Here is a 72089-nt window from a genome sequence, read left to right as displayed (position 1 = left end):
ACGGAACGTACCTTTTTCCTTGTATCTATTATTTTCGGTATGACGTATGTGGGAAACAAAAGATGTTGTTCATAGGAAACATATCTTTTGAGGGAAAAAAACTATTTTCCTAGAACGCGTAATGTAGTATGATTTAAGATCTTTCAGTATACTTAGGAATGTTTGGCCATAATTCTTTGCGTACCTTCTTTTGCCATAGAAAATTAGAGTTCAGTGGTTCAGACACCGGACTTGCATCTGGGAGCAACAGACATCATTTAGCAATGCACGTGATTGCATAATCATTTCGATACATTCAGTGCTATTACGCAAATAGCACTTGCAATTGCTTAAAATTTTTACTCGCTGAAGGTATTCGAACATCACATGACTAATGTGTTATACTGTCCATATCTACAAGTTCCCCGTTTGTAGTTACTTCAAAATTATCTACATATAGCTTACCTCACAGTCATTGCAAATTAATTTTCTGGAGCATATACTTTATTGCAGTGGGTCACTGACAAATACATTAAGAACGTTTAGGTGTAAGCTTTCCAACGCTAATCTTGCGAGTCAACAAAACATCTACAGTAGCTACAATATTGATACCGGAGCTTCTCAAGAACCTAATCTCTATTATCCGTCGCTTCAAAGGGTATGCGACGTGTAGAAGAACTGAAAATTAATGAAACTAGGATGCTTATCCAAGTAAACGATTTCTCTTTTGTTCATTTTAAAAATTGTGCACTAAAATACGAAGCTTTATACATAGCGAACTAATGTAGTACTCAATGCATCATGTAACTGAAGGCTTATAAACCACGTTTCCGGAAGCAGAAATACGTTGCATTGTTCTTTGCCAGCTAAGTATGTCTTTGAGATCAATTGCGCGAGTATCAGCTCCTTTGAAGTGGTGCATGTTATAAATTATGGGTACTTACCTTCCCCGACTGAATCGCTAAATGTGAGCGACGAGGTAGCCCTCCAGCTGAGGTTATCCGGATCAGTCCCTGATAACAAAGAGAAAGCACTGTTGTTATTTGGCGAAGGCTTTACCTATGAGAGAGAAAATGAACACGGGTGTGTATGAATTTCAGAAAAAAACGAAGGAACTGCTTTAGTAACTTCAAATAATTGTTCCACAAAAACACGGGAGAACTGCCGGATATCAGTAACGTCCTCTGACGATATTTCGGCGCAGAGTCTTCTGGCCATCTTCAGGTGAGTGCCACCGTAGTAGTACTGATATCCGGCAGTTCTCCCGTGTTTTTATGGAACAATCAGTACGCTGGGAAAGCTTTAAACATCACAACTTCAAATAATATTTGAACACTTATGACTGTAAAATGGTAGTGCAAGAGGAAGAGACCACTAGGATATACAGAAATGAACTACATGTAGTATAAATAGATTTTGGGGTCGCGGGACTGATTTGTTGGTTTTAAATGAATGTTTAGTTGAACAGAAAGAGTAAAATTCAATCAATTTTCTGGAATTACTAAAGACGAACTGAGGGATGGAGAATATTAATAAAAAGTAAACATGCAAGGATCAACCACAAAATAAGTCTGCTTTGTGAGGTATCCAATTACTTTGCAAATCCCCAACAACATGCTGCGACAGAAGCTGTGTAAAGAAGAGGGCGTGTGATATAACTGAAACGGTTACCTTAACAGCAAAACTAAAATTTGATAGAATGTTTATCTCACACATACCATTCACTCCTGTGGGTCAACCTTTTAACTTTTAGAAGACTGCTCGTTGCACTGTGACGTGCGTTCTCGAGCACGGCCAATCAGCATAGGTCAAGTTAAATACTGCAGAGAGAATCTAAAATCACGTCGTTTCTAAAATAATTTATTGTGCTGCGTAATCAGCGAGTGAAGTTACCGCCTTAGGATCTCATCGGCCATCATAAAATCCCAAAACACTTGCCGTGATTCAGTCCCATAACTATGTAACAGATTCCGTTATGGTTTGAATGAACCACAGTATGTCTTTTATAATCTTAAGATGGCAAATGAGGGCCTACAACGATAATTTTGTTTTGAAACAAGTAGAAATTTGCACGACTATAAATTGTTTTCAAACCAAACGATAATTGTGCGTCTCCAGCTCTTCCCACGACATTTCTCCCGGGCAAAACATTTTAGTGGCTGTTGGCGGAACTTTAACCCAAAATATAATTTATTCATTCTCTTACACGGATGCTTTTAAAACGCACCTGCATTATTTAGGGGAAATGTCGCGAGTCAGTAAGCAGGGAATGAAAAATGTGGGACGTCAACGGATAACAGTTAAAAGAATTCAGCAATGTAAATAAGCTGCCTAGTCACATTAATGTGACCACCTATCAAAAGCCTGAATAACCACCTTTGGCAGCGCGGACCGTTTCGAGACGTGCAAGAAAAGAGTCAGTGAGATTGTGGGAGGTATTGACAGGGATGTGAGGTCATGCCGACTCCAGTTTCGTGTCGAGCAGCGCTAAGTTTCTCGGCTGAGGATATATGGCGCGAACATCCCGATCGAAGTGGTGGTCCCACAGATTCAGGACTATAGGCGCTTCAGACTGGAACCGCGCGACCACTACAGCCGCAGGTTCGAATCCTTCCTCGGGCGTGGATGTGTGTGATGTCCTTAGGTTAGTTAGGTTTAAGTAGTTCTAAGTTCTAGGGGACTGATGACCTCAGATGTTAAGTCACATAGAGCTCAGAGCCATTTGAACCATTTGATTCTGGGCTGGGTTGAAATCTGTAACGTTTGGTGGACAGCAAATACGATAAAAGCATTCAGGAGCTCTTCTAACTAGCCACGTAAACTGCCAGTTGTGGCACTTTGCTTGTCCTGGTGCTAAATGATACCGCATCGAGGGAAAACCATCTACGTGTAAGGATGAACATGGTCCGCAAGGATAGATGCATTTATTTAATATTATTTTTTTATGCTTTGTGCCCTTCAAAATGGCGAAACCACCCGGGGAATGCCACGAAAACGTTCCACGAATCGTAACGACGATTGTGGCAGGATATTTGCTTTCAGCTGTTTCATGCCGTATACGCCAACTGCGATCTGTTCAGTGGAGCATAAAACGTGATTCATCTGAGAAGCCCACTAGTCGCCACTCACTCAGTGGACGTCCATTTCCGGTACTGGCGAGCAAATTCCTGCCTCTGCCGACGATTAACTGCGGTCTGCATGGGTGCACTGAACCAGGCGCCTGTTGCGGAGGCCCATACGCAGCAAAGTTCGGTGAACCGTCGTTAAGGAGACACTATTGACAGCCTCTTGATTCATCTGGACCGTCAGCTGTTCAACATTTGCATGTCTACGTACCTGGATACATATCCGCAGCCACCGTTGTCTCGGAACCGGTACTGGACAGTGCCATTTTGCACCCACCCTTGGCCCGAACGCCAATGATCATGTAATTTTGGAGGACAAATAAATCGGTCTGTTCACACATTACGACAACGACTGTATTGTAGTCCGCAGTCCGACGACACCCTTAATATACCATCGACTGCTACTACTGCCACCTACAATCTGTAATTATTGCACGTTGACGTCGAATATAGGCGGCGGTCATATTAATGTGTCTGGAAAGTGTAAAAACTACTAGTTCTAATGGCCTTAATGTTCATTTTAAAGGTGGTAATCAGTTTTGGTTATATAATGACCATTATCAGATCAATTTCATGTCCACATGAGGAACTAGTGCGTGGGGCAACAGCGTTGTTCCAGCTCGTACCTGTCAAGCGGTCGAACTACGCGATTGGACTGATACACTGATGTTACAACATGTATTAGGGCAGCATTTGGAATACAAGGCTTTGAAGGATGGGTTAAGACCATCCGTAAATTAACAGCCGTGATAGAAAGTCCTACTAAAACAAATACGTTGACATCACGCAGTTGTTGGTCATGCTGTTGTTGCGGTATTCATCCCTCAGGTCTCCACGGTACTCTTTCCTAGCAAGCCTCTTTCTCTCTGTGTAATTACAGCAACATGAATCCATTTGAACCTACTTACTGTATTCATCCCTTCGTCCCCCTCTACAGTTTTATGTCTGACACTTCTGGCCGTTACCAGACTGACGATTTCTTCGTACCTCAGTATGTTTCCCTTCAGTAATTCCCGTATCTTTCTTACGCTGTGCCATAAAGTTCCTCCAAAGGAGACCCGCTAGTACTTAAATTTAAATTAGATGTTAACAAATTCCTCTGTTTCCGACGTCCTTTTCGTACTACAGCCACTGCACATGTTATATTCGTTCTACTTCGGCCATAATCAGATGTCTTTCTACGCAGATAGTTTTAGTCTATCATTTCCTATAATTCCCTCAACATCGCCTGTTTTAAAATGTTCAAATGTGTGTGAATTCGTAAGGGACCAAACTGCTGAGGTCATCGGTCCCTAGACTTACACACTACTTAAACTAACTTAATCTAACTTATGCTAAGAACAACATACACACATCCATGCCCAAGGGAGGACTCGAACCTCCGGCGCAATCCGTGACATGGCGTCCTAAACCACGCGGCCACTCCGCTCGGTGCCTGATTTAATTCCTCTATCCTTGTTTTACATTTGTCGACGTTTGTCTTATAACTTTTTATCCATGCCTTTTCAAATCTCCGACTGCATTTAGGTTTCGGTACAAATCCAAAATAGCTTTTACTTCCCTGTGCTATATTCCTGTTACCTTTAGAATTTCAAACAGGGTACTTCGCCACACTTACCTTACACGCGAAGTGGAAGAGTTTTGCCATGGCTGGTTCTCCGAAAGGTAATTCTGAGTAATCTCGTCTACTACAGCGGCCTTGCTTCGATATGGGATTTGAATGATCCGTCGAATTCTTCTCTTAGTATCGTACCTCATCTTTGAAGCCGGTTAACTGGTCTTTTTTTCTTTCATATCTGAGGCGTTCCCAACGTAATTGTCCTGAAAACAATCACTGTGGAGAGCGGGATATAATCGCTAGATTAAGGCTCCAACGTGGTGGGACAGGACGAGACAGTGTTTGGACTCAGTGCGGGTGTCGACAGCGGCTCCGTGGTGTGCCATAGTAGGCAACGGATTGACGGTGGATGAAGAAGACGAGAACAGGTTGTCGACTAGACAGGACAGATATACGGTATGTCGCCTTGGAGCTTTTGAAGCACACAGGAGCAGATTTCGGCAACGGGGCACGGATATTTGAGTCAGATTAGTGGAGACACTTCCTACCGTTATCCGCAGTTCTCAGAACCGGCGATCGGACCTTTCAACAGGTACACACACACAGGCGGATTTTTGCGACGGGCCTCGTTCAGCGAAGTCCTTGAGTTTTCGGAGAGCCAGTGGCTGAGCACTATTCCGGCAGAATGGCGCGCTCACGTTATAGCTATGTCATGTTCATGACGAAGTGTCCATTGTTTAGCTCATGGTCATTGATATTCAGATATTAAGTGATACTAAATAACACACTGCATTAAATTCCAAAAGGTAGCAGTGGAAAATAGGGGTCGCTATGAATTTACTTTTTGTGCATATTAGGTCATATATCGCTAAGTATGGTATTTAGCTAACGTACTGAATTTTTCCTTACACTTGGGAGGAGGTCTCTATCACCGATCTCGAGAAAATTGATGTTATGTATCACACTCGCATGCGATCGCGCGCGCCACCAATAAAGGTAGGATAAACTACTCACAACACTCCTCATATCTCAGAAACTGAGTGGGAAACCAAACGAGATACTGGCAAATGATAGCACACAAACAGATGAGTATCTTTCCATATGTCAAACAAGTAGAACTTCCTTATCTACTGTGAAATACGGGTAACTGCAGACTTTTGCAATGTAATGATGTAATTTGTTAAGTCACTGGAGCTGGTGAAATGAGAATTAGTGTGGCGTTGCAACAAAATACGTCAAGAAATTACACGTTTATGTTTGTACTGAGAATGTGCTTTTTCATAAGGTTTTGACCTGATTTGTTCTCAATTTCTCGTTTAATAAACCCCTGTTTCAGTATTATGTCACATATGCAAGCTCATCAGGATGTTACCGAAGTGACATGTGTGTATACTTCGCCTTGTTCTGATAAAACATGTCAGAAATATAGGTGGTGTTCGAAGTTGGCCAGAGTTGAATTAATGGTTTTCAGATTACAGAAAGTTTCAGTTCTAAAAGTGTAGTAAAGAGGGTGGACCAATGACAGCATGTAAAAAACTATACAATTAAACATGAAATACATTGTTTGTGAAAACTGACACATGAAGATTACGAAAACCGGGGTATGAAAAGGTATGGCATAAAAAGAGATGATTGAAACATTTCTAGACATCATTCCAAGAATGGACCAAAGTGTTATAAAAACTAATAACATTGCCAGACAAGGGAAGACTTCAAAAATGTGCAAGCAGACAGCATTTCCTGATATAAGCGAAAATCGGACATAATATATCGCAACTAACATCATCTCATGTAATGAACTGTTTTTAGATGCAAAAAGCAAGCCAGATTGCATTCATGCCTCATTACGACCACCGGCGTCTTTTTTTCCAATAAAACGAAACGCAATTGGTGACAAAAGAACACATTTTCTTGCAGCTACAAAGACGGATTCAACTATTTTCTTGTAGTTTGCAAAGACGGATAAAAATACCTTCAATAATATATCACATAATCGCAGACAATGTAGGTCTCTTGAAAGAAGCGTACAACAAGAGGGCGTGGGGGGGGGGGGGGGGTTCTAAAGCAGGTCTATAGTGAGCGCCAACAATAAAATGTTGTTAGCACCATGTTCATTACCGTAGGGTTTTACCCATAACTGTGTTCATTATTTGAAAAGTATTATGAACTGCTTTACTTGACAAAGGCTCAAATAGTCAGCGACTGACGCAGTTTTCTTCCTAGCAAGGTCCATACTTTCTCTCAAAAGTATAAACTGCCTTCAAAGTGCGAAAATATACTAGAATAAATAATATACCTATAAAACGTCGCACTGTAAAACGTACTTTCGGTGAGAGACAGTCGCATCTCCTGAAATCCGTTGCCTGTGGCCTGTCGCGCACGTATGGCAGTCCTGGCTCCGCGGATAAATTACGGGACTCCGCCAATCTACACCCACGCACGTACCGACTCGGTTCGCAGACAGAGAGCTAGATCCGACGGACGGGTACTTCGTGCTAGCGGGAAACGATGGACACCAGATCGGCGGGCCATAACCGTCAAAGGTATCTACGGAACTGGCCCGCAGTTCTGGCGGGTCCCGAAATCTGCTCGTGTATCTGTTGTGACCATAGGAGCAAGGCATTTTGGGTGTAAGTCTCGCTAAAGGAACTGCTCCTGTTGAATATATGGTAGAACTGTGTAACGGACGTGTTTTCCGTTAGAAGTGTGGCGGATACCGAGAAAGCTGTTGGCTTAAGGACCCTTGAGAAAGGTTTCTCAACGGACTAGTGCGTTCACTTACACAACCCTCAATACCATTATAGTTCACGGAACTGCACGCTGACTTGTATCTGGCGGTACATTGCTAAATGGTACCTTGTTGGCGTTGATGCCAGTATGGCAACAATAATTTTGAGAAGTGACCAGGCAAAGTCATGGGTAACTACAATTATTTTTTCGTATGTACCAGGAACTTGGTTCACTGAGAAACAACCATCAAGCATAAACTAGTGTTTTTAATGAAACCTGTCTTGTTGGAGTAATTTTCCCCAATTATCATATGTAAGTTTATTTTTTTAATTTTAAAACGATAAAATTGTTCTCATTTTGGGAAAATTCTTGCATTCAAGACGCTAACCAACATCATTAATAAATATTAACATCTTTACATTGATAAGGAAAGACTTCATATTTGTGTACGTAAAAAACTGTTTAAAGGTATTGCGATTAACTATTGATTTTTAGAAATTCTTTGTATGTTGATAACACAATAATTTGAAGTATGATAATCAAATACGTTGGTAGAGCACGCTTTGGCTGTTCAGTTAATGTCGACTTCGTTTGTTAGGCTGCTGAGTTCCAATAAAGTGTTAGATTCTTTTGGGTTTCAGTACACCTCCAATTCGGTTCACTGTCCTCAAATTTTCAACCACCTACTTTCTCTTTCCGCTCTGTAATATTGTCTTCGTTTCCCCTGTGTAGCCCTTCTAGATATTCCTTCCACTTTTCAGATTTCCCTTCTCTGTTTAGTACTGTCTTGTACTGGACTCTTGATGTTCATACAGCTGCTTCTCTTTCATCCAACGCCTCTTTCATTTTCTTGTAGCTGGAATCTATGTTTCATGTTATGGATGGTTGTACTTTCTTGCCTTTCTTATCTAGCCATTCCCGCTTCACTATTCTTCATTTCCTGTCAATCTAATATTTTAGACTGTGTTCTCCTTTGCTTACCATACTTGCTGCACTTTCACATTTCTTTCTTTTGGCAATTACGGCAACGTGCTTATCCAAGGATTCCTACTGGACTGCGTTTTTGCCTGTTTCGTCCATTTCTGCCGTTACTATTTCATCTATATGTTAGTCATTTCTCTTTTATCTTTCTCACTCCCGTTTTACTAAATCATTCTCTAGCGCTTTCTCTGAAACTCTCAACAACCTCCGCTTCTTTCACTTTATCCAGAACCCACCTCCTTTATTTCCTGCATTTCTACAGTTCCTTGAGTTTTAGTCTGCAGAACATAAGTAACACATTGTGATCAGAATCCATATATCCCCTGAAAATGGTTTGCAATATAAGATCTGGTTGAGAATTCACTGACAAACAATATGTATTCTGTTTGCAACCTTCCTCTGTGTCCTGGTCTATCCCATATATACAACTTTCTTTCATGATTTTTAAACCACGTTTTAGCAATAGTTAAATCATGTTCCGTGCAGAACTGAATCAGATGGCTTCCTTTTTCATTCCTTTCATCCAGTCCATGTGCTATTATTATTATTACTTTTTCCTTCCCTTTCTTTTTCTTACTACAGAATTCCAGCCCCAGTTTAGACGTTATGGGTGACAAAAATTTAGTAAAAATCTGAATAATTTCTTTTATTCGTTGTACATTTTTTAGATGTGTTTATCATCTGCTGAGCTACTTGGTATCGTATTCTTATACTATTCAGGCAGGTGTTTACTTTTCTGTTTATAGACGCTTAGCCTCTTTATTATTTTCTTATTCATTACTAAATCTATTTCTGCATTACTCTCATTTGAATTTGTATTTAAATTTGTACTGACCTCATCCCAGATTCAAGCGAAATAAGTCATGTTGAAAACAAAAGATTGAGCGAAGCAGGAATGATCGTTCAGAGAGCAACGCGAGAAGCGTTCCTTGAATTCGAAAGTAAAATTTCACTAACTTTTCTAACCACGTATTCCAGCATTACGTAAAGTCAACTCATGGATGGAAATCTTCAATCGCTCAGAGACAGAATCTCTCAGCAGTTTAGAGGAATTTGGACTTGATGAGGTTTTCTACGTGGATCATATGAATTTACTTGACCCTCTTCTGACAGCATCTTCTTCGTGTGTCTGTGGAGCAAGCGAAGGGTGATAAGCGACTGAAGTAAATCGCAGTTAATTCCTGGTTTCTCAAAGGGTGGTCGTGCACATGCGCGAACTCCTTATTGTAGGCCTACATTGCTGTCAATGTCTTAGAATTAGAGCACATGTTTTACGCTCCTTCATCATTACCATTTTGAAGAGCTAAAAAGCTAGTCCATAGCAATCAAAATTGATTCTGCAATTACAGACTCCGTTCTCCCTGTCCGCTAATGAAATGCAGTGTGCCGTCGATAAAGCCGGCCAGGTTGACATGTGTTCCTCGCCTTTAGGATGCCACTCAGTACACTTCCACACCGTCGGATCACATTTATGATCTTTATTGAGGACATCCAAGGACCTTTGTTAACGGGACGAAATCGACAGAAGTAAAAATAATTTCCAGACTACTCCAGTGACGTTTATAGAGATGTTACTTTTTACAGAATATACTAATGGTCTAATGATTAACGTCGGAAACTCAGTGCGCGATTCATAGACGATCATGTGTTTACTGGAAGCTTGCAACACCAGAATACTGTAGAGAAATGCAAGAATACCTACAGACGATTAATGTAGATACTGGCAGTTGATCCTGAACGTAAATAAGTGTGACATATTGCGGATAAATAGGCCGACCGACAAATTACTGTTGTATTGAGCCATTGGCAATAAAAGAATGTAAAGTCACATCTGTGGAAAAACAAGGAACAAACGTTGGGAGGGACGTGAAGTGAAATGACCACGTAAAAAACAGTTGCAGGAAATGCTTAGGTTCATTGGGAAAATGGAAAGATAATTCATCCACGAGAGAAGCGGCATACGAAACGTTGACCGGTTCTTGAGTTTTTCTGTCGATCTGAGAGCCTTACCAGGTTGAATTAACAGAAGAGGTAGGGGAGATCTAACGAAGAGTTGCGCATATAGTAGCGGGTTCGTTTAATAAGTGTCAGAGCGACACAGACACTTCAAATTCATGTGACAGAAGTGATAATAGGTGCTTTGTGCATAATGTATGGTTTTACTGTTAAAATTCAGAGAGTGATTTTAAGGAGAGTCGGGCATAAATAATTTACTTGCCCCCGCCACATAAGCCTCGCAAATTGACCACGACAAGGGAGTCGGAGAAATTAGAGTTAATATATAGGCTTACCGACAATAATTCTTGTTTAGCGCCATTCACGAATAGAATAGCGAAAGTGGAGAAAATGTGGCGGGCCAGGAGTACCCTCCGCCACACGCCGTATGGTGATTTGCGAGCCATAGGTGAAGGTACAAATGTAGAGAGAAATTAAAACTGTGCCTCATTTATAAGCAGGTTATAGTAAATTCGTAAAGTATTCAGCTTCTTAATTAGTATTCGTTACTTACACCAATACTCCTGTTTTGTACTATATAGGACCACGGTTATTTTTCAAAGAAACCACTAACGTTAATTGCCAGTTAGATTTATAATTATGGATGCACTGTTTTCTTTCACTGCTCTTGCACCACAGAAAGTGGCATATGAGGAGTCGTGATGGTTTACATGATGAGGCTAATGCTTGATTTGTTCCCATAACGAAGTGAACTTATAGTGCTGAATGCTGTTATGTATTTTGCTGTACAAAGAGTACCGAACAACGCTTGGAAATTGCTAGCAGCTCCTGTAAATTCTGTTGACAGTCACCCTAAAGCGATCAATCACTTATATCGCTAGGTATTTCACGAGTCGGCCCTTTGTTCCGTGAAATTAAACGAAACTCTTGTTTCCCTCGATGTCGCATTTACAGTTAGTTTCAGAGCTTGTTGTTGAGTGCTAAAATTGCTCTCCGAGATCGTAATTCAGACTCTTATCCAGCAACTGGTGGCTACGAGCTTCTAAACGCAGCCACTTGTCTCGGACCATAACCACAAACGTTTGTTGCCCATTTACCCCTTTCCCTCCCCTTCCTTGCCTCCCACCTCTCTCTCTCTCTCTCTCTCTCTCTCTCTCTCTCTCTCTCTCTGTGTGTGTGTGTGTGTGTGTGTGTGTGTGTGTGTGTGTGTGTGTGTGTGTGTGTCTTGGACCCTCAGAGTCGTGTACAGTGACATACGAATGATTTCCCTCTGGATGACAGCCCACAAGTAAATACCCTTCGAATAGACTTGGACTATTGGACATGTGATCTATATTGTTATGGACTTCTTGAAAATGTGACAACTTGATTAGCTCTGTCACTCAGCAGTTGTGTAACGACCCTATGAAACTAAGACCTTAACTTTTGCGTGCAATATGGCACATGGTACGACAGTCGCAGTCCACCTCTAACCAAAACGTTTGAGACACAGCATGTGGTGATGTGAGGAAAAACCGTGACCAATCAACTGTTTATAACTCCAACAACTGATCTCTGTCTGCAGTGGATCGAACAATTTGGTTCGACCTGCACAGCCAGACAATGATAATTTGGTACATTGCTTATTTATTACATAGAAGTCACATAGCCAATTGTAATGAAGACGTAAATAATTGAAGTAACGTTCGCGTACAAATAAGTAATAAAGTACACATTCCCATAGTCCGAACACAGTCATTGTAGTGAGATAAAAGGATAAATGAGGAACAGGACTGCAAACACATTTGACGACCCATAGCATTTGGTAGCATGCCCCAACAATTGTGTACACTAGGTGCCTTTTTGGTAAAAGATGAGCGAGCGACGCCTTTACCTTAAATTTCCCTAAAGAACATAGAACTCTAATACAGAACTTTCTTTTCTACCGTGGCTGTGTTAGGGTGAGGGAGGAGCTTTAGAAGAATTACGTCAATCCTGAATATGACGCCAGAAATGAACTGGTAATTTCTTGTTCGAAAACTTTTATATTGACACCTTCCGGGTAGCCGATCTTCATAAAGTCAAATAGAATAGCCATCAAAGTATGGAGTCGTCATACTTTTTCGCCACCAATACTCAGTACTCAGCGGTGAGGACGGACACATCTTACTCAATACCTTCTATTCAGCACTGACGCAAGTCCTCTCAAGTTTACGTCGTGGTCGCAGTCCTCCTGCGCTTCTTTATGTCGCACCTCAAGGAAAGAGCTTGCCTACAGACACAAACTGTGTAGACAACACAGTAGGATGCAACAGTCGGCTCGGCTTGGCGGCAGCTGGGGTAATGTCAACCACATACGTTATTCGCCCCCTAAAGAAAGATTAAATGGGGCGAAAGCTGTGCGCGCACAATACATATTTCTAGACGAATTCGGTTTGCCCAAAGAAGAAAGCGGATTATGCTCGTGAATAAACAGTACTATTCACACCATTTTCGACGAAAAAATTAGTCAAATGTGAAAGCAGATTCGAGCTCATCCCAATACAGTGTTGTAGGGTTTTCGGTGTTCATACATGTTGCTGACCAAAACATTATGACTATTCTCCTTCTGGTGGAGTTGCGGGCATTTCATGCAGCACGGAAAGTGTACTATCTGATCAAAACTATCCGGGCCCTTCTTGGTGGACTATGGGATGTACCCAACTTTCGCAGGTGACTTTGGAAGCTGGGGCATGGAACGAAGTCAACTTCTCAACTCATCCGAAAGGTGAGTTCTCCTTTTTATGGCGTCACAGTCATTTAAAATTTTCTAAAACCTATTTCCGCCGTTTGACGGTACTTAATGTGTTTATTCCACTTCAGCCTTGGGCCATCTTCAAGTGCTGCGTCAAAAATAGTTGACTGGCTTTCATAACATGATATGTGTTTGTCGACGATGACTTGTATTTTACACAAATCGGGAGATTTTTGATCTTGTAACACACGGAAATGGCCTAGGGTCGAGATCTAGATAGTGGAATAAACACATATATACCACTGTACAGTTACACTATTTATGACAAACAGCGAGACAGCGTCTGCCGTAAAATATTTAGGCGTAATTATCCAGAGCGACCTTAAGTGGAATGACCATATAAAGCAGATAGTATGAAAACAGATACCAGACTCAGATTCATCGCAAGACTGTTAAGGAAATGTAACTCATCCACGAAGGAAGTGGCTTTGAGGCACTTGTTCGTCCAATTCTTGATGTCCATTTACCTGTGATCCCTATCAGGTAGGACTGATAGAGGACGTGGAGAAGGTCCAACGACGAGCGGCGCGTATGATTGCGAGATCGTCTAGCTGGCGAGATGGCTTTAAGGAGATGCTAAACAAACTCCACTGGCAGACGATACAAGAAAGGCGTTGCACATCACGGAGAGATTTACTATTGAAATCTTGGGACAGCACTTTCCAGGAGGAATCGGACAACATATTACTTTCCCATCCCCCCCCCCCCCCCTTCCCACACACATCTCGCGTATTAATCGCAAGGAAAAAATTCGAGAAATACAGAGGCTTACCGACAATCATTCTTCCTACGCACTATTCACGAGTGGAACAGGGTTGGACGGAACAGACAGTGGTACCAAAAGAACCAACCACCATACGCCGTTAGGTGGCTTGCGGAGTATGATGTAAATGTTATACACAGTAAAACGGTAGAAACATCTTTTCGAAAATGTGTTGCATTAGCTCCAGAGCGGGACACTGGGCAGGGCAGTTCATGTAAGGAATGTTATCCACTAGCCATTAGCGCACGATGTTGCTTTACGACAGGGTGCGTTGTCACAACTGACACACACCCCCCTTCTCTACTGTACACAGTACACAGTACTGTATTTTTCATACCCTTCTGCGTTTAGCGTTTTCTTAACTGCAATAAGTAGACCAGACGCTAACCATTCCATACAATAACACTACCTCCTCTGTCCTTCAGTGTCGTCACTACACGTGACAGCAGCTAATGTTCTCCAGGTATTCTCCAGTTCTGAGCTCATCCATCGGATTGTCACATGCTATAAAGTGATTCATAATTCAAAATCACTCATTTACAGTCGTCCGCTCTGCAGTGGGGACCCTCTTTAGACCACAAAAAGCGTCGCTTAGCACTGACGAAAGACATGTGTGACTTATGAGAAGCTGCTCGGTCGCTGCAGTCCACTCTTTTTAACACCTGACGCACACTCAATGCGCTATCTAGGCTGCTGGTAGCAAGTTAGTTCTTACAACTGATTCCTTCGGATAACTTCAGGCGATTCATGAATTACCTCGAAGGAAGCGGTTTATTGACACACACTCAACATGGATTTAGAAAACATCATTGTTGTGAAACACAACTAGCTCTTTACTCGCATGCAGTGTTGTGTGCTACTGACAATGGATTTCATATTGATTCCGTAATTCCGGATTTTCGGAAAGCTTTATACACTGTACCACACAATCGGCTTGTAGTAATTGACGGAAAGTCATCGAGTAAAAGAGAACTGATTTCTGGCGTTTCCCAAGGTAATTTTATAAGCGCTTTGCTGCTCCTTATCTATATAAACAATTTTGGAGACAATGTATGCAGACGTCTTAGTTTGTTCGAATAAAGTCATCAGAAGGTCAAAACAAATTGAAAAACGATTTAGAAAAGATATCTGAATGGTGCGAAAATTGTCAATTCACTCTAAATAACGAGAAGTGTGAGGTCATTCACATGAATGCTGAAAGGAATCCGTTAAAACTTCGGCTGCGCGATAAATCAGTCAAATATAAAGGCCGTAAATTCAACTAAATATCTGGGAATTACTATTACGAACAACTTAAATTGAAAGGAACACACAGAAAATGTTGTGCGGAAGGCTAACTAAAGGCTGCGTTTTAATGGCAGGGCACTTAGCAAATGTAAGAGATCTACTAAGGAGATTGCCTACGCTACGCTTTTCCGTCGTCTTTTAGAGAACTGGTGCGTGGTGAGGGATCCTTACCGGATAGAATTGACGAAGTACATCGAAAAAGTTCAAAGAGGGACAGCACATTTTGCATTATCGCGAAACAGTGGAGAGAGTGTCACTGAAATGATACAGGATTTGGAGTGGACATCATTGAAGGCGTTTTTCGTTGCGGCTTAATATTCTCACGAGATTACTTTCACCAGCTTTCCCCTCCGAATGCGAAAATACTTTGTTGACACCGAACTACATGGGGAGAAACGACCTCCATGATCGTACATGTGTACGTGTGAGATCAGATCTCGTACGGAAAGACATAGGTGTTCGCTCTTTCCACGCGCTATACGAGATTGGAATAATAGAGAATTATGAAGCTGGTACGATGAACCCTCTGCGCGGCACTTAAATGTGATTTGCAGAGGATCCCTGTAGATGTAGACGTAGAATTTTTAAAACCACCCTCCATTATGGTCGACTTTGCCTGTCGGTCAGTACATGACGTCTACGTGGTTTTGGTTTGGCTGCTGTTTCTCCTTTGCGTTTCCGCTTGACAATTACATCGCCAGTAACTACTGACTTGGTCAGGACTAGAAGTGTTGAAAATTCACTGATGGACGTAATATTAAATGCGCTTTCCGCTCAACTCTGAAAACGCGTGCATTACTAGCTACGGTGAAAGACGACTAGGGGCTCTGTAAACTGGGTGTTTGCTGTATTTCATGTAAACGCGGTAAGGCATACATCTGGCAGACTGTACGGACAATCGAAGAAAGACGCAAGGAACACGGAAGGCGCAGTGAACTTAAATAGCCAACATAATCTGCGATTGCAGAGTACTACATGGCTACAAGGAACTCGATGAATTATGGAGAAACGGAATTGTTAAGACGGACTTCATCGTACTGGGACTCTGTTCTGAAGGAGGCTATTCAAATAGGAGTGGCCGAAGAACTTAACAACAGTGACACAGGTAAAGCTTGAGAGCCAGCGCTCAGCCAACTAAAATCACAGCGTCACACTCCGGACTGCGATCCCTCCTCAGACTACTCCACTCTACGCAGCGTGCGACCGGGTAGTGAAGCGATAAATCGTAGTACAAAGGAGGCGCTCAAACTGCAGTTATCACCTGAAGATGTTGTGAAGACGACTGCCACCGGCTGGACACTCGAGAACACTACAAAAAAAAACATCCGCCGAGAAAGCTTAAAATCACACACGTAACGTCCAGTTACTGACTTCTGATTGCGGAAGATTTTACTTTTTCTACGTAGTCATTCACTTTGGATGCATCCTTGCAAGTTTTAGATCTGACGTCTGACTTCCGATTAGAAAATCACAGAGGTAGATGACTCCACAGACACGAAAGGGCAGAGGCGAAGAAAAACTCGTTGAGTGTTTGTGCGGCCGTAGACCGCAGGCATTTGTCACTGTCATCCCGCCACCCAGGGTCGATACCTGCAGGAGACCACCTCCACTTCAACAGCCACAGTTTCAGTTTTCCCGTCTATGTGGCGCACTTGATGAAACAAGACACTGTCCACATTTGGATGAGAAACGTTTCTGTTTATGCATGTACGATTCTCTGTTGTTGCTAGTTCAAACAATGGACAGAAACAATGGAGTACGTACTAAGACTGTGTTTCATGTTGGAGACTACCATGAAATTCGGATGCTCGAAAGTACTTAACAGCAGCTTAAGAAGTCTTTATACTCGATATTCTCAGCTTAACAACAGAATTATTTGTTCTTTCGACGGCCGGCCAGGATGGCCGAGCGGTTCTAGGCGCTCCAGTCTGGAACCGCACGACCACTACGGTCCCAGGTTCGAATCCTGCCTCGGGCATGGATGTGTGTGATGTCCTTACGTTAGTTAGGTTTAAGTAGTTCTAAGTTCTATGGGACAGAGTTAAGTCCCATAATGCTCAGAGCCATTTGTACCATTTTTGTTCTTTCGATGACAAATCTGCGGGTCTAACATGTAAAGAAAGCTTTTATGAGGTAGAGTTAAAAAGTTTCCTGACGATTCAACAAAGAGAAGCAGATAACATGCCTATCTAAGAAGAAGTGACCTTCAAAACATTCTACTGTTCGCCATTTTACTTTTGAAAATTAATAGAATGACATCCGCTTCAATTGTAATGACGATTTATTCAATGCATCAACGGCTTTGGAATATTAAAATCCTATCTTCAGATTATGATAAACTGTATACAGAAAGAGAAAAGAGGGAGTGGGGAACATAATATAACAAATCAGCAAAAACCAGAAAAACGTGCTACAGAAGCAAGGCGACGCACTTATTTTACTTGGCCGTGCGTAACAAACGGTCACACCAGCAAATACAAATGCTTCAAGTAACTGCACCAAGGGTTCTACTAGAAAAGAGCCTAATAATCAAATGTTAGGGCGGGTAGGACGAAAAAGGAAACAAAACCGAACACTGTACTGACATTGTCCGCCGTCGAACAGCCACACAATGCACGCCAACAAGGACTGAGCGAGGGTCGCGCATTAAGTGTGGCAAGGACTCCCTTGAGTGCGAGATCGCAAAACGCCAGTGATGTTTACCGCATTAGACGCTCCATTTATTATTGTTGGTTGTGAGGTCCGCCAGTTATGCAAAACACTGTTTTTTATCAGTACCCAAACATGTTTAGGCACCACTGTGCCATCATCAGGGGGTTTCGTTTTTATTTATTCTGTAATGCGAACATTTTTGTTAAATGATTGTAAAATTATGTGCATCTTTACTTCAAAAAATATATTGTTTTTGTAAATTACATTTGGTGTCCATGAATTTTCTGGATGACTTGTGTGTTAATTACTACAGGTAGCTTGTCATCTGCAACCAGACGATGTTGGTGAGAAAGCTTTTTGCTGGGAGTTAACCTAACTTCTAGAATGTAATTTAGTTTGTCGCGATGTTCCAGGCCTGCATTCGTTTTCACTTACGTTTTCGTGTGGCAAGCACTTCCATTCTCCGCATCATGCTGAGGTGTTGTGATGCACACGTAACTATAACAAATATTTTCCACAAATAACGTAGTAAAACACTTTTCACTTCAGCAAAACAAAGTATGTTTGAGGTTTGTTGGGTGTCCCAGCCCAGTCAGTGTTCATTTGTTCACCAGAGATTCGGCGCCAAATTTGAATTTTGCTTGCATTTTCTCTGTGTGTGTGTGTGTGTGTGTGTGTGTGTGTGTGTGTGTGTGTGTGTAGACTTTATCTGTTTGTGCTGTTTTTATTTCTAAAGTTCCTTTAATGTGTTAAATAGTGTGCCATTGCAGAGTGTAGTGTAATCGTTTAAGACCTGTTTTCCTTCTGTATATGGAAGTTTTCCTCAATTGTCAGTTCGCTGGATAGGCTGTGGATGGGTTTTAGTATACTTAAGTCTTTTTCTACTGTGGTTAGGTGGTGATTGTGGGCTACAAGGTAGTCAGCAAATATGCTATGGGAGCTGTTGCTTTTTAAAGCTCTGAGATGTTCTCAATATCTGATTTTTAAGTTTCTGCATTTTTGTCCTACGTACTCTGACAAGCAAGTGTTGCATGTGAGTTCATATATTCCTGATCTGTCAATTTCATCCATGGGTGTTTCTTGTGTTCTGATATTTTTCTGTCTTCTATTCTCTGTCCTGATTCTTATTTCGAGTCCCTGTTTCTTTAATATGTTGCCTATACTGTGAACAATCTTGTTATTGTAAGTATGTGCCATTTTATGTTTTGTGTGTGTGTGTGTGTGTTGTTGCTCTGTTGTGTCTTGTGTGTTCATTGTTTGTGTTTTGTGTTGTTCTGTGCTGGGTGTGTGTGTGTGTGTGTGTGTGTGTGTGTGTGTGTGTGTGTGTGTGTGTGGTGTATGTTCATTTTTGTACTGTTTGCATATTTTTTATTTAACTGTCTACCATATGGGTAGTATAACCACTTTCTACTGCTACTTTATTATTGTGTTTAGTTATTGTGTGTAGTTCTGTTTGTTCATGGGTGTTCTGTTTCATCTGTGCAGCATGAATCTGAAGTTTGCTTGCTTATGTGTCAATGGGTGGTTTGATAGGTTGTGAATGGTGGTGCTTGTGGTCGTCAGTTTCCTGAATATTGTGAAGTTTTGTCTGTTGTTTGTTTTATGTATGGTTGGATCTAGAAAATGTAGTGTGTTGTTGGTTTCTGTTTCTAAGGTGAAGTTAATTTTTGGGTGTAGGTTGTTTATTTCATTGTTTAGCTGTTCTATGTATGTATGTGGTTCATCAGTCAGGCATATTATGTCGTAGACATAACAGTACCAGTATATAACTTTGTAGATTTTGGTTTTGTTATGTGTCTCAAGATCATGTTCTCCAGGTTGTTCATAAATATGTTGGCTTCCAGGCCACTGATTGGTGATCCCATTGGCAGTCCTTCATGTTGAGAATAAAATTCTTTGTTGAATACAAAATAATTTTGTGATGTTATGGTCTTGAGTATGGTTATTTCATTGATGTGTGTGTCTGGTATGTTTCCTTGTTGTTTTAATCATTGTGTGATGATGTTGATTATTTCATTTGTTGGGATACAAGTGTACATTAATATGATATCGAATGGTATGAGGGTTGCTGTGTTCAATATGTGTATATTCGTGATTGTGTCGATTAACACCTTTTAATTTTCCAGATTCCTGTTGTTGTCAAAAGTGTACAGTTTTCTTCAGTAGTGTTTGTGTTTGTTGGGCTAGGTGATGGGATGGAGCATTTCGGAAGTTAATGACGGGTCTTAATGGGGTATTACCCTTGTGAACCTTTGGTAGGGAATTTAGGGTGGGTGCTTTTGAATTTTTCTGTCATCCTCTTTACCTGGCCTTTTGAGAATGTATTATTGATGTTTTTCAGTATCTGTTGAATGTTTTTCTGGTATCTTGCTGTTTGGTCACTGATCAGTTTTGTGATGTTGTCTTTGAGAATATCTAGTGTTTTCTCTATTCTTTTTCATCCATAATTACAGTAACATTCTCCTTGTCTGCTCATGTTACTATGGCATTGTTCTGTTTTAATTTTTGTTTTAGTTTGCTGGCTGTGATTCCTCTGATGTTTTGTGATAAGAAATAATTGTGGATTTGTGTGTTCTGATTATCTGTGTTATTTCTGCAGCTACTAATCCAAGAGCACCCACCCTAAACTCCCTACCAAAAGTTTACAAGGATAATAGCCCATTAAGACCTGTCATTAACTTCCGAAATGCTCCATCCTACCACCTAGCCCAATAAACGCACATACTACCGAAAAAACTGTACACTTTTGAAAACAGGAATCTGGAAAATTCAAGGGAGTTAATCGACACAATCAAGAATACACACATAGCGGAAACCGCAACCCTCATACATCCCCACCCCCCGCGCACACTCATTTTCTGTCGCCCTCCTGATGCACGTGGTGAGTCAGTAGCAGCTAAAATTATTCCTGTCATAATTGTTAACACAACAGTTCCAACTGAGATTTACTAAAGATTAATCTTTGCGACCTTACACTGAAGGGGTTCCTTGTAAGAGGCGTGTTGCAGTGCAGGCGCAAACCGTGCGCGAGATAAATGAAACTGACACAGGTATTAACGAAGGTGTGGTGGATCGGCACTGAGCTGTCCGAACGCTTACAATAATTCAGTTAAAAGGATAATAGAACAAACAGCATGTATCAGGCCGTCAAGATAGATAACTCACATATACGTAAAAATATGTGAAGTACTAGGCAAGAAGCAATGTTAAGTGTGCCCAACCAATAAACAGGAGATGGTTTATGGTAAACAAGAATAAAAGTAATGGTAACATAACTTACACCAAAAAAATCGTCACAATACATGCAGGATGTATTATGGGATCAAATGGTAGACATATAATATACGAGGCGTATTTTTTAAGTAAGTATCGTTTTGCAATTAAAAAAAAGACGTGCAAAGATATCTCAATAATTTTATTTTTATATGAAAGCCTGTACCGTAACATACTTTTCTACATAATTTCCGTCAATATTGAGGCACTTGTCATAACGTTGTACCAGTTTTTGAATACCCTCCTCATAGAAGTCTGCCGCCTGACTTGTTAACCACTCTATCACCACTCTTTTGACTTCGTCATCGTCTTGAAGACGCTGACCACCCAGGTGTTCCTTCAAGTGCAGGAACAGATGGTAGTCACTGGGCGCAAGATCGAGGCTGTACGGAGGATGATCTAGAGTTTCCCATCGAAAAGATGTGATCTTTGGTCTAATTCGCCACATGCGGACGGGCATTGTCTTGCAGCAAAACGATGCCCTTGCTCAACTTCCATGGACTGTTGCTTTGATTCTGGAGTGACGTAGGCCACCCATGTTTCATCGCCCGTAACAATTTGGCTTAAGAAATCATCACCGTCGTTGTGGTGCCGCTCAAGGAAAGTCAATGCACTGCCTAAACCCTTGGTTTTGTGCACATCCGTCAACATTTTCGGTACCCAACGTGCGCACAATTTTCGGTAATTCAAGTGCTCGGTCACAATGCCGTACAAAACATTACGAGAAACATTATAAAAGTCATCCCGCAAGGAGGAAATTGTCTAGCGTCTGTTTTCTCTCACCCTATTGTCCACTTCCTGCACCAAACTTTCATTAATGACCGAAGGACGCCCACTCCGTTGTTCATCATGCACATTTGTGCGGCCATCTATAAATGCTCTCACCCACTTTCTTACCATTCCATCACTCATAATGTTTTCTCCATAAACTGCACAGATCTCAGGATGAATATCAATCGCTTTTAGGCCTTTAGCACTAAGAAATCTTATAACAGCCCGTACTTCACAGTCGTGGGACTCACGATTATTGGAGGCACCTTAAACACTCAGTATACAACGTAAACAAGGAAGAATCAGACTGTAATGGCGTCAGTGCTTAGATTAAGGTACAGGCTTACATGCAAAAACAAAATTATGGAGATATCTTAGCACGTCTTTTTCTAATTTAAAAACGGTACTTACTTAGAAACATGCCTCGTATAACAACCATAATAAAAAACCCTAAAATATAAGTGTAGCAATGCAAGCGGCGAAATAGCAAACACTGTCTGGCTGAGTGGCCTACGTTATAGAAAACGTTAAGATAATGGAAGAACGGTAAAGGACGAAACAAATAAACGAACAAGAGCTTAGAAACATAGGCCTGAACCTGTAATAAATTATTTAATAAATTTATGATTATTTAACTAGAACATATGTTCCATCATGGTTTGCTCATTTATTTTATACAGTGTATTCTGGGATTCTGGCTGAAATTACGTAAAATTTCAGTTTGTTCCCCTAAGCTGACGACTTGACCTTTCGGCTATAGTTGGAGGATACTTGAGTTATCATTTATGTCTGGGATAGTGTGTTTTTGTGGTTTTAGGTGATTAGTTAACACAAATTTCGAAGTACTAGAGTCCTGGTGTTCTTTGAACCAAATATCAATTATACGCCCTGTTTGTCCAATGTAATGGCACTCTGTCATTGCAACTAATTTGATAGACATTTGAAAATTGATGCGGTTTGTGGCTGCGGGTTCCGTGCCGTCTGAAATATGGGCTTGTGTAAAAATACAAGATTTATTTAGGCTGGTTTTCACCATCTGAGAACTCAGTCAGAAACAGTTCTTACATACGGTACTTAATAATACACATTGCATGCCTTCTCCTTAACTGTAGGTGTGAGAGCCACCCGTGATTATTACCTTCATGCCTCTTAAGCTGTATTGTTGGCTGAGCATGTCTACTGCTTGCATAGATTGTTTGGTATGTGCTAAGTATCTAATGAGCTTTAGTTCTTTTTCATAGTTTTCTGTGATGAGCGATACTTTATTGGCAACATAGCCAGTTATGCAACCATATACCGCCGAAATTTTCCGAGAAAATCGACTCTGAAGCCTTTTGCGTACCTTCTGTACCTGTAACGTTCATTCTCTTTCGTCCGAGCGAGCTTAGCGCAGGGTCTAATGTTCACAGCTATTACGATGTTGGTTAGGTCTCAAAACTTACCCTTCTGCCTTTTTTTTTTTTATTTAATTAAACAGAATATAATTTAGTAGTGTCACTCCAAATTATTCGAAAATAGACCTTTTCGCCGTAGTAATTTCATTAATAAATCAATCATTACAGAACTAATTCTTGAAATGTGCACTCCGTTTGTGGTTCGCTGCTAAAATTTCAAATATTGGGAGAACTCCGAAGATGGACGAAGTATTAGCAGCTGCGGAAGGATTCCAGATACAGAAGAAAGTACTCATCCGTGATTTTGATCTTGATTATGGAACTGATGTGCATCAGACTGGCTGCCAGTAGCAAACGTCATACAATAGATCCCTTGTGGAACATGGAACGAAAACCGATTTGAACAACGCTAGTCGTTCCTTCACAGCAGGAAAAATATTTTCTTGCGTTTTCTTATGCATGCAACAACCATCCATGGAATTTGGTTGAAATGTTCAAAAAAAGGGTGGAAACGTTTCTCCTAAATTAAAATAGGTAATTATGGCCTGCACGAAATCTGAGAAGTTCAGGAAGGTGCTACAGAAAGAATTTTTAAAACCAATCAGTATGCTGTACATGAGGAAAAGAAAAATACTGATTCATTTGGAGGGCAGACTGAGCGAACACTTTACGGATCAGTCTTTGTACATGAAGCAAACATGCATGTCGACCGTAAAAATAATCCCACCCAAGTGCAATCCACTTTGCCAAACTCGTGATTTTTATTTTTACGTGAAGCTTAAAATTTTCAGGAAAAAAATTCAAAATGTTCGAGATCTGCTAAATGGTAACAGACAAATAGCTTCGAGGGATGACTCCGTAAAAATACGTTGCTTAATTTCGCAAGAATTTAGTGCACATGTTTTCACAGGAATGCTGGAATACATGTGGTTCGCATCGAAGTTGATCGAACAATTTTTTTTTTTTTTTTCAGAATCCCTTCTGAAAAGCCGTGTTTCTGTAAGGCGTGCGTGGTGCTCTATTAATCCGTGTTTCGATTGCTTCTGTGACAAACAGCAAGGAGAATACTAGCATTGCAAGCGATGCCAGCGATATCGGTTTGCTGTAATGATCGACTTACTGCAACGAAAATGACAATTTCTGAATAATTTTTCATGAAATATGCTATTTAATGATACTCCGTACGATGAAATTGCAAAAAAAATTACGATCAAGGTTTGAACCCTCCCCCACCCGCCCGCGTAGGTAGCCGTGAATGCGTTGCGCTACGTTTTTTCGGTGGAAACGTTATGTACGTTATGGATACACAAGATAAGCATAAGACTTTCACATAGATTTTCTCGGAAAGCAGAGGCCATCGCATGAAAATCCGCTAACCAGGCACTCAGGAAAGATTACCTACAGCATACCTAAAACTCTTCAAAATCCGTGACTAACAAGTCTGACAGTCCCATTGTTAATTGTTTTCCAGAAAAAAGTATCTCTTACGTTAATTATACATTACCAAAAATGTTTTAATTAATTATAATTAATTAAGACATTGTCGTTTGGATGAGCCAATGAACTATATTGAGGTAGTCAGATCTTGTACAGTTGTCACTGACAGTGATACTTTAATTACTTATGAATGCACTGTAAGTAAAAGTGTTGGGAAACCGTTTGAACGGTGCTCTCATATCAAACTTTGTGAGATTACTTTTGGAAGCTATCCCGCACACAACGTATTATTTATCTGGAATAAAAGAGGTTACGACGTTCAACAGATGTTGGAAATTCCGGTAATAATAACTATAAAAGTTAATCCAAATACTAAAATTTGAATCACCCGAAAACCGCTGATAAAGTAAATACAAGTAAAAAGAACGGTACGGAAACAGAAGGATAATTTCAGGCAATTTTATGTAGCTGCCACGTGTCAGTTCTGTTAAATCCAAACTAATTTTTAATAGTGGAAGATTTAGGTTTGTTTGAAGACTGGTTAGGTGTAGCCATCCACCCTAGCCTGCCCTGTACAAGCCTCTTCATCTCTGCTTAACTACTGCAGCCTGTATCCATTTCAACTTGCTAACTGTTTCAAGCAGTTATTTGCCTCTACACTTTTTATTACACACACTTCTTTCCACTATCAAATTCACGATTTATTGATGTCTCACGTTATGTCCTATCAATCATTCCTTTTAGTCCAGCTGTGCAACCAATTTATTTTTTCCACAATGCTATTAAATACATTTTTACTACCAGTATTTGTTCAGTTTACTCATACAATTTCCAACATTCTTTCCTAGCACATTAATTTGTATTATGTGCTAACAGATTCCTATTTTTCAAAAATGATTTTTGTGCTATTGGTAGTCTGTGTTTGGTATCGTCTCTAAGTTGGTCATTATCATTTTTGCTGCCAAAATAACAAACCTAGTTTTGGCATCTAATTTCCTTTGTATGAGCATCACTTCATATAATGTGAATAATGTGACTATATTCAATTGCCACTGCATACCTATTGTTGATATTCATCTTATAATCTCTATTTATACACCATCGATTCCGTTCAATTGGTCTTGCAAGTATTTTCCTATCTCTGACAAGATATCTCAGTGTCACTGACAAAAGTCGAAGTTGTCATTTTACATCTGAGCTCTAATTTCCTTTCCGCATTTGCGCTTTGTGTTCTTTATTACTTGTTTGATGTACAGTCTGAATAACACTTGGGATAGACAAAACTTTTCTCACTTTTAAAAAAAGACTAAATCGCCATCTGACTGAGTCTTACTGTTTTTATCTTCTATACTATCTACATTTCGGCTTTTATGCCATTGTTGTTGTTGTTGTGGTCTTCAGTCCTGAGACTGGTTTGATGCAGCTCTCCATGCTACCCTATCCTGTGCAAGTTTCTTTATCTCCCAGTACCTACTGCAACCTACATCCTTCTGAATTTGCTTAGTGTATTCATCTCTTGGTCTCCCTCTACGATTTTTACCCTCCACATTGCCCTCCAATGCTAAATTTGTGATCCCTTGATGCCTCAGAACATGTCCTACCAACCGGTCCTTTCTTCTCGTCAAGTTGTGCCACAAACTCCTCTTCTCCCCAATTCTGTTCAATACCTCCTCATTAGTTATGTGATCTACCCATCTAACCTTCAGCATTCTTTTGTAGCACCACATTTCGAAAGCTTCTATTCTCTTCCTGTCCAAACTATTTATCGTCCATGTTTCACTTCCATACATGGCTACACTCCATACAAATACTTTCAGAAACGACTTCCTGACACTTAAATCTATACTCGATGTTAACAAATTTCTCTTCTTCAGAAACGCTTTCCTTGCCATTGCCAGTCCACATTTTATATCTTCTCTGCTTCGACCATCATCAGTTATTTTGCTCCCCAAATAGCAAAACTCCTTTACTACTTTAAGTCTCTCATTTCCTAATCTAATTCCCTCAGCATCACTCAACTTAATTAGACTGCATTCCATTATCCTCGTTTTGCTTTTGTTAATGTTCATCTTATATTCTCCTTTCAAGACACTGTCCATTCCATTCAACTGCTCTTCCAAGTCCTTTGCTGTCTCTGACAGAATTACAATGTGATCGGCGAACCTCAAAGTTTTTATTTCTTCTCCATGGATTTTAACATCTACTCCGAATTTTTCTTTTGTTTCCTTTACTGCTTGCTCAATATACAGATGGAATAACATTGGGGAGAGGCTACAGCCCTGTCTCACTCCCTTCCCAACCACTGCTTCCCTTTCATGCCCCTCGACCCTTGTAACTGCCATCTGATTTCTGTACAAATTGTAAATAGCCTTTCGCTTACTGTATTTTACCCCTCTTTATGCCGTTATGAAGTACAATGCTAAAAGTTCTTAGGCCATTAACATGTCATGTCTGTCTAGGCAGTCAAACTTGCAGCATAGTTCTTGATAATGCCATAAAAACCGATAGTACACAAGATCAAAACAGTAATACACAGTAATACTCTTTCAAAAAGTATTGCGTGACGGTGGGTCAACACTATCGAAAACTTTTTGTCGCATGCCCTTCTCAACAACTGCTTCCTTTTCATATCTTTCGACTCTTATAACTACGGTCTGTTTGGTGTACAAGTTGTACACTGAAGCGCCAGAGAAACTGGTATAGGCATGCTTATTCATATACAGTGATATGTAAACAACGCCTATATAAGAAAACAAGTGCCGGGCGCAGTTGTTAGTTGGGTTACTGCTGCTACAGTGGCAGATTATCAAGGTTTAACTGAGCAGATCGTGGTGTTATAATCGGAAAACGAGCGATGGGACACAGCATCTCTGAGGTAGCGATGAACTGGGGATTTTCCCCGCACGACCATTCAGCGAGTGTACCGTGAATATTAGGAATCCGGTAAAACATAAAAACTCCGACACCGCTGCGAGAACGAGACCAACGACGACTGATGAGAATCGTTTAATGTGTCAGAAGTGCAACCCTTCCGCAAATTGCTACAGATTTCAGTGTTGGGCCATCAACAAGTGTCAGCGTGCGAACTGTGGTGACCTCAACCCACAGGAAAAATAATTATCAAAATCTGAACTGTGAAGTCATCCAAAATTTTAGTTGGAAAACCACACTCTTTGTTATACTTCTCAATTGGTCACGATCCCACTTTGTTTATGAACTGGAAACTCTAATATTCACAAGAAACTGCTTTGAAATTAACCTGAACCGACAAAATTGTGTATATATTCTCTGAAACTTCAAAGGAATTAGAAAAAGTGACAAAATTTCGTGAATCACACACAATACTGTTAACAATCGCATGAACACTGGGGGGTTTCACCATACATCCACCCACTTTTTAGTATAACCAGTATCTCTTAATACTACGACTCGTAGCAATACAATATCAAAAAACTTTTATTACTGGGCAAAGAGTCACTACGAGATTTGAAAGCCGACATTTATAATTCCCGCTCACGTCAGGAAAAGCACCAATACGGGAATTGCAGCTTTCACATTATTGGTCAGAACGCAAGCGATTATGGCAGTCGCCGTAATTTTCGCGCGAAGCCATATTTCGCGACAAAATACTCTTACTAGTTAGTGTCATATATCTAGTCTCATAACAATACATAAAAATACATAAAATAACTACAATAACTTTGACATGCAAGGAGAATTAGTCCTGATGAGAGGAAAAGTTTATATTTCCTGGTGTTTCAACAATGACTACCAGGCAACTTTTAATTCACTGACTGTAATTTTATTTTCGTTAGCAGAAAGCAAACAAACTAAACAGAGTCTGTAATTCTTATACTTTTAATAGAGAAAGAAAGTTTCTAGGTCATGGGATAGCGTTCAGCGAAATCCCTTAACTTTTTGTTGCATACGAAGGGTTGCGTTAGGCAGCACGATGTCGGCGGGTTACGATGATGAGAGCAGTATACAAACAATTCCGCTGGTTAATCTTCTCCGGCGAAACGCAAATAAAGTTCCGGCACAGCTGTATCATTAACCCCGTGGTGATTAACAAACCACAAGACGCCAGTATACGAACGTTGTTGACATATCCTCTCTTTCAAAGTACATGAGTAGACATCGCTCGTTTTTACACTTTATGCAATGTCCGTGACGCTATCGTCCATAAGTACACGGTTCGTTACATTCATATAGTCTTAGCCACAAATACACAGTTCATAGAATTGTTCATGTATGTGAAGCACACCGTAAACAATGTCCACTCTGTTCTCGCATTTCAAACTTCGACAACGTCACTGAAAGCCATTTATATTGTACAGTTAACTAGTCTTCACTTTCATGGCTTGATAGAATGTGATATACAACAGTTCCACCACCCAAAACCAATACCATTCATTCGAATAAAGGCACAGTTCGTGTCGGCCACAACAAAGTAATGTTAGCGGCACTTTCACAGTCCGGTTTATTTGCTCTTAAAGTTCGCTGGCGATGGCATTACATACCGCACTGGTAAAGAGAATTAACAATCTGATAGTTCGGTATCACTGGCCATACAATTTCGTATGCTTTTCATGGAACACAGTACTATTTTTCCCGCACACTCTTCACAGACACGCCATCCACCATCCCCTCTACTACGCAACAACCTTTCAACTCTCGATATCACTATCGCTGTCCCCTGTCTATAGATGTTATATCGTTATCGTAAATTACATAAACCTTTATAAATGTTATTGACTGCATTTTTCACAATTAATAATATTCCAAAAGAGAACTTTAGAAACTTTACCACAGGTACAAAGCAAGAAACATATTTATCCATTGGCAAACGAAATAATCACAATTACATCTTTACATTTAAAAACCACAGTAGAATGTTACATAATCACAATTAGTAATGCCCATATGAACAAAAGAAAAAGAATAGAAATGCAAAGAAAATCACAAAAAAATTATATGCGTAATTAGCAATGCCTTCACAGAACCAGTCAACGAAACATCATCGATATGGGCTTTAGGAATCGAAGGCTCACAAGTGTACCTTAATGACTGTAAGACACAAAACTTTAGGCCTCGTCTGTGTCCGTCAGTACCGACACTGGACTGTTGATGATTGGAAACATGTTGCCTGGTCGGACGACTCTCGTTTAAAGTAGTGTCGAGCGGATGGACGTGTATGGGTATTCAGACAATTTCGTGAATCCATGCACCCTGCATGTCAGGAGGGGCCTGTTCAAGTTGGTGGAGACTCTGTAACGATGTGGGACGTGTGCAGGTGGAGTGATACGGGATCCTTGATACGTCCCATACGACTCTGGCAAGTGATATGTACGTGATCATCCTATCTAATTGCCTGCATGACAATGCGACACCTCACACGTCCAGAATTGTTACAAAGTGGCTCCAGGAACGCTTTTCTTAGTTTAAACACACATCCGCTGATCACCAAACCCACCAGACATGAAAATTATTGAGCGTATCTGGGATGCCTTGCAACGTGCTGTTCATATGAGATATCTTACTGAGTACTCTTACGGATTTATGGACAGTCCTGCAGGATTCATGGTCTCAGTTTCCTCCAGCACTACTTCAGACATTAGTCGAGTCCATGCCACGTCGTGTTGCGGCATTTTGATGTACTCGCGGGGGCCCTACACGATATTACACAAGTGTACCAGTTTCTTTGCTCTTCAGTGCAGATAACCTTTCGCTCTCTGCATTTTATCCCTGCTATCTTTATAATTTCAAAGAGTATGCTTCGCTTAACATTGTCAGAAGCTTTCTCTAAACCTACAATTGCTATAAATGTATATTTGTCGTCCTTCAAATTACCTTCGACCTTCATTTCTCCAGAAACCAAACTGATCCTCCAAGAGGCTCACGCCTAACAGTTTTCCCGTGATTCTGCAAATAATTGGTGTCAGTATTTTGCAACTATCTCATATTAAACTGATGATTCGGTAATGCTTAAAGGGCCTTACTTAAAAAAAGTTCAAAATGGTTCAAATGGCTCTAAGCAGTATGGGACTTAACATCTGAGGTCATCAGTCCTCTAGACTTAGAACTACTTAACTCTAACTAACCTAAGGACATCACACACATCCATGCCCGAGGCGGGAATCGATCCTGCGACCGTAGCAGCCGCGTGGTTCCAGACTGAAGCGCCTTTAACCGCTCGGCCACAGGGCGGCCTTAAAAAGTGTTGCCAGTTGGAAGTATTAGACCTTTGTACGTCAACGATCGCTTAGCTGTATAATAAATATTCACATTGGTGGTTCCGCCATATAGTCTTTTATCACGTGGCGATATGTGCATTCACTGAAATATTAAAGTACTTCATTATGTTCAAAGTGCGTAATTGTATTTCTTTGACTGTGGGAAGCTATTTGCGGATTAAGCCCAACCGAAGAAGACAAATATTTGTGGAACCGACAATGTGAATATTTATTATGTATCCAAGCGATCGTTGACGTAATAAATCTGTACGTTCTACAGAAATGAATGTAGGTATGTATATATGTTCCACATCTCCTCTAAAACAAGTGAAGCGATTTCACTAAGCTTATCACTTACCTTCTGGAAAGGTTTCCTCTGATGATAAGAACCACCCACCTATCAAAGCGGTGGAGTGGGGGTGAACCAGCACTATAGCCCATGGAAAGACGATACCCCTATTTCAGCTATCCAGGATTTGATAATGAGAGCGCTGAGAGTCTTGCGGCAAACTTCACACACAATTTCAAACTTTATGAAATTTATTCTTGCTGACAACGCTCACAAAACCACAAAGGAAAAAATGTTTGTCGCTTACTACATTTTTGCTGTTTATGTAGCAAATGTCCAACATGAAGCGTGACCTTTATAACTTCTTCACTAATAATTGTACTGGTGTCACATTTCTCAGACGGTATTTATGTATCCCACTGAATGTACCAGGAAAATTACATCAACGTAACACACATACTTCAGGAGATCCGTCATAAACACTAAAAGCGTGGAAAACTAACGTATCTTGCAATACGTTTAAATTTATTACTCCGTTGCTAGTACCTCTACTCGCAATACATTTAGCAGACTGCATTCAAAAATGCCACTGAATGTACCTGGAAAAATATAACATTCTACGTCACATAGTTCAGGAAGTGTGACGTCATAAACACTGAGGTGAGTGAGAAACTGCTGCATTATGCATGGTCTTATAATTGATTATTTATTTATTACTAACTCTATTCACAACATATTTCGCAGACAGTACACACATATACCACTGGATGTACCTATATATTATGTCTTTGTACAAGACGTATTCCAGGAAATATGACGCCATAAACATTAAGCTGCGTGAAAATGAAACTGCAGGGCGAAATTCGCTAGACATAGAAATGAAATATTTGTTCAGATAAACGACAAATATGTTAAATATATATTAAGTATATTTGACATGTGCGTGTGCGAGCAAAGCAACGAGTAAAAAGTTCTTCCTAAACCCCTAAAACAGTTTCAGCCAAATTTGCTACCCATGTAAGTTATTAATCGACCAAACTGTTATTGCGGATGGCAGTGTGAGCGCTTCTATCGGCGAACAGTGAATCAAGCTTGACTGATCATGCACAACTGATGTGGAAACATTGACAGTGAATTGCGTTTTCCTTAGTCACCACTGTACTTGTCACCGCGTGTTTCCGACAACGGCGAAGTGCAATAACATCGTGTTTGAATAGCACAATTGGGAGAGAAATATTGAATGAGTAAACACCACCAGCCTCTTATTGTGTTGAATGTAGTAACCTGGGGAGAAAAAGAAAGACGAGGCAATGGGAAGGAGGAGATAGGCACAAGTAGGAAGTGAAAGATAGGGGAGGAGAAAATGGACAGAGGTAGAGGAGGGGAAAACATAGGAAAGAGAAGGAGAGGGAGGAAGGAAGAGACAGGTAGATGGGGGTGAAGGAGATGGACAAAGGGGGAGGAGGTAAGGAAGAAATGGACAGAGAAGGGGAAGAGGAGATGATGGACACAGAAAGGAAAGGGGAGAGAGGTTCAAATGGTTCAAATGGCTCTGAGCACTATGGGACTTAACTGCTGTGGTCATCAATCCCCTAGTACTTAGAACTACTTAAACCTAACTAACCTAACGACATCACACACATCCATGCCCGAGGCAGGATTCGAACCTGCGACCGTAGCGGTCACGTGGTTCCAGACTGTAGCGCCTAGAACCACTCGGCCACTCCGGCCGGCGAGGAGAGGGAGAGAGATTATGGACAGAGGGGGGAGGAGGAGATGAACAGAGAGAGGAGGGAAGGAGGGAGGAAGAGATGAACTAATAGAAGATTGAAATAAATAAATACGCAGCCGATGTCTGACTTGTCAACTGGCTGTTATATGAAGATAATACTGTTTGAAACAATCGACTAGGAATACATAGACTGCTCGTAAGTGACCTCTGATGTACGAAAAGAGCTCGAATATAATAGAGATGCATCAGACTGGGAAACACAGGGTGTTTGGATAAGGGAAGAGCGGGGCTCTTGCAACAGACGGTGTCGGTGGCTGCGACCGCCTGTGGCAGCTGCCGCGGCGGCCTGCTCTGCTCTGGCAGATGTCCAACAGCTGAGCTGAGCCGTGTCGTAGCCGTTTAGCGCTGCGTCAGTCTGCGACCTGTTGCGCTAGCCTGCTTATCCTGCCTGCCTGCCTGGTACAGTACAACAGGGCCACCCAGAACCTCGCTCTGTATAGACCCGACGCTAAGCGGTTTTCCCCACCCCTCTCCGTGGGGGCAGTCCGAGCAGAGCGTACAAACAGTCAAGTTTAGAAACATGAAAATCAGCGGGACAAATGGTCTAATGGAACAGGTAATTCAGACTGAATCAACATTAGTATTGCACGCAACGTAAGTCCTATATGAGAGGGTTTAATGGATTTGTATGGAAGTGAGGTGTGGTGCTACAGACGAATGTTGAAAACTAGGTGGACTGATAAAGTAAGGAATGAGGAGGTTCTGGGCAGAATCTGAGAAGAATATGTGTAAAACACCAACAATATCTGGAAATTTGTCGTAATTTCCTACGGGACCAAACTGCTGAGGTCATCAGTCCCTAGGCTTATAAACTACTTAATCTAACTTAAACTAACTTCCACTAATGAAAGACTCGAACCTCCGATGGGGCGAGCCACGCGAACCGTGGCAAGGCGCATCACACTGCGCGGCTAACCGACAACAAGGTAGGGCAGGATGATAGGAGACATATTAAGACATCAGAGAATAACTTCCATGGTACTAGAGAGAACTGTAGAGTGACACAGAGACTGGAATACATTCAACAAATCATCGAGGACAGAAGTTCTAATGCTCCTTAATTATTTGACGATGTTTTCCTATTTCTGTCTTCCTTTACAGTTTCACCTCTGTACAACGCCCTCTTGTACCATGGAAGTTATTTACTGATGTCTCAATAGCCGTCCTATCATCCTGTCACTTCTTGTCGGTGTTCTCCATATATTACTTTCCTCGCCAGTTCTGTGGAGAATATTTTCATTCCTTACATCATCAGTATACCTAGTTTTCAACATTCTTCTGTAGCACCACATCTCAAATGCCTCGCTTATCTTCCATTTCGGTTTTTACTCAATTCATGTTTCACTACATTACAATGCTGTGCTGCAAATGTACGTTCTCACAAATTTCTTCCTCAAGTTAAGACCTAAGTTGACACTAGTAGACTTCTCTTGGACAGAAATGCCGTTTTCACCAGTTCTAGTCGGCTTTTTATGCCGCCCTTCCTCCGTCCGTCGTGGGTTCATGTGTTTCGTGGTCACTAATTCTGATGTTAAGTACCTCACTGCTCTCATTGCTGCTACTTCTCGCTACTTTCGTCTTTCTTTGATTTAATCTCAATGCATATTCAGTACACATCAGACCAGAGCTTCCCAACGTGTGGTCCGCGGACCCCTAAAGGGGTCCGCCTCCTCTTTCTAGGGGTCCGCGGCCACCTTTCACCAAATCGTGTAAAATAATGAGTAAAATTATTGAATAAAAATGTGAAAATCAAATTCATTACTATTTTTTTTTTTCGTGTGAAAAACGTGAGTACTTTTACTTCAGGTCGTATTCCCAAGCAGACTTTGCGGTTCCTAAGTGAGAACACATACACAATTTAGTGCCGGAGAATGCGGCTTCTCAGATCGACTGTTTCGAAACAATAATGGGGTCGTTTGTGCGCCGGCTAGATGCGCTAGATGCGCCGAAACCTTTTACGCATGCGCGGAGCGAGCTTTGTCGACCAACCATAGCGCTCGCTGGTACGTATGCGGCCCCAGGCATCATTAAATGTTAAACTTGCTTTGTCAGTGCACTACTTATTTCAGTTTACATGGGCACGAAAATCGATTTTTGACCAGTTTATTACTTATAACATGGATCGGTGGCTGAAGTCAGGATCATTGAAGAAGGATGCAGTTTCTCCATCGCCTTCACAACAAGGGAAGTTTCCAGTTGAAATGAATGAGGAGGGAGGACGACCAAAGGAAGATGAATCATAAGAAGCTCCACAGCCGGATTTTGTATGTGAAACGCCGCAAATACTCCATTGGGTGCAATATCCTGTGGAAGTGGAATAACCAAGAAGCGTAAGTACAATGAAAGCGATTTTATGGAAACAAAGGAGGGTAAAGCTCAGTGTGTAATTTGTACACGAGTCTTCCCGAACAGTTCAATGGTTCCAGAAAAATTGCGCCGTCATTTTGAAGGTACTCACCCGGATTTCCAGGCTAAAGACATCGATTTTTTCAAAAGGGAGAGTGCTGAACTAGCTGCTTCTCAGCATTGCATGAAAACTCATGCGAAAACAATTAACGAAAATTCATCAAAAGCTTCTTTCTTGGTTAGTTATCGAGTGGCAAAAACAGGCAAAGCTCAAACCATTGCAGAAAATCTCTTAAAGCCGTGTGTTAATGATATTGTTTCTTGCATGCTAGACGAAAACGCAGTAAAGCTTGCATCTTCGGTGCCATTATCAAACAATACTGTAAAGAGACGCATTGTTGACATGCCAAATGGTGTGAAAGACACTCTTGTTTCTCGCATCCAACACAATTCATTTTCTCTGCAGACAGATGAATCCACTGATGCTGCAGGATTAGCGATTTTATTGACTTTTGTCCGTTATGAATATTCTGGATGTTTTGAGGAGGACCTCTTATTGCGCAGACCACTCACTACCTGCCAACACAACAGGTGCTGAAATATTCCGTCTATTTGATGATTTTTTAAGGACTAACGAAGTTTCATGGTCTAATTTCATAGACGTGTGCCCAGATTGTGCAAAAACTATGACGGGTCCTACAGTTAGAGCAATAACGAAAATAAAAGAAAACGCCAAGAATTGCAACAGTAGTCATTGTGCTCTCCACAGATACGCTTTAGCTACGAAACAAATGCCTGTTTCGTTCAAGAAAGTTTTAGACGAATCCATTCAAATCATTAACTACATAAAATCAAGGCCGTTGAAGTCAAGAATTTTTACAATACTACGTGAAGATATGGGAAGCCTTCATCGTTCCCTGCTTCTCCACACGAATTAAGATTGTCTTACCTTTCCTTTGGAGCATAACACCAAATTAGCAGACCTTATTAATGATGAAAATTGGAAGTGTATACTTGCCTATTTGTCAGATATTTTCTCCAAAATGAACGAAATGAACATTTCACTCCAAGGGCAAAGTGAAACAAAGGTCACTGCTATCGACTAACTTCGAGCATTCAAGAGGAAAATCAATTCTTTGGCAGAGTGTGCCGAGGAGGGGGAGGTCGAGTGTTTTCCTCCACTCAAGGAGTTGTTGAAAAACAAAACATTGGCATTTGCGAAGAATTTGTTTCATCACATTCTGGAACAACTCCGAAGGTTGGTGTCATTGTTGGAGCATTATTTCCCAACAGCTGAAGATAAGAAGCTGCAGAAATACGAATGGGTATCCAAAAAGCCGAACATTCTATCATCAAATGAATATGAGTTGTTGATAGAAATTGCCACAGACCCTACCTTGAATGCAAGTATTGACATTAATGGTTACTCACACTTTTGGATCCGTTTGGATAACAATAAATACTACCCCTTGTTGAAAAAGCAAAACGTATACTTCTTCCGCTTGCCACAACATACATGTGTGAATCTGGATTCTCGATCTATGCTGCCCACGAAACTAAGTACCGAAGCTGTCTAGATGCGGAACCGTCTCCAGTTGTCAAGAACTGAACTCAACTTTTTCAAAATTGTGTCAGCAGAAGCACCTTTTACCATCACATCAGTATTCCATTATTATTCCTACAGACTCATTTATAGCAAAGATGAAAGCATTTTTCTTTGTAGATGCTCAGTGAACGTACCTGAACTCTGTAGGAATTTTGTTTCTGCCTTCTATCATTTACAAAATAATTATTAACTGAATTCTGTTGGCATTGATATTTCTGTTACGAAAATTAAAATGATCTCTAAAGCTAATTTCTTTTCTTTACAATATATTCCGTCCTCTAAAAATATGGCCTGCCTATACTTCAATTACAATTACTTGCTATTACTCAGACACTATATTGTGGCAACTGGATGCGAGCGTAAACAAATGAGGACTTTTCACGTGCCACCTTGTAAAATGTAAACCTCCTCTGCCAGAATTGTTTCCATTGAGAAAAAAAGTCTTACGTTCTGTGAAATGAAATGCTTTGTCTTCTTAATTAGAAATACGAGGCTCTGTTTGTTTGTTTTCCTAATTTGTTTACAATCGAGGCTGACTGCCACGATATAGTGTCCAAGTAGTAGTCGAAGTTTCCAGCAGTGGCAAAACTGTTGCCACGCCGCCTGCTAGCTGCCGTCTATGGACTGACAGCTGCCGTCTATGGACTGACAGCTGCCGTTCAGTAGATACGCAAAGACATAAAAATAACTAGACTTGCCGAGCTGTTTACATGGGCACGAAAATCGATTGTGCTACTGGAAAACGGCTTTATAAAAGCAGATTTCCAGAATCGATTTTGAAGTGTTTACCTGACCAACGAAAACCGAAACTGGGACATCGGCTTACGAAATCCGGTTTTGGAAACGCCTGTAAACTGGGTGAATGTATTCCTACACTTTTCTCAACTGATGTCACAATAGTCCTTTAAAGGCCATTCCTTGGCCCCTTTTCTTTCGTGACGTGTTTGTATCATCATGGGTCTGCCTCTTTTCTTCAAGCCGCGTGGAATGGTCACGCAGTCGAGGGGGCGCACACACACACACACACACACACACACACACATACACACACACACACACACACACACACACACACACACACACACACACACACTCACTACTGTTACGAAATATGCACGCTCCTTACACAACAGTAGCCAACCAGTGAAGGTGAACAGACCACAAGCGGCAGCTTGTCAACAGCGAACAGTTTGGACGTGACGTTGATTGCTCTTGGAGGACGGCAGCTTCACCGTGTGAAATGTCAATTACCAAGTAATTTTAATCAGGCTATAGTATGTTGAACAAAGGGAGTGAATCCACTAGTAAGTGTCTGGATACAGTGGGAATTCTAATTGGATCGTTAATTTCATGTCGTTTTCATTCATCTCTAAACCAAGGACTATTGATACTTACGGGGGGGGGGGGGGGGCGAGGGGGCAGGGGGGTTGATTGGGAACATGGCACTTGCATTAAGAAGCTTTCGGTTCCCATTGGTTTCGCTCTGAAATTTAAAGCTACTGTGCTCTTGACTGACTAGGGGTCCGCCATGGATTTTCGACTGAAGAAGGGGTCCGCCAGCTGAAAAGTTTGGGAAGCCCTGCATTAGACGGTTCATTCTGTTCATCAGATCCTGTAATTCTTATTCGCCTTCACTGAGAATAGCAGTGTCATCATTGAATCTTTTCATTCTCATCCTTCCACCCTGAATTTTAATCCCACTCTCGAATTTTCTGTGTGTGTTCCCTAAACAGTAACTCGCACCAAGAAATTGGGCAACTGACTGAGCTGGCTCTCATGTCCACTCGTGGAGATGCACTTTCGAATGCTTTCGAAACTTTCCGCACAGAGGGAATATCTTGACTGATCCCAGATTACAGGCTTTCTAAACACGCGTCGCAACACCATGTATGCCCCCGAGGGCTCATAACTAGTCTCGTGCACCCTGCAAGAGCCGCCGCTCGACTCCTCCACTTCACCAGCTCCGAGCCACTCCGCGAAATCATTCTAGCAAGCAGTCCTTTGGATCAATCATCATCCAGAGCAGAACGTAGGCACTTCGACTGCCCACTTCTGGTTAACGCTCATAGTATTGATGTAAGGTACTAGTGCGGGCCGACACTTTCAGGTGTTTGTTCCCAAAGGGATTTCTAGCGGTTCTGGCGCTGCAGTCCGGAACCGCGAGACTGGTACGGTCGCAGGTTCGAATCCTGCCTCGGGCATGGGTGTGTGTGATGTCCTTGGGTTAGTTAGGTTTAAGTAGTTCTAAGTTCTAGGGGACTTATGACCTAAGATGTTGAGTCCCATAGTGCTCAGAGCCATTTTTGAACCCAAAGGGATTAGGCAAGCACCAGATGTCTTCTGGCAATCACGCACATTTGAAAATAACCTGGTGGATCAGATCACAGCATTTAACCCAGTTACCGGAAGATAAATTTCAGGTAGTGACAGCGAATACCTTGGAGAAGGCCGGAAGATACAAGAAGATTCCAGTTAGATTACGTCATGGTCAGGCAGAGGTTTTGAAATCAGAACTTGGATTCTAAGGACGTACCCTGGCGCAGATATAGACTCAGATCACAATTTACTAATGGTGAAGAGTAGGATAAAGTTTAAGAAAACTAATTCTGAAGACTAGAAGTGGGATACGGAAATATTAAGGAAAGAATCCCGCAGTAGGCAGTTCAGCTGACGAGGGACGGACATCTCTAAAATGAGCAATCGCAAAAGTTCGAAAGCGAAACATTGGAACAAGGAAAATAACTGTGAAGAAACCACGAACCACCGAAGCAATATTTCAGTTGGTCGACAAAGAATGAAGTACAAAAATGTTTAGGAAAATTCAGGAATGCAGAAATACGCGTCACTTAGGAATGAAATAAATAGGAGGTGTAGTGAAGCTAAGGCGAAACGACTACTTGAAATATGTGAAGAAATCGAAACAGGTATGATTGTCGGAACGACTGATTCATCATACAGAAAAGCCAAAACAAACTTCGGAGAATTTAAAAATAAGCTCGGTAACATTAAGAGTATAATAAGAATTCCACTTTAAAAAGTGCAGAGGAGAAAACGGTTAGGTATAAAGAATACATCGACGGCCTTGTCTGAGGACGTTATAGAAGAAGAAACAGCAGTCGACAGGGAACAGATAGGGGATACAGTATTAGAATCAGAATTTAAAAGTTCGTTGGGCAACTTAAAATCAAATTAGGCGGAAGGGATGAATAATATTCCATTGGAATTTCTAAAATCGTTAGGGAAAGACATTCACGTTGCTACGTGGAATGTATGAGACTGACTGTATAGCATCAGACTTACGGTAAAATGTCATCCACACTACTCCAGGGACAGGAACTGACAAGTGTGAGAGTTACCGCACAATCACCTTAACAGTCCGTGCATTCAAGTTGCTTACGAGAATAATATACAGAAGAATGGGAAAGAAAATGTGGATCTGTTAGATGATGATGTGTTCAATCTGTACAAAGAAGAAGCAGCTTATTTATCAGAAAGTATACATTCGGATGATTTTGATTTGTTACGGAGTAATTTCAATCTTCCACAGCATTCGTGATCTTGTGACGGTGGTTAAAAACATTCCATAATCCAATTGGCATAAGATGATTTCCGTCCAGCGATTGACCATATAGTCTGCAAGGTTCATGACTTTTTCGCCGCTGCCACCCACTCTTCATCAACCCACATGCAGCAAAACAACAGGACTTTTTCTCTATTTCTGTGCTCCTCCGCTAATCCCAGTTCTTGTATTTTCTTCCAAAGACATTAGCTGATATGATAACTGTAGCCGGAAAGAGTAGTTTCTGGGAACAAGTGTTACGTGTTGCCATTTCAGAATGTAGTACTGCAATTTTACGTGACCAATCCAGAGAAAGTCTTTCATATGGTTTTCGTCATTTGTCTCGAGGCAAAGAAATATAAAACAGGAAAAACCTTCCTCTCTTCTTCTGCGTTTCCCATGTCAACGTGTCTGGTTGTATAGTTGTTTCAATTATTTCGAGCATCTGTCAGATTACCCCACTTAGTAGCAGTTCCATCTTCAAAAAGAATTTTCTCCGCTTCCTCACAACAGTACAAATGAATTGCTTTGTCAGGAACATAACCAAGGTAAAATTAAAAAAATATATATTCACTTAGTTTCATAATGTCCCCCCTCACTTGAATCTCCGAAGTCTTGCCAGGCTTCTGGATTCACCCTATAGCTTCCCTTCTTGCTTTACACAACGCACTCCCGGAGTTCTCAAAATTTGGCATGTTCGGGACGAAATTCTAAATCTTTGTTCTCCAGATACTGAAACTCCTTTTTAAAAATTTGGAAACTAGGCAGCATATTTTCTTCATTGACTCTTTATCTGCATTTATGCACATCTATTTCGTGACTTGGGTAAGAGTGTCGCTGTTCAATCATGATTCCGCAATTTTCAATTTTGAAACGGCCTCAGCACTTAGCCCATTTGGGCTTCACGCACAACCTCTTCCGAATTCATCACATTTTCTGTGCATCCGGCACCAATGACCATCCTTGAGAAGCGGCGGCTTTCCTTTCGTTGTTGTAATTATTTCCATTACTCACAGTATACAGAACGCAAGTAGGCAAGGCCCAAGCGGAACTGAAGTCTGTTGGAGGGCACTACATGACTGACGGTGACGACGCCTCCACTGCTCGTGAACTACTGGCGTAACTCAGGCGTCAGAGAGGCTCTTGTTGGAAAACCCACGTTGCAAAACTGGTTAGTCGAAAGACCTACTGTACCTGTGGCACCTAGAGAACGGCCGAAAACACCACCACTTCCGCATTCGGAATGCTCACGTAGCCTTGAGAATAGCCCTCCTCCCCTGGTAACAGGAAGACAGGCGCTTCCATGCCAGCACTAGCCGAGGGGCACGCCCCTGAAGTGATATGTTACGCCTAATCCCTAAGCACCTTCTTGACATCGCCCTGTTTTGCTATATGGTAACCTACAATGCGGTAGCCTAAGATGCGAAAGTAATTTTTATTCCTGTTTAAGTCAGGAGACTTTTGGAGTGTCTTCAAATGTCTCAGGACTTTCAACAGTGCCCACATCTTACTATACAGATCAGTATGCATTAAAGAAAATCTTGCAGTGAACACATGGTATGTCGTGGGGCGATGATTCTGTTTTTAAAATAATTGAAAAGCAACGATCGCTTCAATATCGTTTACTAGACGACAGGTTTCAGCGCTCTGAAGGTGCCACCATCGGATCTGAAGCGTGGATAACATATTATAAATGTTAATCCACGTTTCAGATCCGATGATGGTACCTTCAGAGTGCTGAAACCTGTCATCTAGTAAACAATATTGAAGCGATCGTGGCTTTTCAATTATTTTAAAGATAAAATCGTTTGTAGCGAAGTGCATCTACTTTGTCCCAGTTATCCTTTGACCTCAGAACCGTCATCGAAATTTGAAAACGCTCATGCGTGGTGACATGTGACACTGTCGAAACAAGAGAGAGGCTAATAGAGCTTAGCCGAGGCAGGACTGACGCATTTAGCCGCCATAATCCCTTGAACCTGCCTGGGCTAATGAAAGTGCGTCCTGCGACGCGGTGGCTACTGTACAGCACAAACAAGTCTGGCTTTCTGGTAGCCGTTGTGAGTGGTTACGTGTCATTACTCAACCACATATGTTCCTTGACAACTCTGCATTATCCATGACATGAGCCATCAATATCACCGATCATATACTGTATGATAAGTTCTTTTATAAATTCAAATTTGCCCTTTAACCATGTTGGATTGATTGACTGTAAAGCGATGGTGTTATTGAACAGTATTCCAAAGCTGCTAGGAACAGTGCTAGGATGTATGTTGTAAGCTTATAGAATAAAAAATTTTAATTATTTATTATTTCAGGGTTGTTCTGGAACACATTAAACGTAAGCCCACGCGGCTGCTACGGTCGCAGGTTCGAATCCTGCCTCTGGCATGGATGTGTGTGATGTCTTTAGGTTAGTTATGTTTAAGTAGTTCTAAGTGCAGGGGATTGATGACCTCACATATTAAGTCCCATAGTGCTTAGAGCCATATGAGCCTTTTAAACGTAAGCTCGTTTTTGAGAAAGTTGCTAGCTGTATTTCGTAGTTAATATGAAAGACAGCGAGGTAAAAATTTTAGCCTACCTACGAATAAATCACGTATAAAAATAAGAAGCTAATTTCATATAAATTTTGGTGGCAGATTCTAAATTTTTATACTTTTTCTACATTTTTATTTTAATTTCTCCTTGTTGCTAATTTTGAAGTCTCCTAAAATGGCCACCAGAGCTTGAGCACATCTAGTTGACGAACATCCAGACCCCAAAGGGAAGTTTGGAGATTCTACAAACAGTAACTCTGATATAAAGTCTGGTGCTAGAAACTGAATAGTGAAGACACTCCGGTCTCACATTTCCCTAAGTTGCCACATTTCAAAAGATCGTTTCACATTTTCATTCGCTGTTCCTTTAAGATACTCGAGTCTAGAAGTTTTTAATCGTCTACCATATTTTTACATTGTTTTAAAGGCAAGAATTCTTTTTTTTTTTTTTCATTTAGAACTAACTGCCGATTACTGAACGCCATTACCCTATCAAGATCAGACAAGGTATTCCGGCAAGGTAAGTGCCATGTGCAAGGTTTGATTTTATATGGTCTGCGAATGCAGTACGATCTAGTGTGGTCCTGTGGTACTTCTGAATTCCGTTTAGCGATGGTTAATAATTGTCCTTCAGGATTATGAGCTCAAATAACGAAAGCGTTGTCTCTACTATAGATCAAGGATATTCGGACCAGAGACCATGTTTCGTTCAGTGGCAGGATAGTTATACTGAATCGGAGGAAGTGAAAATACACAAAATGTATTCACTTACTAAGAGCTCAGTGTTCTCGTGAAACACCAGCAGAGAACATTGCTGATTAGTTTCTGGTGATCTTGCTCGTTAACACAAAGGCTACCATTTGATATCCCAGCGGTTGCCATATTCTGATATAGTACCATGCATTAACTCAGTCGGAATAAATTATCAAACCATTTATTGGTTTATTCTTATCAAATGTTAGGCATAAAAAATCACCTTGTAATAGAATGAAGAGTGCTTTCTCAAAATTTTCAGAAAACACCATTAACTTTTCTTGTTTCTTCTCTCTAAAGAGATTTTTTAAATTCTAGTGTCATTCGTAGTATAAGTATCAATTATGCTTGATGAATGTTCACATGCACGAGAAATATGGACCAAAAATTGAACCTTGTGGGACAACTTCGAGATCTCTCCACATCCACTAAAATTCTCTCACGTCCCGTCATTGTTTCAATTATTTAGTTCTACTTTTAGCATTATATTTGTTAAGCATGATTCAAACTAGTCGCTCATAAAACCATCAATACTATAAAACTTGGGTTTCTCTAAGGAAATAACAACTACGACATATTTATTTTGTAAAAAAAACGTGTATACCACTTACCAGAGGCATTTATTAATAAAGACTTATAAAAAACTTGTAAAACGTCGTTTAGTGTTGGAATGAATAAAACCTCTGCTTATGCAGGGCTTCAACTTAATCAAACGCCATTGACATATCAACAAAAAAAATACCTGTTGCCGATAATTTGTTGTTTACAGCTTGTACTGTTTGCTGAGCTAATGTATAAATAGCATCACAGTGGAGAATGTCTTATGATATCAAAATATGACATGCTAAGTAAATTGTTCCTATTTAAATGAATATTTTGGGAGGTAGGAGACGAGGTAATGGAAGAAGTGAAGCTGTGTGAAAGGGACGTGAGTCATGCTTGGGTAGCTCAGATGGTAGAGCACTTGCCCGCGAAAGGCAAAGATTCCGCGTTCGAGTCTCGCTCCGGTACACAGTTTTAATCTGCCAGGAAGTTTCAAATAAAAATATGTTTTCCTAATCAAAATATGTTTTGTAAAACGAACCGTAATAGCTTTTGCAATTGAACGGATGTAATTGCCCTGGATCACTGTCGTTAGGGAAAGAGTAGGAAAATGTTAGGAAAAGTTAGGATTTTGGCAGAGAGCAAACGATAGATGTGGTAGCGTATCAAGGCGCTGGGTGTATGACGTCAGAGCGCGCCACCGAGGTCTATGAGAAAGATGCCGCGGTGCATACGTCACGAGGTAGGCCTGAGCTCGCTCAACTCAACAGGCAACGTTTCTACACGTGTTAACTCGTAACTAGTTGTGTGCGTACAAACAAGAATTGCATGTTCTACTGCAATCTCTTATTGCGGAGTCTTACTGTTATTAGCCCTACAATTATTGGAAGTCCATAGGACTACTTATAATTTGTTACGGCTGTACTGGAGTACACTAAAATTAAAAACTAAACTACACTCCGTCCGAAGAGGCCTTGGAAGGCGCAGCAGTATCGACCGGCCATCGTGTAATCCTCAGTCCAATGGCATCATTGGATGCGGATATGGAGGGGTATGTGGTCAGCACACCGCTCTTCAGGCCGTATGTCAATTTACAAGACCGGAGCCGCTACTTCTCAAGGAAGTAGGTCATCAGTTTACCTCACAAGAGCTGAGTGCACCCCGCTTGCCAACAGCGCTCGGTAGACCCTAGAGCAGCCCGACAGCGCTTAACTTCGGTGATCTGACGGGAACCTGTGTTACCATTGTGGCAAGGCCGTTGGTACAATAAAATTAAAATTATGCCAAAATAATCATCAGCTGGATAAGGCACCACTTCATGTAGAAATAAGGACTGTTAAGCAGGAAAGACTAAATGCTACAAACAAGTCGTACTGATCTTAATTTTTTTGTAGTGCTGTTAATCAGTAAGACTTCATAATAGCAGAATCCAGTAGAAAATGCAGCTCTCGTTGGTACGTATACGCCCAGTTGCGAGCTAACAGGTTTAGAAACGCAGTTTGTCTACTGAGCTGAGCGAGCGAGCAAGTTCAGGCCTATCTTAGTGACGTACGGGCAGCGGCCTGTCTTTCTCGTGGGTCCCGGCGCGCACCTCGCCACTCCAGTACCATCCACGATACAGAACAGACGTGTGTAGTTCGTGTAAGACGAGATGTTGTTTTAACTAAGGCCACAACGCAATTTACGGGGCACAATGGAAGTAATGCTTGTTGCCAGATGAATTAAGCACCAGAATCCCATAATGAGAGTGCTCTCGTAAGAACTGGATGTAATGGAGAATGTCGCCAACTCCAACACCGTTTCAGCAGTGTCTAAAACATCTAATACTGTTCATATCAGATTAGGTTGCCCAGTGGGTGAATCTTATTGAATTTGCGTAAAATGCTAGCTCCTCGGTCTTGCCATTAACCTAAGTCATTGTGTGTGTGTGTGTGTGTGTGTGTGTGTGTGTGTGTGTGTGTGTGTGTGTGTGTGTGTGAAATCTTATGGGATTTGACTGCTAAGGTCATCAGTCTCTATGCTTACACACTACTTAACCTAAGTCATTGTTATCTGGACCAAAATCCTTTTTAATTCAATCTGTCAGAGAAAGAAATTTGAAAATATGTCAGTTTTGCTTTCATTGATAACTGATAACGCTTCAGTAAGTCAGTCAATTGATACTATATAACAAGCAGATGAATGAAGGAAGATTAGAGTTTAAAGTTCCACTCATACCACTATCATTAGAGACGGAGTACCAGCTCGGACTACGGAAGGATGATGAAGGAAATCGGCCATGACATTTTGAAAGGAATAATTTCTGCATTTTCTCCGGCTAATTTACGCATATCATGAAAAACCTAAATCTGGATGGCCAGACTGGGATCTGAACCGACACCATAACGGTGGCCTATCCACTGCGCCATCTCGCTCGGTTGCAACAACTAGAGAAAGAACACATAATTCCGGTTTTGAACGAAAGTAAAGGCTAAAATAAATTTAAAATAAAACAACGCTTGCAAAACAAATATTAAAACAAAACTTTAATTTTTCTAGATATTGTATATCATAATTACGTTTGGTTTGATGGTTCGTATTTCGGTCTTACAAGTGGATTGATTCCTGATCGTTTTATTTAATGGAAACATGTTCATATTATTTAAAATAGTCAATTTCTATCACCTTAATTGGGGACCTTGATGGAAATCATGAAATGCATTCACAATTGCGAATATAAACTACCATTATCTGTATAATAGAATGACGATAATGAAACTTGTGCCGGACCAGGATTCGAACCCGGATATCCTGCTTATCGCGAGCGGTCGCTTTACCAATCAGCTATCCGAGCTTGACTCACAGCCAGACCCGAACTTCCATACGTCAACCATGTGTCCACATACTGTACTCGTACATACATTACGTATATTCTCATACAGCGGTGAGATTTCACCTGAAAGTCGCTTCCACGGTGTCAGCAGATAAATACGATATTGCAGTGCCTGTGTTACTTCTAAGTACGATGCAAAGTCCCTTCAGAAACAAATGCACCAGGATATGGGAAGCGACTCGCTTTCCCTTGATCGTTGTTGTATGAAACCACGGCGATTCTCTGAGAAATTTGATTGTGCCACAAACTGCTGTCAAGCGGTTTGAACTACGTCGCCGTGGTGGCATAAAGTGTAACTCTTTTGGTTGTGACAGTGTAAAAGCAGCGAGGCTGATGTTGGATGACAGTGTATGAGCTACAAGTTATTGTGTCTTTTGTGTATCTGCGTTTTCTGTGATTGTATCTCCGCTTATCTGCATTGTTATATGGTTGATCTAGCAGTAAGAATTCTGTTCGGTCGTATTGTCTGTATGGGGCAGGTGTTAGTAGTAGAAGATTGTAGTAAATATTGTGAGTCAGTTGCTTGTTCTGGTTTTATGCTAGACAGCCTTTCTGAAATTGTTAATGGACAGAAGCTACTTAATCTTTCTTTGGTATCTGCTTGTCAGTTAATCATGGGCAGAAACATGTTCTGATTTAGTTCTGAAGTCATTACGGGCCGAAGCAGGGTTATCTTATTTTTGTACTGTATGGATGTATTTAAGGTTCTCTTGCATATTATTGTTGTTCATTGTGAGATTTCGCTTGGAGGGAGGGGGCAGTACATTGTTTTCATCTCTTATATCACAAGATTCCTCTAACTACTATTCATGATATTTAAACTGAGTAGTAAGGTTTAATATTTGTACTCGCTCTGGTGGTGTAACGCTCAGTGGTTATAACTTAGTGCAGCTATTCACGGAGGTACAGTATGGGACTGTAAATATCTTATAGCAGCGAAACTTGGTAGATATGCTAATGCGTTGATATGAAAGTGATTTACGACGGAAAAAAATTATTTCCAGTTTTGTCCAATAGGTGCGTATCTGTTGCTATGAATGTAAGGTGGCACATAGAAATGTTTCCATATGTAATGGATCAGGAACGCGACGTGGGCAGGTCAAACAAGCGGAGAGGCATAATGTTGATTTTATTGTTAACCATCTTGCTTGAGGACAGTGTTTGCCACACAGTTACGCTTTTCTAAAGCAGGAGTCACATACAGGACAATGAGCTCTCTGTACACCTCATAGACGTTCTCGCTGTATTCGCTGCAAAGGAGAACGGGCTAGGAATAAAGTTACTTCTAAATTCACGGGTGACAGTGACATACGGCTAGTGCAACAGCTCTTTCTGAAGAACACGTGGTTTAATACTATCCCATATTTTGCAAAAAAAAATAGCCGCAATCAGTGATTTTACAATGTTACTTATAATGCGTCTTGACTGCAAAATGTTTATTCATATGACCGGTTTCGGTTCATCTAGAACCATCTTCAGATCTGTAACGATAATGACACTAATTTAATATTTCACGAATGCATACCTTTTTCATCCTATCTAATCAACATCAAATGTACCAGAATGTACCTGATACTTCGATTACATGAGTAACCCGTCCAAAAACAGCAACTTTCACATGCTGCGTCACATAAAATTCGTTGGCAGAATGCACTTCATGCGGAGAGATTGAAAACAGAATTGACAGGGAGCGAGAATTAAGTCAAAACAGACGTCAGAAGAAACTTTTTAACCTAGGTCTAAATTTTAATATTCATAACGAAACGCCCCGTAAAATGTTCCATACCTTTTAAGAGAGGGTCGTGGACTTAACTGAGATAGAGTTAAAGGATGAGCAGAACCTTTTAAATAAAGGGCTGCAGTATGACCTAAATCCCGCAATTAACTCAAATATAATAAAAAAGACTGTCGCAGAAGTGAAAGTTGCATGCGATATCTAAAATGTTAACAGATACGAACAGACCAACGTGGCAGTTAAAGTAAACAAGTCGATTATAGATGAAATGCATTCTGCTCACAAGAACAGAAACGAACTACTAACTCTTAAGGGCTTGAATAAGAAGTTAGAATCACATAAGGCTATCGTCACAAAGGCAGATAAAGGCAGATAAGGGCAGCACTATGGTTTTAATAAACTATACAGACTATATAGAGAAAACAGAAGAGTTATTTATAGAGAACGGAATAGTAGAGGTCAAGAGTGATCCAACCAGGAAATTTTAAACACACATAAGGAAACAAGTAGATAACAATGTGTTTCTCTTCACGGAGGAGGAAAAGTTTAAATTGAAAGTAATGAATCCGCGAATCCCCGAGATAAGGTCACAAATAAAGCTCCATAAGGTTGAAAATTGGAATCGCCCAATCGTCAATAATACCAGTCGCCCAAGCTATAAATTAAATAAAGAGCTAAATAACAAACTGAAGGCGGCATATACATATCGGTGGACTTTTAACATTAGGAACAGCTACGAATTTGCCGAGTAAATTAAAGACATAGTTATACCTTAGGATGCGTCGCTAGCTTCATTGGATATCGCCAGTCTGTACACAAACATTCCCGTAAAAGAAACGATTGAGATCATTAAGAACAATCTCCTCATGGTAAATTGGCATTGCGGGAAGTGATTCAACTAGTGGAAATGTTGGAACAAGTCTTGTCGTTCAATTACTTTAGATTCAATAGTAAAATTTATCAACAGAAAGACGGGGTGGCAATGGGGAACAGTTTAGCTGGGACGCTGGCTGACATTTTTGTAAATCACTTGGAAAACAAATTCTTTGAAGAAAATCCTGATATCGCTGAGGAAACAGTACATTATAGGAGATATGTTGACGACTCCATTTTATTAAACAAAGGAGATAAAAATGATATCGAAAACGTAGCACAAAATATGAGCTCTCAAGACCCGAAAATTAGATTCACTATGGAATTTGGAGAAGACAACCGTAGAGATTACTTAGATTTAACACTAATAAGGAAAGATGGGAAGCATGAATTGATCATATTCAGAAAACCTACGTGTACAGATTTAGTTATCAATGAGCACTCTTGTCACCCACCGCGATACAAATGGGCATATTTTACTTCGATGGTATACAGGCTACTAAGATTGCCACTAAGCCAACAGGAAGTAGAAAAGGAGCTAAGTATTTTAAAACGAGTGGCCGTAGCGAACGGATATACGTGTAGGCAGGTGATGAATATTTATATGATGATAAAGAGGAGACAAATGAAACAAATGGAACGAGGCAAGTCGCAGTTAAGAGGAACAACAAGAAAAAATATGTGGCTCTCACTTACAGTGGAAGAATTACAGATAAGACTGAAAGATGCTTTTGTAAATCCGACGTTAAAATAGGATTCCGAACAAATAACACGCTAAAATTGAAGCTCCGGCACAAAATATCTAATAGTAGGAACAAATTTCGGGATTCAGGTGTATAAAGATCAAATGTGATGACTGCTGTAAACAATATATAGACTGGTAGGAACTTTGAGGCCAGATTCATTGAGCACACCTACTCTCAAAGCAAAACAGCGTTTGGGGCGCATATGGCTGTCACAAAGCACTCAGTTACGAACATTGAACAAAATTTAGACATCCTGCATAGAGCTCATAAGGGACTCTTTCTTAAGATTTTGGAAGAAATTGAAATATACACCCACAAAAAGAAAGATCCAGATTTAATCCTCAACGAGCAAAGCGAGTTCAATCATAACGCCTATTTTAGTGTTTATGACAACTTACTAAGATGACAAGTGCTGCGTGTGGAGGTCCAGGCCGAGGGATGAGAGAAATTGCGTGATGGAGAAGCTGGAAGATGCGTGCAGCGCCTGGCGTCGTTGACGGGGCCCTCCTGCGCGGCCCTCTTGCCCACGGCGATGGATGTCAGACGATTGAGCGGATCGCGGCATAACACAGAAATGGCGGAAACCACGGAAGCAGACCATGGTAGAAAACAAGTCTACACAAGCGCCATAGATATAGAAATCGCCATAAGTTTTTAGATCGTATAAAAATGATAATTTTACTGTGTTTTTTTTTAATCTTGATAAGTATAGATTTTAACCTTGACATCTACAGATTTTAACTACGTATTTTCGGAGATTAAAAAATCACAAAAATCTACTGAATACAATATGTGCATATGTAATGTAAAAAATGTACCAGACGCCACCTGTCGGTAATAGTGTTATAATATAAATGACGTGCATTCTGCCAACCAATTTTATGTGACGCAGCATGTGAAAGTTGCTGTATTTGGACGGGTTACTCCTGTAACCGAAATATCAGGTACGTTCTGGTACATTTGATGTTTATTAGATAGGATGAAAAATGTTTGCATTCCTGAAATAGTAAATTCGTATCATTAGCGTTACAAATCTGAAGATGGTTCTAGATGAACCGAAACCGGTCATATGAAAAAAACATTTTGCAGTCAAGACGGATTATAATTAACATTTTCCCATATTTAACAGTTCTCTGAATTCACTGCACCTTGTGTAAAATCTGCTTCGTCGCTCCATAGAATATTACCTGGCCACGTGTTATCAACTTCGAAGAGTAAATTCAGAACGTTACTGGAAACCTGAGGTTCCAGCTGTACCGTGCGAATCTCGTATGGGTATACCGGTGTAATATAGACTGCAAAAAGGTTCTATACCGTTGACCTTGAAGTGGACAATTTTCATGGAACCACAGTAACACTAGCACTATCCAGGCCACGTGCTGCATGGTCATTTACAGCAAGAGCAACTTTATCAATAGTGTCTACTAGGATAGGACGCCTTCCTGTTCCAGGTAGCACAACAACCTCAGCCATGTTTTAGAATTTTATCATAATCTTTCTTAAAACATTTAATGAAATAGGGCCTGTCCTCAGACCTTCCAGTCGACGATACTCTGTCAATGCAGCACTATAGCTGCTGCCGTTCACACAAAACAGTTTCACTAGCAGCACACGGTCTCTTCTCTCCATAGCCATACTGCCCACTCATGCTGTGGCTTGTCAAATGACAGCGTGGATGTCTTACTGTCAAACAAAAAGTGTACAGGGCCAGATTTGCACCTGGTGGACAAAGCTGGGACCAATTTTTCTTTTTTACAGCGTAAATATGTTCCTCGTTATCGCATTAGTATATCAAAAACATTTCGCTGCCACACGAAAATTACAGGCAACACTGGACCTCCGTGATTAGCTGCACTTTAAATGTAACCACCCGGTATACTGTCTAATAAAGAAAATATTAATTATGAGCCCTTGATTGCACAACCCCCAGGCAAAGTCCACTGCACCCATATCATGCGACGCAAATGTAACCATTAGATGTTAGAGGCGAGATTTACTCACATCAGCCATCACCTTGGAGGTGCAACTCTCTCTTCTGCTATTAGGTAATAATACTATAAGGTTGTGTTGAATTCGTAGAGATGATACCGCAGCTTCAGCAACTGGATTCACTACAGGAGAACCGCAGGGCACTGGAAAATAATTGGTAACAGAAAGTACAATATTTTTGTTTCACTACTAATTCAAAGTGGCACGTCAGGGAATTCGGTGAGATAACACGTCGAGTTACGTGAGCGATGGGAGCACAGGACAGCAACTGTTTACCCTCACTGGTCTGTTTGCAGTGGAATGCGAGCTCTTTTTCCAATTTGGCGGCTGCATGCCGACTCCCGCTCTAGCCCAAATAGAGCAATCCCTTTCCCCCGTTCCCACTTCACGACCGCCGTCCCTGCTGACGTCACGTACAGCGGGTGGCTAGGCAGGACGGCACGTTCTCTGGTGCGCTCTTCCAGAGCAAACAGCTACGGACTCCAAACAGTCGCTGCCATTTCTAAGGCTTTGGGAGAATGACGCTTCCACACTGGCAGTGGTGGCAGGACACACTAGCCCCGAAACACACATCTATGATACGGGCATTTCGTTTCTTCTTTCAGAAAAGCAGAAAGGAACTGCAGTCGAATCACTCAGTTCAGTTATCTCCATAGAATATCCTTCACCCTTCATCCCATCTCTCCATTTCATTACAGTTTTCAAACTGTTTACAGCTAAGGCCGTTGCTCACTTCGCAACTTCCATACCATAGTTCACGGTTCCCTAAATCTCTCTCTTGCAAGTGATATTGACTGTTCAGAAGAAGGGTAACAGATGACAAGGAAACTATGAACTGCAGGAGTCTCCTTTTTTTCCTTTGGTAGCAATCATTATTTATTCATTGGCTCTCAGTTATTATCCATATGCTTTAAATGGCTATAGGACAATAACCTCTTCCTCTCAGTAGCTTCCGTTATATTCCATCCACATTACGCTTTTCCTAGGTTTCTCCAAATCAATAAAAAAAATACTTTACCGTTCCTTAACAGGTGAGGGATATTAGTAGTTCTCCAGACAGCAAAGGTAATAGTCGTCATAAATACTGGTAAAAATTTAATGAATAGACTCATCTGTTGAATAACTCACCAAAAGTTATATACACAATATTTGGAAATGTTTACTTATTTAATATTATGATATGCTGCCAAGTACTATCGGAAAATGTTAGGAAGTCATTTCATTTTCAAAGTACAGACATGGTGTGTTTTCTATCCATTATGCTCTCATTCAGTAACGTAGCCCAGCGGAAGTGAGTCATTTATTTTTTAATATCGTAAACATTATGAGAGAGGCAGTCCTGACGAAGCGCCCAAGGATGAGAGCAAGAAGGAAAACCAAGACACGTTCATAGGATGTATCAGCATGGAAAAAAGTTACAGTGTAAAATGGAGCGATATGTTCCAAATTCTAAGAGAAATAGTAGTAGGCTGTAGGGGAAGATGAGTCCTGTACAATATGCAGAAAAGTCAAGAGGGAACAACAAGATTTTTTTTACCGAGAACGAAGTGATCGTATTAAGGACGTAAGACAAGATTGGATGACTTCCCCCCTAATATTTAATCTGTGCAATGAAGAAGCATCGGCGGAAATAAAAGAAAAGTTTACGACTGGGATTACAATTCAGTGCAACAGGACATCAATGATAAGATTCACTCATGACGTGGGTATCTTCACTGAAGGCGAAGAAGAACCACATGAGGTGTTGAATGGTACGAATACTCTAATGAGGACCAAATAGAGAGTCAATCGAAGAAAGCACGAACGTAATGAGAAGTAGAAGGCATCAGATCAGCGAGAAACTTTACATCAGAATTTGGGATCACGAAGAAGACGACGTTAAGGTATAGTATTATCCTGGAAACAAAGTAATGCATGACGGACGAAATAAGGACACAAAAAGCAGACTAGAGCAGGCAAAGAAGGCATTCCTGGCCATAAGAACTGTCCTAGTATCAAACTTAGGCAAGAAATTTCTGATAATGTCAGTCGGGAGCACAGCACTGTACGGTAGTGAATCACTGACAGAAAAAGGTACAAGCGCTAGAAATGTGGTGCTAAGGAACACCGTTGAAATTAAAGATGGACTGATAGGGTAAGAAATGAGGAGGTCCTTCGCAAAATCGCCGAAGAAAGCAAGATGTGGAAATCGCTGTCAGGAAGAAGCGACGTGTGTTAAGACACCAGGGAATAACAAAAATGGATCTACGGAGTTGTCTAATTGATCAAAGCAGCAAAAACAGCAGAAACGTGCAGAGGCATTACTAACGCGAAAACGGGCTGATCACTTTTCGTCCGCCCCAGGGGTGATAACATCACAATCTCAGAGATTTCACCTGAGATCACATTAACGATTGTGAACTCATCAGTGTAACACGCCTAATTACATAAAATGGTTCAAATGGCTCTGAGCACTATGGGACTTGACATCTGAGATCACCAGTCCCCTAGAACTTAGAACTGCTTAAACCTAACTAACCTAAGCACATCACACACATCCATGCCCGAGGCATGATTCGAACCTGCGACTGTAGCGGTCGGGCGGTTCCAAACTGAAGCGTCTATAACCACTCGACTACAGCGGCTGGCTACTTGTGTAAAAAAGCGTTTTCAACTACCAGAATTTTTTACAGAGAAACTTTACGCATACAAAATCTGTATCATTTGTGTTGTTAGAATGCACACTATTTGGTCGAAAGTGTCTGGGCACCGCTATGCAACGCAGTATTGACCACTGTTTGTTGCGAGAGACGGAACCGCCAGTATCAAAAGGAGCGGGCAGTATTCTATTATCACTGGAGGAGCTGTAACAGCAATATGGGTCCGTCATGAGAGCTCTCTGACTTCGAACGTGGCCTAGTCATTTTACGTCACCTGAGTAACATATGCATTGGCGCATTTCAATCCTTCTAAAGCAGCCCAAGTCGACTATTGGTGATTTTGTTGTGAAATGGAAATGCGAAGCAACAACCACGACTAAACCTAGAGCAGACCATCTACTGGCATTCAAGGGGCCGTCAGGCATCCGTAAGATTTTTGTAAAGAATAACATGAAATCAGCTGAAGGAATCGCCTCTGAATTCCCAAGTGCTACCAGCAGTCCAGCTACAACAATGACTGTGTGCAGGGAATTAAGAGGACTGGGGTACAGTAGCACATTTCTGCAGTCCATGCACGCTTGAGACAGTGACAAGGGCAACGCCATCGGACACTGGCTGACCTGAACAGCGTGATTTGAGTAATGAATAACGCTGCAACCTGCCGCAAACCGATGAAAAAGGTTTGGACTTGACGAATGGTGGAGATTGTTAACTCCCACCATGTGTAGCGCCAACAGTGAGGCACGGAGGAGGTGGTGTTACAGTATGGGCGGTGTATTTGGCGAATAGGATAGACCCGCCAAGGTAGCCGAGAGCGCTATCGCGCTACTTCCTGGAGTCGTGTAGGCGCGCCGGCCTCGGATCGAATCCGCCCGGCGGACTAACGTCGACGGCCGGTGTGCCGGCCAGCCTGGATGTGGTTTTTTAGGCGGTTTTACACATCCTCCTGGGTGGATACAGGGCTAGTCCCCACGTCCCGCCTCAGTTACACGACTCGCAGACATTTGAAACACATTCACACTATTTCACGATTTACACTAGACTGAGACAGCTGGAGTACACTAATTCCATCCTGTGGGGTATGCGGGATAAAGGCGGTAGCAAAAGAAAGAAAGATTTGGCGAATAGGATAGGGTACCCTTATTGTGCTTAAGAAATGTGTGTGAAATGCTAAGGGGCCAAACTGAGGTCATCGGTCCCTGGACTTACACACTACTTAAACTAACTTACGCTAAGAACAACACACACACCGATACCCGAGGGAGGACTCGAACCTTCGGCGGGAGATGACGCGCAATCCGTGACATGGCGCCCAAGACCACGCGGCCACTCCGTGCTGCTTGTGCTTGAGAAAATGGTAAAGGTGAAAGGAATTGAACCCATTTTGCCGCATTGTGTTCTGGTGAACAGTTCTGAGACGATGAATGTGTCAGCATGACATTGCACCCTATCATCAGCGTCTGTGGGACATTGGTTTGAGAACAGTAACATTCCTGAAATGGACTGGTATGCCCAAAGTCCCAACCCGAACCTAATGAAATACCTTTTCAATGAGTTAATCCGTTGACTTTGCTCTAGAGCCGAGCGTCCAACACCACTATCTTCCCTGGTTTTGATTCTTGAGGAGAAATGGACTGCAGTTTCTCCACAAACATTCAGACACCTCACTGAAATGGTCCCTAGCAGAGTTCAAGCCAAGGTGAAGGGTGGTCACATCTCAAATTAAAATCTAGGTACTTTTGACCAGATGGTATATATGTATACTGTAATGTTCTAAACGGTAAATTCAAAAGCTAAAGCTAAATATAGTGGAAGTCAGCGAGGTGAAACGGAAAGAAAATATTTGAAGTCATCAGAGTACGAGGTAATATTAGTAGCAGCAGACTGGTGTCTATAGGAGTGGTGTTCGTCATGAATAGTAAAGTAGGCCATGTGAGTGAGTTACTTTGAACAATTCAGTGGATGAATTATTCTCATGAGGCTCGATAGCAAACAAGCGCCAACAATAGGTTAGGTGTATATAACGTCATAGCAAGCAGATACGAAGAAATAAAGTATATGAGGTTATTGAACGCCTGGGATTGAATATCTCGGGAACGGTGAAGCCGGTGGGCTGTTTGTTAGTATCGTGAGCACCTTTTGAAAGTTATTGAAGTACGGCGAAACGACGAGTAGGGGACGTTGGAAGTCCGTGCCTCATCGCAGAACGTGGAGTTCGGAGACTTGCCTGCTTTGTAAACCTGGATAGGCGACTGTATGTTATATATCTGTCACATCTTGTTCCCTTTAATTTTAGTTGCTGCACGTAGTTTCTCTTTTATAATTTTATTGTTTTATATTCGCATTTCTCAAGGTTTTCTACTTTCAATGTGTTACTGTACATTTCTAATGTGCAATGACGCTTAATTCAGATCTAGTTATTTTATACAATTCCTCATTTGCACTTTCACTGGTTGTGTGTTTTACAATTTGTTTCCACCGTTCTACACGTTTAACATTTTAAGGAAAAATTTTTATGCTGTTTTACTTTTTCAATGTAAGAGCATTACTGTTCTTTACTGTCAGTGTTTCACACTTTTAATGTTCTAAGATACTAATCGGTGCTAGTTAAGTTTTATTCCAATGTTATAATTTACTATTTTATGCTTTTTAAAGTCTTACACGTGTATTTTACGATTTTAATGTAAGACCGTCTCTTGTTAAATACATAGCATCCCTGCCCCCTTCTATGCTTCTTTTCCCTCTTCCGAATACCCTCATTCCATTTTATAATTTCTGTAATTCTAGATCCTTTGCAGTTTACACACCTCATGTTTTACACTTGTAATATTATACCGAGAATTATTAGATAATTGCACATTTTATAATTTTAGCGTTACATCCTCTCTTCTAAACATTTGATATCCGTACCAATCCCTCCCCCTCCTTTCTCTCCCTTCTCGAAATAACCCTCGCTCCATTTTTCTCCCTCCCCCCCCCCTCCCCACCTCTTCGCCATTCTCTCCCGCGCCACAAGCAGATACGATTGTAAAACATTGAACGCAGTTACAATTCACAGTTATCTGATATGAGGTTGTGACAGAGACACGAAGAGTGCTGACGCAACTACATAGGTCAGTTCTACGTTTCTGTACAATTCCATTCCACTTATTATGACTTAAGGGACAATACTGTTTAGTTTTGCTTTGTTTTGGATCTGAAGATGATCCAGAGAGATGGAAGCGTGTCTTCTATAAAGAAGAAAAGAAAAAACTTGCAGGAGAGACTAAAGAATAAATTATATACACTTTACGACACAGTACACCGCTTTGTATCGGCTGCACAAATCTCTTTGAGCAATTTGCTTTGTGTAGCTAAATACGTGAATCGAGAACATTTAGTCGCAAACACAATTAAATATAGCTAACGTAATCAGGCACGAAATTCCATTCACTGCTTATCCGTAAAATCATTCCCTATTTAATTATCAAAATCTGAAATATAAATTTCTTTTCGGTACTCAATCGACTGCAGAAAAAAGGCAGACGTTCGTTATAATATCACTAATGGAAGTGAGTCTGGCTTTCGCCTTTTCCCTGCAAGGTATGCAGAAGGACCATCGACAAGTTTACAGATGGACAGACGCAGTACTCAGGAGATTGAGTCTGTAGATCCGTCCGTTCTCTGACGTCAAAGAGCTCGATAGGGAAACAGAGAGCAGCCGGAGTCAAAGATACCGCCCAAGTCTACTTTCCAGATCACCGAATCTCTCACTGTAAGTTCTTTGATGAAAAATTGTGGCCATATCGTCTGTGAAATGAACAGCAGAGATAGCAAAGCAGAAAATTGGTAGTCATAAGTACGTGGTCTTAACTAGCAAATTTCTTGTTAAGAGTGGCTTGACCCTGAAGCACACTGAGCATACCACGACACATTACGTACAGTTTAGAACAGATTATGACAGGCTTCTCGTTTTTCTCAAATATAGTAATCCTGCTTAATTTCGATAACCAATGTTTATCACTATATAGTACAATGAACTCCTCAGTAGTGGTGTTCTTCTTTGCAGTTATTTTTGTTGGCAAACGAACACACAATCACAAGACGAAAGGATACTACTAACGTCACTACGAATTACCACAACGGAACAACAACTTGTAATGAGGCTGTGTAAGCGATGCTCAACTATAAGCAATGACCTACATAGTTAATGACGCCAATATATTTTAAGCTAGGAAGGATGAACTGATGAATTTTTATTAAAGTAGGACCTTCAGTTCGTGTTCATACATTTAATCATTGTTAAATTCAGTTACCACGACAGAAGAATGAGTGTCATCAAAATGTTGGATTTTATAGTTAGTTTACCGTGACTGCTGGAAAACGTTTTTCAACGTTTCGTTGCAGTAGGTACGAAACTTGGAGCTTTGCTATGACGTCAAATTATGATGTTGCAGCATCCAGACCGCTCTTCCGGGGGCCTGCTTCTGCTGAAATCAAAATTACTTCGCTTGACATCAGTTTTGTGACTGGTCTGATGCACCCTACCAAGGATTCCTGTTCTATGCCAACATCTTTGTCAGAGTACCACTTACACCTGTATTGCGTGATCCAATAATACAGGACTTATCATAACCATCGTTCCTTTTGGTCAGTGTTACCTATATATTCCTCTTCTCAGTGGTTCTATGGTAATCCTTCTCGTTTGTCGTCAGTTCATCTAATTTTCAACACTCTTCTTTGGCACCATTTTCTTAAACGAAACGTTTTTCTTCTTTTACAGCATTCCTGCTGTCCATGATCCACTTTCATACAATGCTGTAATCCAAGCGTACATTCTCGAAAAATTTCTGCAGCAAATTAAGGCCGATTTTTTGTACTACTTAGCTTCTTTCGACCACGAAAGCCTCTTTGCGTGTAATTGTCTGCTTCTTTATGTCCTCCTAGTGTCGTCAGTGATGTGTTGTTCTGCTGCCAGTTAGAAGAATTTCACAACTTCGACGGTTTCCTCCAATTGTGATGCTAAATTTATCGATAATCTCATTTATGCTACTCTTCTAATCTTCAGTTTACTCTATTTCGATATTTCGTATGCATTATATCTTTCATTCCATTCAACAGATCATGTAATTCTCCTTCTCTTTCACTGAGCATAGCACTGTCAGCAGTCCTATAATAGTTATCATTTCACTCCAAAATTTAATCCGTCTCCAGAATCTTTATTTTATTTTCCTTTTTGCTTTTTCGATGTACAGATTGAACAGTATGGGCCAAAGACTGTATGAACGTTTTTAATCTAAGCATTTCCTTCAAATGGTACAACTGGCTCTGAGCACTATGGGACTTAACTTCTGAGGTCATCAGTCCCCTAGAACTTAGAACTACTTAAACCTAACTAACCTAAGGACATCACATACGTCCATTCCCGAGGCAGGATTCGAACCTGCGAGCGTATCGGTCGCGCGGTTCCAGACTGAAGCGCCGGTTAAGCATTTCTTCTTGGTGCTCAGTTCTTATTGTTCTCTTTTGATTTTTGTACTATTCTGTATTTGGACTATTATACATTTGTACTCTTCTATATTAGGGGAAGGCGCGGCAAGGCGGGGAGGTGGGGTAAGGCGGGGAAGGGCTATAAGCTACAGTTAGTGCTGCCATCTGTGGATAGCTACGTCAACATCATCAATGCACAGGTCCCAGTGTGTTGATATTGATGAACCTTAGTTTCGCGGTGGTTTCTGTGAGCTTTGCAAGGTACGTATAATTATTATACTGATTTGCAATGTTTTACACCTTTCGAGGTCCTAAAACATGTGTTTCGTGGACATTAGTCCAGACTCTATATATGGCACTGAATAGTACGTCTTATTAACAGTGAACTGCTCTGTCAGTAGTCAATGTTTACAAAATAGTGTTCATGTAGGCGTAACATAACCTGACAGCATGGTAAGGGGCAAGACGGGGTGGGGCAAGATGGGGAGCTTCCCTGCCTTGCTCCCACTATTTGTCCAACCATTACGTTCTTATCGTCTCATGTGTTAACCTCGTTGCGGGTTTTGAACACGTACATTATATGTTGAACACAATTGTAAATAGAATGGTATTGGTTATTGCAATGTTTCCTAATTAATTACAAATTATGCCTTAGGCTATATGGTGAATAAAAATACACAACTGACTATTGGAAATATGGTATTCACTATATCATATAGATTACCAGGAATGATCTGACTCAATAGTACGTTCCACGGGTTTTATTTCAGATGGTTCGCAAGTATCGGCGACAAACGTCTAGGCAAGATTCGTCATTGGAGTCAATGGAAGGCGCTGTAAATGCGGTTATAGAAGGTCATATGGGTTCTTTCGGGGAAGCTCGACAGTTCAATGTCGCCACAGACAACGATAGAACTACATCTGGCAAAGAAACGTGCTAATCCTGGCTAGACAGTTGTGAAAAGGTTAGGACCAATACTAGTGTGTTTACCCCAGAACAAGAGGCAGAACTTAAAGACTACTTAAGACAGATGGAAGGACAGTATTTTGGCCTAACACTTAAAGAACTTAGTGGACTTGTTTTTCAGCTAGCTGAACTAAACAACATCAAACATCCATTTAATACTGCAGCCAAATCTGCTGGAAGAGATTGGTTAAATGGGTTTCTTGTACGAAATACTACCTTAACAATACGAAAACCAGAGGCCACATCAATCGCACGAGGAATGGGGTTTAATCGAGTTGCTGTAGATCGGTTTTTCGATCTGTTAGAAAGTGTACTATGTGAAAGTAAGAGGCCTAAATAAAACGTAATACCTGATTCTTCAATTCGCCGAACCATGTTTCGAAACCTTATCGTCACACGAGTTCGTTATTCCAGTCCTTATTTAAGCTTTAGAGATGAATTCATGCTAGTTCCCCATCTTACCCCGCATATGGGGCAAGACGGGGAATTGGTAGTTTGTTTCAAATCGAGATATTTCTAACTAAATGTAACAAGTTTGCAGGTTTCATTGCATTCTGTTATAATTCAATGGTTAAGTAAACAAATGATAATCAAACCTACTTGAATTTGTTTATTTTTGCCCCTTTTGTAAGGGTTTAAAATTTGCTTCCCCATCTTGCCCCGCCTTCCTCTATATAGACGTTACACCTATTTTCATGAGAATTTTGAATATCTTGCACGACTTTACATTGTCGAACACTTTTCACAGATCATCAAATCGTATAGCAGTATCTTGATTTTTCTTCATTTTTGCTTCCGTCATCAGTTTCAGCTTCAGAACTGCTCCCTGGTCCACTTACGTTTCCGAAAGTCAAACTAATCGTCTACCAGATCTTCTGTATATTATTCTTGTCATCAGCTTGGATGTCGGTTTGTTACGCTGATTCTGAGATTAATCTCGCTCTTGTCTGCCCTTGGTATCTTCGGGATCGTGTGGATAATATTTCTCGGATGTCTGACAGTATATCTCCATACTAGCGGATTCCGTACAACAGCTTTAACAGTCGTTTGGTTACCACTTCTCTTAACGATATAAGAAGTTCCGAATTAATGCTATGTATGCTTCATGCCTAATGGCTAGTTAGACTCCTATAGCTCTGACAGTGGATCTCCTACGTCTTTCATACTGACTTCCAATTATCCTTCTATCCAGTCGTCAGACAGATTTCCTCCTCGTAGAAACCTTCGATGTGTGCTTTTCACTTATCCAATGATTCGTCTGCGTTCAAGACTGGAATTCCTCTTGCATTCTTGATGTTGATGCCTTTGCTTTTAATTTCACCGAAGGTTGTTCTTGCATTTCTATGTGCTGAATCTTATCTTCCGATAAGCATTTGAGTCCGATTTCCTCAATTTTTTTTTTGTAACCAGATTGTCTTGGCCCCCTGGCACTTCGTTTTGGTTTCAGTCTAAGTTATGAGTATATTGCTTTTTCCTGTCTTTTCCCTAACGTTTTTGTGCTTCCTTGTATGGCAGATCGTCTGAGCACTTCTGTTACCGAGTGCTTTTTCACAGTTACCTTCCTTGACTGCCAGATCACTGTCCTTTCCTAGAGATGTGAGTGTTTTTCACAGTTACCTTCCTTGACTGCCAGATCACTGTCCTTTCCTAGAGATGTCCACTACTCTTCAGCTGATCTCCCTGCATCGTACAGCCAAGGATACCTTCAAACGAACGTCATGTTTCCTCAGTATCATGTTTCTTTCCACACTGCTTTTTCCGAACGATTCTTTCCAACATCAGTCAAGCGGCCATCATTACTAAAGTATTATCAGAGTCTGTCTACACCTGACCTAGAATCAGAATCCAATATCTAATATCGAAATATTTGTCTAACCACGACGTAATCCAGCTGGAATATTCATGTACGTCCAGGCCATATTTTGTCTTCCTCTACTATTTGTTGAAATTTATTACAAAACTCAGTTTTTCTCCTCTCATTGCCACTACGGAGCCCAAATCCTCTTGTTACTCTGTCTTACAGTATATTGCTTTTCCAATCACAGGATTACAATCACCCATGTTTACTAGATTTTCATATCCTATTAAAATCAACGAGCGGTCTGTAATAGCTACTTGTCTTAGGCGGAATCTGTACGCTGCTAACTTAGAGCTGGAGGAGGGCTAGTATTTTTACAGCGCTGTTATAGTACGTATTTTAAAATGCTACAATACAAAGTTTAATTGGCAGCAATTATGTTCGTGAAACACATTTTACTGATTATGGGTGAAGGGTTCCGTCTTTTTGCAGACATGCTGCTTTTTGGTTTTACGTAAACATATTTCAGCACGTCCGTACCATCATCAGTAGGTTTTTATTAATTGAAATAGTGTAAGTTTAACAAAGTGAGGCCTAAAGAAAGTTCTTGTTCGTTTTGCTTCTTACAGTGATCTTACATTGTATAGCTTTTCAGGACCAGTTGTATGGTGTTCTGCACTGGTAGCTTGTCATCTGCAAACCAAAAGAAGTGAATGTGAACTTCATCGGTGAATTAAGACATCCTTTGATTAAAAAAAAAAAATTTCGGATGTCAAAATGTTTTGCATATACGTTTGTTACTACTCACAATAATAAAAAATATATTCACAAAACACCTTGACACGCCAAAATCACGTCTTTCTTAAAAATCAAGGGATGTGTTAACTCACTGATGAAATTCGTATTTCCTTCGTTTCGTTTGCAAATGAGAAGTTACCAGTACAGGAAACCATATAATTGGTCCTGCAAGACCATATGATGTAAAATCATCGTAAGAAGGAAACCGAACAAAACCTTTCTTTAGGCATCACTTCGTTAAATCAGTTGCAACCTAAAATATGTTAACTTTCACGGTTTTTTAATAAAAAAAGCCACTGATGATGGCACAGAGAGGCTGAAATATGTTTGGGTAAAAAGAGTGTGTTTGCAAAAAGGTTGAACCCCGTAAACTATGATTAAATTGGAGACGCGGACAGTAAGGACATGAGCTGCAGATCCAAAAGATGAATACACTTCATTACATCAAAGATTCCAGTCGAGCATACCGTATGTATGTCTCCGTCTGGTGGTAAGCGTGAGTTTTAGTGAGTTTTAGTGAGTTTTAGTGAGTTTTAGTGAGTTTTAGTGAGTTTTAGTGAGTTTTAGTGAGTTTTAGTGAGTTTTAGTGAGTTTTAGTGAGTTTTAGTGAGTTTTAGTGAGTTTTAGTGAGTTTTAGTGAGTTTTAGTGAGTTTTAGTGAGTTTTATACACTGATGAGCCCGAACATTTTGCCCACCGTCTTAATTGGGTGTTGGTCCACCTTTGGAACCCAGTACATCAGTGACTCTGCATGTCCTGAGTTGAGCAAGTCCCTCATAGGTATTCGGAGATACATGGTACCAGATGTTTACTCACAGGTCACGCAGTTTCCGTAAATCACGAGCCGTTGGTCTGCGGCTCATAGCTTGAGCCCGATTGCGTCCCTAATGTTTCTCATCGGGTCTACATCTTTGTATCCACTATTTCATGCCAACCTTGTATAGGGCAGTAAAAGGGTAAAATTTTCAAAGTCCCAGAGCGAAGCTATCACACGACATTGCGGCAATGTCGACACAAGGCATCGCAAAGAGAACATTTTGCCACCGAGAATGGATCAGGGCAGAACACAACACTGGCGTTTCTGGCGAGCCAGGCAGCAGAATTCAGCACAATGTAGTGGGTCAGAGCAGCTAACCAGAGTCGAGTCACCTTCGTTATATGACGAAAGGAAGGCTAAGGCGAATGCAACAAACTGTACGAAGAGGTCCTACGAACCAGTTCTATCCTGTAACAAACTCGTTAAGTAATCACAGCTGAAGGGAAATCTCTGATACCTTGGTAACAGAAAGACCTTTGCGGTCATGACGAATGACATCAACATTAGCCACTACTTCGCTCCATAAGCACCCCAGCATTTTAGCTCATAAGTCTGTCGCTCAGACGGATCGACGGCGAACGCGACGTTCGCACTCGATTCCCTGATTGCAGCCAAGTGACATCTGGCGCACGCCTGTTGTAGATTTCCTGCACCCTAAGGACAACAACATATGTTACTGGGAGTGACGGCTACCTCTCCGTAATCATTCCAGCCGACTGAATAGTGCCTACCTGGACGGCAGGCCAATATCGCCGAACTTCATGGTTACACGGTTACCTTCATCGCGGTAAGACGGATGACGAAGAGGGGTGGTGAGTCGGGTGACCAGAAATTTTCTTATACTGAACACTCTTCTGAGGCACTGACTGCTTTAGTAATGGGATATAATGGTCACTTTTTCCTCTAGTGCCGTAGGTACAGACATCACCGTTCTTCGCAATTGCTGTTGATTCTTATGACAAATTTAATTAGTAACTGTAAGTACTGCGATGGTGCAGTTAAAATGCCTAAATCCTTGAACAGTTACCTACGTGACGACCAAAGGTGAACATCGCACATTATTCTTATGGTTCGCCTTTGGCTCTGAGCACTATGGGACTTAACATCTATGGTCATCAGTCACCTAGAACTTAGAACTACTTAAACCTAACTAACCTAAAGACATCACACAACACCCAGTCATCACGAGGCAGAGAAAATCCCTGACCCCGCCGGGAATCGAACCCGGAACCCGGAACCTGGGCGCGGAAAGTGAGAACGCTACCGCACGACCACGAGCTGCGGACGGTTCGCCTTTGTGAAGCCAGTTATTCCGTAAGACATTATTGAATATGAGTATGCAAAATATATCAAGAGGTTAATTCATTTGTTTCCAAGACCAGCAATTATACTGAGAGTAAATGGAGCCGAGTTTAATAGTTTTAGAAGCTCAGTAACGTGCTCCTACCCGTTCAAGTTTTCCCCCAAAAATTTGGAGCGTTGTACTCTACTTAATGAGTCTAGTTCATATGTTACATGAATTGTTTGTGTGTCCCTATTTGTTCCACAGAACTGTTATAATCTTTTTTATATTTAATTTAGCAAGAATCTACTTACAGAGAACGATTTAAAAATTCTTCAGAAACATAATTAACTACTCCTTCTGTGAACTCCTCTCTAAAGGGGTTTATTACAATGCTAGTGTCAACTGAAAAAAGTACAGTTTATGCCTGTTGAATGTTAAATACAATGTCCCTCACACACATCGTGAATTGGAGTAGAACCAAAATTGAAAACTGTGTGTCTCCCATAATGATTTCTCATCATACACGAACATTTTCTACTCTCTCAAAATCGAATTTTTCAGCACAATATTTCACATTCTGATTCTTCATGTATGATTTAGGCAATCTGTGTGTGAAGCCATCAATCCCATAAAACATTATCTTAAGAGTGTAACTTAGCCTACACTATCAAACACCTTTGGAAGATCACAAAAAATACCAACTGGCGATATTTTATTAGATAAAGCTTGTAATATTTAGTGGCTGAATGTATAAATAGCATTCTCAGTCGAGCAACTCTTCTGGAATCCAAAGTATGATACAGTATACATTTTTTTCTTACTTAAAATTGTTTGTTTTAGTCTGTAGAAACAGTTCTGTAATTTTGCGTATGGAATACCGATTTTGGGAGTTAGTAACATCTTCAGGCTATAATATGATTAAAAACGTCCGGTACATACACTCCTGGAAATGGAAAAAAGAACACATTGACACCGGTGTGTCAGACCCACCATACTTGCTCCGGACACTGCGAGAGGGCTGTACAAGCAATGATCACACGCACGGCACAGCGGACACACCAGGAACCGCGGTGTTGGCCGTCGAATGGCGCTAGCTGCGCAGCATTTGTGCACCGCCGCCGTCAGTGTCAGCCAGTTTGCCGTGGCATACGGAGCTCCATCGCAGTCTTTAACACTGGTAGCATGCCGCGACAGCGTGGACGTGAACCGTATGTGCAGTTGACGGACTTTGAGCGAGGGCGTATAGTGGGCATGCGGGAGGCCGGGTGGACGTACCGCCGAATTGCTCAACACGTGGGGCGTGAGGTCTCCACAGTACATCGATGTTGTCGCCAGTGGTCGGCGGAAGGTGCACGTGCCCGTCGACCTGGGACCGGACCGCAGCGACTCACGGATGCACGCCAAGACCGTAGGATCCCACGCAGTGCCGTAGGGGACCGCACCGCCACTTCCCAGCAAATTACGGACACTGTTGCTCCTGGGGTATCGGCGAGGACCATTCGCAACCGTCTCCATGAAGCTGGGCTACGGTCCCGCACACCGTTAGGCCGTCTTCCGCTCACGCCCCAACATCGTGCAGCCCGCCTCCAGTGGTGTCGCGACAGGCGTGAATGGAGGGACGAATGGAGACGTGTCGTCTTCAGCGATGAGAGTCGCTTCTGCCTTGGTGCCAATGATGGTTGTATGTGTGTTTGGCGTCGTGCAGGTGAGCGCCACAATCAGGACTGCATACGACCGAGGAACACAGGGCCAACACCCGGCATCATGGTGTGGGGAGCGATCTCCTACACTGGCCGTACACCACTGATGATCGTCGAGGGGACACTGAATAGTGCGCAGTACATCCAAACCGTCATCGAACCCATCGTTCTACCATTCCTAGACCGGCAACGGAACTTGCTGTTCCAACAGGACAATGCACGTCCGCATGTATCCCGTGCCACCCAACGTGCTCTAGAAGGTGTAAGTCAACTACCCTGGCCAGCAAGATCTCCGGATCTGTCCCCCATTGAGCATGTTTGGGACTGGATGAAGCGTCATCTCACGCGGTCTGCACGTCCAGCACGAACGCTGGTCCAACTGAGGCGCCAGGTGGAAATGGCATGGCAAGCCGTTTCACAGGACTACATCCAGCATCTCTACGATCGTCTCCATGGGAGAATAGCAGCCTGCATTGCTGCGAAAGGTGGATATGCACTGTACTAGTGCCGACATTGTGCATGCTCTGTTGCCTGTGTCTATGTGCCTGTGGTTCTGTCAGTGTGATCATGTGATGTATCTGACCCCAGGAATGTGTCAATAAAGTTTCCCCTTCCTGGGACAATGAATTCACGGTGTTCTTATTTCAATTTCCAGGAGTGTAGAATAACAATGCAAGAGAAATTTACAAGTTACTTTTCTCTATGACAGTAAACGTATGGTATATAGTGCAAAGTTAAAATGCTTAAGTACACCCTTAATCATGGTGCGAGTCAACACGCTCTCTTCTCAAAGAGGTGCGTCAAATGCTAAAAGTAAAGGCCAATTTTCAGTTTTAAACGAACATAAAATGCGGCCAGCATTGATAATTTGAGTATGATTCAATATTCTATCGCTACAAAAACGTTTAGAAGACAATATTCAGGGATTTCAAATTATATGTAGTAGGAGGCATCAGGAGAAACGTAGAATAGCAATATTTATAAAAAAAATAATAATAAGGAATCTGACCAAAATGAAGATAAGGCTTGGGAGTTTATCCACGTGACAAAAACCTAACCTAAATAGAGTTTAACAATCAAGAAGAGCTGATGTTGCAAAAAGGCTTAAAGCACAGTTTAGCTTCATGGCTCAATATAAAGACCATTTACATTCCGGTTGCCGAAGTAAGGTTACGAATAAAAACAACTAAATTTTATAAGATAGAACAATACAGAGGACGGATCTGAACAGAAAAACATTTGCACACAGGATTAATGAAATACCACGATAAAAACAACTAAGAGGGGCAAACTGCCGAATAAATTAATTAAAACGGAAGCAAATGACGTTAAGTTTCAACGGCGGATGGAGAAAACACCTTGGAGCATTATATAAAGAAGACACTCAAATTTTTATCAACAAAATTTTTGAAGCAAGAAAAGGTCCCAGAGCAAAATTTTAATTGCTGGTGAGACAGGCTATCGATAACAGCAATTACTTAACAGCAGACAGCAGAAAAAGCAGAATGCGAGTCATGAACCCGTAGCTGCCAACCCTCGAGTCTCGGTTTAAACTACGTAAGAGAATATGCCAATGTTCCCTGTCGTGAACATCGTAGGGTGCCCTTCTCATAATTTTTATAGGGAACTGAGTCTCAGTCTCAAAGAGGAGTTTTAATTATAAGAAAACACACTACAAAAAGTAGCTACGAACTTCTGACTTCGCTAGGGAATATTCTGATACCCAAAGTCTCTACCTTAACTTCGTTGGACTAAAAACCTATACATGAATGTTCCAGTTGACGAGAAAAACATTGACATTGATATTATAAAAGCTACCTTGCTACAGCATAAGAATTTGGAAATGGGTAAAACTATAAAGCCTACTAACTTGTAGAACTAATACCGACTTTCAGTTACTTCATATTTAATACAAAGCTATATCATCGAAATGGTGAGTTGGCCTTGGGAAGCCCACTAGCTGGAAGTAGCGCTGATTTTTGCTACAGAAATGGAGTGCACGTTTTTTTAAAATGTTCCGTGATATAAAACGCCAAGTAATTTTTTATAAAAGGCGTATCAACGACACGATTTTATTGTTTAGAGGTGATCGTGAAGAAATGGAAAACATGGTGCCAAAATTTAACGGTATGCATCAGAAATTAAATTATACTGTGGAAGGAAAAGAAGTGGCTGCTATAAAGTTTTTAGTTTTACATCTAAGAAAGGAAAACATCGATATATTTTAGAAATTTTTAGAAAGCTAACAATCACGAACTTAGCTATAGGAGCTAGTGTGAACCACCCACAAGAACAGTAAGTGGCGTGTTTTAGAGCTTTGTTCCAAATAATTTTAAAATTATTGCTATTCATGAGACAGCTAAGGACGTGAAAATTTCAAAGCAAATTGCAACAGCCGGTGATTATGAGTCTGAGGAAATTAACGCTTACATACAACCACGTACACAAAGGTTAACAAATATTCAGGTGCTTAAAAAATATTAAAATACCTAAGCACAAATTACGTGGGAATCGTCTCAGATAAAATCGCAAGGTCGTTTCGAAAGCAAAAGTTTAAAATAAGAATTCAAAACCAGAACTTCATTGCGCATCATACTTTCCCACAGCTTTGACTGCACAGAAAGATCTTGAAATTCAGTTTTTTCGGAGATCTCTTGTAATGCTGGGCGCAACTTTCTGACAAGAACATGTAGGGGCATCGATACAAAAATCTTCCTTCAGTAATTACCTTATTCAGAATAAGCATAGACACAAGACATGGGGAATAATCACACACATTGCTTCTGAGAAACCACGATGAACATCTCGGTGGAGGTTGAAATCTACTGTCGAGTGAGAAGAAGTGTGGATAAGTTGCCCAACAGCCAAACAAAAACGTGAGAAAAGCATTCCCAGACCTATTCTCGAAATGGAAATAAGGTTTCCCCGTCAGATTTTTTACTGATCACACTACTGCTTCGAAATTTACTGACTTTTTTATTAAGATGCCTTCTCCTTCCCCAATAGTAACCTGTGACTACATTTACAATGTTTTAAGTTTACTCCTACTCCATACCTATTCTACTGATCCCACCTTTTTTGTGTCCCTTCACCTCCCTCCAGTCCCCGTGACTGATATACCTATACAATATTATTACACACATATTTATAGTATTTAGTCATTATATCCCACTATTTATTGTTTTCAAATGATTGACCTAAAGATTCATTTTAAGGTGTTAGGGGCCGTAGCACTAATATATTTTAAATGCATGCTAATTTGTGGTATTGACTCTAATATACCCCACTGTTTACTATGTTTAAATGATTGAATTAATATTGATTTTAAGATGATAGGAGCCATAACACTGTGGTACTTCAAATACACTTGACTTACTGTTTCAAGTTGCAGATGTACAATGTAACTATGGACCTAATATCAAAGTTAACTATAGACCTAATATCAAAGCCCATTGATGCGATCTTTCTCAATTGAACGTTAACTACGGCGATTAGTTACTGTGGCTGTGGCTGGTCGATGAGCTGCAACACGATGTGTAGAAGACGCGATAGAGCAGTGCGCCAAGCGCTGGCGTACACATGGACACTTCTCGGATAAAAATGAAAATGGAGATGACACTGCGTCACTGTTCCCTCTGGATGCTTGATTCCTCTTCAATAAAAGTAATTTTTTATTCTATGTGTCTAATGCTATTATTATGGCGACACTTAAACGTATTAAAGATTCATGGTGAGATTGCTTGTGATTTAGATTATTATAAAACATCAAACTGTCGGTGCAAACTTGGCTACATAGATTTCCTGTTTTGACTCAGTGATTTATTTCTTTATCATTTACATTGTGACTTTCTGTAACAGGTAAAAAATGCTACTATGTACATGGGGCACTTTTATCACTGCTGGCCGCGGCTTGAATCTATTTTAGGTTCAAAATTATCATTTGACACACCTTCTTTGGAAGTAAAGGTGTAGATTGCATGCCAGGGGCAAGGGACTGTCTATACACTTCAACATTAAATTGTATAACATCCGTTTCTGTTAGAGAGAAAATACCTTGTA

This window comes from Schistocerca piceifrons, chromosome 3 (assembly GCF_021461385.2).
Source record: "Schistocerca piceifrons isolate TAMUIC-IGC-003096 chromosome 3, iqSchPice1.1, whole genome shotgun sequence".
NCBI lineage: Eukaryota > Metazoa > Arthropoda > Insecta > Orthoptera > Acrididae > Schistocerca > Schistocerca piceifrons.
Note: the sequence above shows the minus strand (reverse complement) of the source record.